Below are 72,089 nucleotides of genomic sequence, written 5' to 3'. Positions count from 1 at the left end.
TTGACAATTCCTTCCTTCCCCACAGATGCTGTTTGACCTGGTGAGTTCCCCTAGCAGATTGCTTGTTGCTCCAAGTTCCAGCATCTGCAGTCTCTTGTGTCTCCAGTGCCATATGATGTTTTACGAGTCTGCAAGTGGGAGGGAGCTCAGTTTAGTGTCTCATCAGTGACATATAAGTGCAGGGAGTACCCAGGGAAAAGAACTGCAGCTGTTCAAGACGGTGCTTCACAACCACCAAGGCATTTAGGGACGGACAACAAACGCTAACGTCCCCAGCATAACTGACGTTGAGTAAAATTCAAACATGTGAGGCACTTTGAGATGGCCTAGTGCCTTAAAATGACAGTAGCAAGTTCCTTCTGTCTTTCTCTGCCCACTCCCTAGGCAGCTTACATTAATGCTTTCAACCATCATCCTTGCCTCTCCTCGAAATCCCATCTGTTCGAGCCCAACTCAAAAGCCATAGCATATTCCATATCTGGCTTGGACTCGACACTCACAATGGGACATGAACAAATACTCCTTTCCACCATCTTCACATTGAACACAAAATCTCACCTCTGATTCACCTTCTCAGTAAGAATGTAAATAACAGAATTCAAATGACAGTGGTAATGAACCAGTTGTCATAGGATAATTGCTCATTTAAAATGTTTACACTCTCTAGCTAAGGATATTCCCAAGGAAAACCATTGTGTAGTTGGCTGCCACACAGCGCAGCTTATAAATAGATATTGAATAGAAAACAGATCAAATTGGACCAGGCGGATAGGTGAATGGAATAAACAGATGGGCCATTAATTATTTATGCACTACTTAAATTTGAGAACGTTGCCAATGCTATTATTATTTCGATTGCTACCAATATAATAAATCTGATGTACATACTGGGTGATTTTTGTTTCACTACTGCACTGAGCACCAGTTATTGTTCTGAGGAAATAGCAAGCAATCACCCTCCAGGAAAAGTGATACCATTCTGATCGTATTTTCTTGTTTTCTTTACTGCTGTTGCCCTTGTGCCTTGACAAGCAAAGAATCGTCTCCACTGCGTTCAGAACCATCTGTCAGGACTTCTAGTGCAAGGATCCCTTGAACAGCTGCCAGAAGGCCACTTATCCTTTGCTGGTTTGCAGCAATTGCTGAGCTGGCTTTGCATCATTTGTAACTGTTGATATTACAAATCAGAATTTCTGCCATGATAGACTTACTAGTCCAGGCAGACAGTCTGGTAATGGCCATCATTAACAGTATTAAGCAACAGCAAGGTGCCAGCTCCAACCTTTCTACCACCACCACTCGCCATCTCCAGCAACCCTCCCCATGCCACATCCACACACACAGGAAGATTTACACACACAAACACACTCAAAACGATACAACATACATGAATGCACACACACACACACACACACACACACACACACACACACACACACACAAATGCACAAACACATATGTGGACACAAATACACAGACAGACACACACACACGCACTCACACACGCACTCACACGCACACACGCACACACACGCGAACACACACACACACACACACACACACACACACACACACACATATTACTATCTTTAACATTACTGGAACCCAGGGACCATATAAATTAATTGGTTGCCTTCCAAAACTGGAAGAGGAGCATTTCTCTTGAAAAGTTGCAGTGCACTTTGGGTCTGTGACATCAGCCCTGATTCCAAGGAAGACACCCTCAGATCTGCACAGTAGTTCACCCTTGCGCACTGACACATACTTCTGTATTTATGTAGAGTGGAGTTTTCTGACTTTTAACATTTGCAATTGCTCAGCCAGGAGAGCAATGGCTCCAACTCATCTGCTCCAACTCATCACTGTTCAAATGTTGAGGTCCCAGTTATTAGCATCTGCTGCCGTTTGCAATTAAGGAAGCTTAACAACCTTTCTGTTTTCCACTCATTTATGTGCTTCTTCCCTGCAGTTTTTCTGCTCTCCTCTTGGTCTGGGATAGGTGATCACTGGCAGGTTCCAGTATCTGTCTCGAGTGGTGTGTGAAGACAGATGGGATCTTTGTCCATTATGGGGCTTGCTACTTCTCTGAAATATACACAGAGGGGTCATCAGATAGTGATCTTGAATGGGAAGCCCAGTTGATTTCAACCCCCACTGCCCCACCCCCCAAACCCTTTCCCTCAAGTCTGTATCTTTAATGCAGATCATCATACATGCCAACTATCCACACTGGCTGGAATCAGCAGTCTGAGCTAATGAGTGAGAATCTAATCTGGGCCCTTCATATCATCCATTAAATTTTCATTTTACAGATGTCTGGGAACTCTGGAACAAAACAAATGAAATTCAGTTAAAAAATGCAGGGTTTTTCTTTAATGATCAGAATTGAAATTAGCAAACAGGAGCAACATTCAGTGATTGTTTGGAACAAGCAGAGCCTCAGGCACACTGAGAGCAGAACACATTGAAAGCTGAATCTCATTAGGCAGCGCCTGCTGTTCCGATAAGTCCTTATCACGAGGCTGCTGATATTATGAATGATTTATTTTGTTGTGTTGTGCTGAGACAGAAAGCCCTCTTGAGAGAATAGCAGTATTCTTTATTTTTGTTGTCTCATTTTGTAACTTTTTATCATTATGTATTGTTGCCGTGTTTGCTAATGAAACCGTTTCAGATAATATGATGTGTTATTACATCATTTTAAAGAGTGGTCACTTTTTTGATGCTGCCTTTTTAAGCACACTGACCAGTCTCTGAAGCAACAAGATCTGCTTTCAGTATTAACCAACCCCTCCCCCACCCCCAGTTTATTCCACAAGAAGAAAGTGATTCATTCTGAGACTAGGAGGTCAAACCGCCCAGAACCATACCAAAGAAACTGTGGAATCAGTGCAATTATTGACAGTGACATCTGTTTAGTTTTGTTGTCACTGGCAACCAGCTGTTGGAGGCCAGAAACACGACCCTCCCGTTCTTCCCCCATCCAAATGCATGAGTAGCGTGAATTTGTTCCCCGTATGACACTGCACCATATAGACAGGGAAGCATCAGGCTAGAACTGAAGTTATACCATTGGTTACCAACCCTTGCACCAGCCAGGAAATTATAAGTTGGTTCTCTTGTCCCACGAGCTTGCAGAGGGAGCCAGGGTTTCTGCTCCTGATGGCTAACTCCAGCTAGGAATTTTTTGTGTTCAGACTTTTGGAGGGTCAAAATATCCCCTCACGATTCCATGAACAACCAACTCTGACCACCAGGATTACATGGGAGAAATGGACAGTTGGATGAAAAACTAAAAGCCAGCCTGGTCCAATTGAGGTATAGCCAGACATTAGTTGATACCTCCACATGAGTGGAGAGAAAGATAAATGCCCAAATAACCATCTTTGAAGAACTCAGTCAGAGGATTTCTCTTCTGAGTACATGAAGGAGAATCTAATTGTTACAATACACCTATACTTACAATAACTCTTTATCAGTATAATTTTAATCTCTGCATGAGGAAACCTAAAGATGTACTTCACTGGAATGAAGAAAATTCTAGCTTCTACATGTGAATTCAATACAAAAGTATCATTATATTATTGCATTAACATACTGCTTCAGAGTTTGTTAAATATAGGTTTAGTAATCTATAATGATCGCCAAAGTATGGTAGATTTTGCTGATAACAAGGATTTCCTTCTTTGATGGACCATTGAACCATTGGATCAATCCACAGTCACTTGGGACTCTCTCACCTGATTACACTATTACATATTCACTTTCTGCCATTACATAGCATAATAATGGAATCTGGAAACAACGTTTATCATTTGCATCAATAAATAGCCCCAACATTATGGGGAGAAACACATTTAAATTAGAAAAGAATTAGATCATTACTTGAATGTCAATAACTTGCAGTGAACGACCTGTATAATGGAACTCTTACAAAATCCAGTACTATTTCAATGGGCTGAATAGTCACCTTATTTCTTGTGATAATTCTACGATTATTTAAAAAAAATTTTTTTTGTTTGCAGCGTGGTAATAGGCCCTTCCAGCCCAACGAGTCCGCGCCGCCCATTTTAAACCCCCATATTAAGCTACCTGTACATCTTTGAAATGTGGGAGGAAACCGGAGCACCCGGAGGAAATCCACACAGACCCGGGAGAACATACAAACTCCTTACAGACAGTAACGGGAATCGAACCCCGATCGCTGGCGCTGTAATAGCATCGTGCTAACCGCTACACTACCGTGCCCTGGTACATTATTGATGGCATTGCTTGCACAACCCAATAAAACAATTCGATTTCTACCTGCCCCTAAATGTCCCCCTGATCACCTTCACTCCTTTTTCTTTCTGATTCTCCAGTTGGGATAGCCTTTGGATCATTCCAGTGGATGATAATAAATTGATAGCTTGATTTACATCTATTGCAACAATTACTTCCAGTAATTCACAGTGTGATACAAAGTGAAAATATCCTCTTCTGATTCCTCCTCTTTCAGTTTTTCTTTCTCTTTCAATGCACTGTGTGCTTCTGTTGTCCTTTCTGTGCCTTTGAATTTATCTTGGATTTTATTATTTTGCATGCTTTCAATTGGTGCAAGACATAAAGACATAAAAATTACCATAAGTTACAAATATAAATAAATAGTAGTGCAAAAAAGAATAACGAGGTAGTGTTCATGGGTTCGTTGACCATTCAGAAATCTGATGGCGGAGGGGAAGAAGCTGTTTCTGAAACGTCGAGTGTGGGTCTTCAGGCTCCTGTTCCTCCTCCCCGATGGTAGTAAAGTGAAGAGGTCATGTCCCAGATGGTGAGGGCCCTTAATGCTGGGTTCCACCTTCTTGAGGCACTGCCCCTTGAAGATATCCTCGATGGTGGGGAGGGTTGTGTCTGTGATGGAGCTGGCTGAGTCGACAACCCTCTGCAGCCTTTTTTGATCCTGTGCATTGGAGCCTCCATACCAGGCAATAATGCAACCAGTCAGAATGCTCTCCACTGTACGTCTGTAGAAATTTGCAAGAGTCTTTGGTGACATACCAAATCTTCTCAAACTCCTAATGAAGTAGAGCTGCTGGTGTGCCTTTTTCGTGACTGCATCAATGTGTTGGGCCCAAGATGGATCCTCTGATATGTTGACGCCCAGGAACTTGAAGCTGCTCACCTTTTCCACCACTGACCCCTCAATGAAGACTGGTTTGTGTTCTCCCAACTTCCCCTTCCTGAAGTCCATAATCAGTTCCTTGGTCTTGCTGACATTGAGTGCGAGGTTGTTGTTGCAACACCACTCAACCAGCTGATCTACCTCACTGCTGTACACCTCCTCATTGCCATCGAAGATCACTTGGATGTGGAAGGAGAAACCCTCAGAGTAATTGCTCAATTCAACATCCCACTGATATTGCAAATGTTGTTGGGTCCAGATTCATGGCAACTTGAACACTACAAGAAGCAGCTTTCACAAATGTTTCAAAATTTGAGATTTTGGGTGGCATGGCGGGTAAAATATTATGCACCATCTGGACTGGAATGATATAAAGACTGTAAAATCACAAGTTAATCAATTTGAACAGTCTGATTTAGTAAGATTCATGCATTAGACATCTTCATATTTAGCCCCAGTTATTTGGTCACTGATGTACAGTAGGCAAAGCCTCCTGTGGTTAAAGATAACTTAACCACACAGCTCTGATACAATTGATTCGTTACTTAGAGAATGACAGTTTGCCTGAACTGGTGCCCCTATCTCCATTACCCTTGTCTTCTCTAATTTAACCATAAAAATCTTGCCACCACCTTCAAATCCCTCCATTGTTTTGGCTCTCATTTTCCCTACGACACCTCAATCTGCTTCTCCAAAATACCTCCTGCTCCTGGTCCCTCCGTAACACTACAGTGGCTGCATTTTTAGGTGTGAGACCCTTATTCCATTAAACTCCCACCCCCACTGCTTCTTCTCATCTCTCTGTCTGACTTCAAAACCTTCTATATTTTCCTTCCTTTCCCCCGTGCTTCCTGACCTGACACATTTTCCCTTTCCTCATAAGTAAATAAATTGAAAAGAACAAGATTTGCAAGTAGGACGTGGAAATAATCCAGAATAATGCAAAGTAGAATAAAGGTTGTATAACAGAACACAAGAACATTAGAACCTGAGTCTGCTAATCTTTTATCGCACATTCCCACCCTATTCCCTTTCCTTTGATTCCCCTGGAGCCCAAAACACTTATAGACCTCATTCTTGATATTCTCAATGAGTGAGAATCCACAGCCCTCTGGGGTTGTGAGAATTCCAAAGATTTACAACTCTGTAAGTGAAGAAACCTTACCTGATCTCTCCTCATGCATAATAACCCCCTCATCCCTGGAATCATCACTTACCAGTCTGTAATGTACTCCGAGACATCTCTAGGTACGTCTTGGGGCACTACAGAAAAATGAAAGATGTTCCTGCAGATTTAAGAAATCTTTACAAGGTAATGTAAACTTTACATTGTTTTTGAATGCACATTATTCAGCTGGGGAGTGCTTGATGAGTCTCTTAAGCCTACCAGCCTGCAATTGTAAAATCAATTGTAGCTCATCCCATTTGATGCTAATGGAAATATGAAAACAAATGGAAGTGTTACTGACGGTGAAAAATAACTAATTTTCTGCAATGTACTGTGCTTAAACTGTTTGTAATTGCAGCTTCAGGTTTTGTTGCCAGTAACTGTATTTGATTGATGCGGAAAGCATTCCACAATGGTTTCACGCACACACCACACGATCTTTCAATCATATCATCATAGGTCCCCTCTGTGTTCTCTTTTCCAACTCTCCCCTTCAATTTTACCCAGGAGCTAGTGATTGTTGGGCACAATTCCACTGACCCTGGCATCGACAGCTTGCCAGCTCCTCAGCCAAGCCGTCAATCTTTGTACGTGGGTGTTACCAGACCATTGCAAACTGGATAATGATCAGGAATGAAAGGCCCAGTTTATAATTCTTTCCCCGTTCCACGGGCAAAAAGATAGTTGAAGCATTAAAATGTTGCCCATCGCCGCCTGGTGTGGAGGCTCCAATGTGCAGGATCAAAAGAGGCTGCAGAGGGTTGTAGACTCAGCCAGCTCCATCACGGGCACACCCCTCCCCACTATTGAGAACATCTTCAAGAGGCAGTGGCTCAAGAAGGCGGCATCCATCATTAAGGTCCCTCACCATCCGGGACATGCCCTCTTCTCATTACTACCATCAAGGAGGAGGTACAGGAGCCTGAAGACCCACACTCAACATTTCAGGAACAGCTTTTTCCCCTCCGCCATCAGATTAACAATCCATGAAACCATAAACTCTACCTTGTTATTCCTCTTTTGCACTATCTTATTTATTTTTTGGTAACACAGTGATTTTTTATGTCTTGCACTGAGCTGCTGCTGCAAAACAACAAACTTCAAGACTTATGTCAGTGATAATAAACCTGATTCTGATTCTGATTCTAAACCTTGGACCTTCTTGTCGAAGTGGCATAATGCTACACTGCCCAATAATTCTGTTCACTAGGCCTTAAACATTTTAATCTTAGCATGGTTCAACGTGTTGTTTGGAACAGAGAGCACAGCAACTTATCAAAAGCAGCATTAATGGATGACGCGACTATTCTGAAGTTTATTATTCTTGGCTTTAACGAATGAAATAAAACAGTCTTTGAAGCTTGTTGCCAACCAATTAGATAAAGAGATTACTTTTCAAAAAAAACACTGAATTATAGCTCAGAACATTCCAAAGTGCTTCATAAACAATGAGTAACTTTTGAAGTCTTGTCATTGTTGTCACATAGATAAATATGTCAGCAGATGTGCGCTCAGTAAAATCCCACAAGTAGTAACAAGACAAAATAAGTGGTTAATCTAGTTTTTGGTAGCTTTCTGTTGTCTTGAGGAAGGAATGTTAGCCAATACCCTGTTCCTCTCCAAATAGTGCCATGGGAGTTTTTAAATCCACCTGAACAGGCAGATGAAGACATGATTTAACTGCTCAACCAAGACACCGGTTACCTGAATGGAATATTGTTCTGATGTATCATCTAGGGATAATGTACTGAAGGAAGCGACAGAGCTTCAGCATAGAACCTTTTGACGTAGAGGGAAGAGAGCAAGGCCAATTAAAAATGAAGAATCAAGCAAGTGGGAAAAGAATAGTGCTAACAAATCTATTTGCAGCAGGTTTAAGGTGAGAGGGGAAAGATTTAAAGGGGCAACTTTTTCACATTGTAGGTGGTATGTGGAACAGAGGAAGTGGTAGAGGCAGGTACAATTACAACATTTAGTAGCTAATTAGACATTTAGATATACTCCATAGGGATAGGAATGTTTTTGAGGGATTATGTGCCAAACACAGGCAAATGGGATTAGCTCAGGTAAGCAACTTGGTCAGCATGGGTGAGTTGGATCTAAGGGCCTGTTTCAGTGCTGTATAACTCGATGAATCTATTAATAGTTGTAGAATGGAATGCATTATGGAGGAATTGAGAACACAATAAAGCAAAAGAAAGCCGATTGTACCTATAGTTGTGCCAGGACCTTCAAGGACAACTGCCAACTCTATCTCTGTTCCTTATCTATAAATGGATAGACAATAGTGAGGAATTAAAATTTTGGCTTTGAATTTAAATATTTATTCTAGTTGCATGAGTTAATACTAAGGAGATAAAATCCAGATATCTGATTGATGTTACTTCCACATTAAGGTTTATTTCAACAATATTTGGACTCAAATCCTACATTAAGAATGACCTTACAATGATAGGAAGGTTTCCAAGCCTTACTTCAGTAGTTCATTAGTTTGGAAGTCTAGGAATTTCTGTTAGGTGGGGAAAATCTGCAGCCAATTTATCCATAGGAACATCTCACTCTCTGGAAATGAATGACTTGCATTTTGCCAGTCCTACTGCCTGAGGGGGCAATTTTGGCCAAAATACCAAGAGAACTAACTACCTGCTCATCTCTGGGTGCCTTTAGGTAGTTCAGGTCTGCAGGTGCAAGCTTCATCAGAAAGCTAACATTCCTGCTGGCATGGTACTCTATTCAGTATAAGGGCCACATTACACCTGCACAGATATACTCCACACTCTGAAGTACAGATGGAAAATCACATGCTCATTAAGGTGAATTGCACAGGGAACTTTCACTTTGCTGAGGAAATCATCAAGCAGTTGTGGCTTTGCTGCATCCATAATCAATCATGGATGCTGCAGTTACACATGGAAACAGTGAGGTCCTCACTTGCAGCTGGGATCCGTTAACTGCACAGACTCAGACTTAATTAAATGTTTGGATTCATGTGCAGGGCTTAAACACATGTGGTTCTGTCTCAGGGACAAGAATACTACAAGATAAGCTGAAATGACAGTATAACATAAATTATATTTCATTATTCACTGTTTCTGATGCAAAATACCAGATCAACTCAATGAGATTGATATTTCCATAGACTTGGCATTAAAATATAACAGACCTGTCAAATAAAACTTTAGCCCTCCTTAGAGAGAATATTCAAATATCCAACATTCACATATACATTGTTCACTCCAACAGTAACATTATCCCTTTTTCTGTCCTGATGGAAGGCGATTGACGTGAACCATTAAATCTGTTTCTCCTTCCCCAGATGCCATCTGATCTGCTATGTTGAGTGCTTTCTGTTATTATTTCAAATTTCCACCATCCTTCTTTGATGATGACAGATAATTTCATAATTAATAAATACATTCTCAAAATAAATTCTAAATAAAAGGTCCTGACCAATTTCTTTGTATAAAACAAAATGAAAGATCTGAGTCAAGAAATCCCTGCTTGCAATTCTTCATCCACTTTGTTAGAGCAGGTGTTAATTCATTTAGTAATATCCAAATTAACTTCCCTGTTAGATTGACAAGTAAAGTCTGTAAGTACTTGCTCAATTAAGGTGCAAACAGCAATTTCTAAGCTGTAAATGCTACCACGATCAAACTGTACACAAGCAATTATCAAGTTTAAACCAGAAACTTCATTCTGCCACCCTGTGGTGAGTTAGAGTATGATTGTCATAAATATTAATTGAAGTGTTACTGCGTTAAAAGGAACATTTGAAATGGGCTCCGGAAAGCTAACCAAATTTAATACGAGGCTTTCTGCTAAGGTCTCATCAGACCACAAGTATGTGAAACCAACCATACTGCTTTAGGAGAGCTTAAGCTATTTACACATCTCACTTGAGGGAGGCATGCTGGGCTGGTTGGGAACAGATCTTCTGGGTTCTTTACTGCAGAGTGCCAGTACACAAGTTCACACCTGTTTGACCAAGTGTGCCAAGTTTTTGATGTCAGAGTCATTCCCAGAGAGTTGCCAGGGAACTTACATGGGAGAAAGTTAATCTTAGTAATCTCAGGCACCCATGGTCAGTGTCAATGCTGGGGCTGCCAGTTATCTGGGTAAAAGCCAACTGCTTGGTGTGCTTGTGATGTAAGTTAGGAAGGACATGCACATTAATTCCAAGTCCTAAATAAATAGAAGCAACATAGATCTCTCAATTACACAATAAACAAATGCGTCATCCACAGTGATAAGAAACCACCCAAGATATGAGCTCTCAGGATTAATCATTAGCCTCCACTGAGCTGGCTGACTTGAGATGGAGTAGAAGCCCTTTACAGTCTATGGACATTAACAGTGATGTTCGGGGCTTTCCCATGGTCCCTATGGCATTGCAGAGACGTTAGTCTTGCAAAAATATTCTCTGGAAACACGATGCACATTCAAAGGATCACTGAAGCTTATGACATAAAATGAAGCCACTTCCCACCTTTTGATCTGGTGATCTGAGGGGCAAGTTTTTCACATTGAGGGTGGTTGCTGTGTGGAAAGTGCTGCCAGAGGATGCAGGTACAATTACAATGTAAAAAAAACATTTGGACAGGTACATGTATTGGAAGTGTTTAGGGGGATATGGGCCAAAAGTGGGCAAATGGGATTAACTTAGAGAGGCATTTTTGTCAGCATGGATGAGTTGGGCCAAAGGGCCTGCTTCTATGCTGTATAACTGTATCTTAGTCTTGTGTTGATGCCTGTTGTTTACAACCACCCAGGCCCAGGTCTAAGCAGTGGTTATTGTTATTAATCCTGTAATCCACTCACAGTGACTTATTAAATTTAAATTTTTAAATTTTATTTACAGCGTGGTAAACAGGCCCTTCTGGTCCAACGAGTCCGCGCCGCCTATTTAAACCCAAATTAACCTACCTGTATGTCTTTGCAATGTGGGAGGAAACCGGAGCACTCAGAGGAAACCCATGCAGACACGGGAGAACGTACAAACTCCTTACAGACAGCGACGGGAATCGAACCCCGATCGCTGGCGCTGTAATAGCGTCGCGCTAACCGCTATGCTACGTGGAAATGGACTACGGATGTAGCGTAAGACAACAGCTGAGTCAGGATTTACTTAGTAAAGTGAAACTTCCCTAAACAAGTGCAACCTTTGTAGTGGAGACCTGCTGGTGGATGGCTCATGCCTCTGATACAGGCTGCCCAGTTTGTTATTTCTCCACCTCTCCTTCTCTCCCAAAGCACAGGAATAACAGGGCAATTCCTGGACCAAAAGTCCATCTCATAAATCTGGTGCAAAACTTGGGGGAATTGTTTTGCAGCAAGTGAAAGGGAGATGGAAAATGGTAGATCTGTAGTTAACAGTATCAAGGCAGTAAAAAAAAGTAAGTGGTTATAAGTGGATAAAAATCCTGAAAGAACAAGTCAGAAATAAGCTTTTGACCAGTTTTTGAAGCTTAATTATCGAATCAAACAACGTAATGTGGAAGGATTCCTTGCAGCCCATTGAACCTCCACTGGATCTTTTGAAGAGTAAGCTAGTTTGTTCTGCTCTCCAGATGTTTCCCCATATTCTTCACATTTTTTTCTTTTTCAAATGTAAGCCAACTACAGGCAGCCTGTTCTTAATCTTAAACACTTGTTGCTGAAATAATTTTTCCTAAGCTTGTCTCTAGTTTTTTTTGTTAATTGACTTAATTCTGGGCTCTCAACCCTTCAGTCATTGGACCCTGCAGTACTAGGCTATTAAAGTCTGCTTCTACCTTGGTCTGTACTACTCAGTAATTTTGGATGCCTGTATTATGTGGTTCGGAAGTGAAAACAACAAAACAGACTGCAAATGATTGGGAAATAACTTTAGACTTTTTATTGCCTTAGGTACAATGGACCCCTGTTCCTTCTCCCCACCAACCCTTCCACCAAAAAAATGGGCATTGGCTTCCTCCCTCTGCCAGCACCAATAATTTTCCCTTCTTCCATTCAAGCCTGAATATTGGGTCAGCTCAACTGGAAATCTGGGCTTTGTTGTCCCCGCTCAGTCATGAAGAATGGCCACTTGAATGAGGCGCTAGAGGCTTGTCTATACTGATAGGCTGTCCCTTAGCAACACTTGATTCCTTCAGGAAAGGATGGAAGAAAAAGAAATTGCCATGGAAACAAGAGTTACAGCTAGTGCTGCGTAGTGTGAGCTTTCCCTCTTAATCCATTCAAGGGGTGTTGCAAGGCCAGCATTTATTGCCTACCATTAATTGCCCTTGAACCGAATAGGTGAACCACTTCAGAGGGGAGTTGATAGTCAACAACATTGTTGTGGCTCTGGAGTTACATACAGGCCAGTGCAGGCAGGGACAGAAGGCTTCCTTTCCTAAGGACATGTGAACCAGCTGAATTTTTACCAACGATCCACTGATTCCACAGTCAGCAATACTGATCCCAGTATATTATTCCAATTTATTTAATTACTTGAATTTAAATTCCATCACTGCCATTGTGAGGTTTTAATACAATGTCTAGATCAATAGTACTACTTCGGTAATTTAACTACAGTTTGTTGTACCCTTGCACAATTGCTGACTCCAATATGAAGCTCGGTCTATGCGGTTCAGTCCTGCACCACTCATGCAATGTTATTAATAACTAAGCCAGTGCTTGGTCATTTTCCTACATTCTCATTATTCAATTATTAAAATTTGAAATATATGTTAGTTTCACATTGGGTGCTACAGCTATGGGTTCATTGTTCAATGAAGGAAGTCGGGACATTTTTATTGCCTACTGTGTGAATTAACCATGGACTTAGAAAGAAAATACTCAAAGTCCAAACTGCCTTTTCTTGCTCATGTTCCGCCTTGTTTTTGAGCGAAAAGATCAACTCAGATCATTTTCGTTTCCTGAAGATTTTGATGCCACTTCTCTTTTCAGTTTGGTTAACCAGCTGCATGACACTTTTGACCACTATGGTTATGAGTTGCCAAGTAAAACTGCTGAGCAATCCACATGCAACATTGACAAGCAATGTCTTGTCTCCCTCCCTCAAATAAAACCTCCTACTTAGCTAAATCCAGAGAGATCAGGAGTAAATTGTCAGGATCTCAGGCTAAGTGGGGCTCCAAGAAAGTACTGCTGCAATTTAATTGGCTAAGGTTGCCCAGTTCACAGTCAAGCATTTTACTACTGATAATATTAGTTAGGGAATTGTTTGGACGATTAATCAAATCCTTGTTCCCCCATGAGAACCCTACTACCCCATGTCTCACAATAAGTTCCAATGGCTAGGTAGCTGATCATCAGCAGTGTGTTTGAGTACAGAAATCCTGTCTGCCTCAAGTGTCTGATTAATAAATTTACTACGAAAGGTCAGGCAGATTTCAATTTCCCATTACCCTTTGATTTATCATGAAATCAGTTGAACAATAACAACTTTCATCTTGTAGAATTTATAGCAAAATCATCCCAATGTGCTTTACGGACTTTTATTGAATGTGAATTAACCATTTGAGGATGCACTGGGCAGATGACCAAAACTGAGGAAGAGAAGTAAGTTTTAAGTCATCTTAAAGGAGAAAAGAGTTAGAGTGGCAGAGAGGTTCGAGGAGGGAAGTCCAGAGCTGAGGAACTTGGTAATTTGCTCACAGCTGGCGGTGATGGAACTAATAAGTTTGACAATGAGCAAGAGGCCAATATTGGAGGAAGGCAGAGATCTTGGAAAGCTCCAGGGCTGGAGGAGATGGCAGAAGTACAGAGGCCACGGAGGGTTTTGAACATGATGATAAGAACTTTTAAATCAAGCAGCTGCTTAAATAGAAGCTGGAATGATGGGAGAAGGTTAAGGACACATTTCATCTGCCCCCCATCACCCCACTTCCACCCATCTCTTTTTTGAATCTGAATACTTCACCTTTTCAACTGTTTGCTTCCCCTGCTTAAGATGATAGCCTACACTATAAATTAATACCTGTATGTCAACTCATCAATCCTTAGCTTATTGCTTAGGTCAAAGTTTCCTTAGAGTGTAATCATATCCTCTTGTTCTCCCTTCCTGGATTAACACAAAGAAGCTCTCTACAACCTTGCCACTGATCCCTTTTGCAATCTTAGCAATTCAGATCATGTCTCCCTTCTGCTCTTTCCAACAGACCCTGATTCAGCTGCTCGTCATGAGTTTGTAAATTAAGACACTGAGTGACAGTTTAAAGTGGACTGCCTTCCACCACCTTTATCCCGAACCATGATCTAACATAAGTTAGAATTCTGGGCATCACTCAAGAGAAGTTCCTACACAAAATGTCTTCAGGAGGCTTAAATCACAAACATACACAAAATAGTAGCTTTGAAAGACTTGAAAGAATGACTTGCATTTATATAGCAAATGATCCCTCCCTTTCAGAATGTCCCAATGAAGTATATTTGAAGTGCAGCCAATATTGTAATATGACCTATCCCTACCCTGACAGGCACTGACAGGCCCTACAACACCAGTAACCAGCAGCTGATCTTCACCCTGATCCCCTTTCACTACCCTGGACATCCATCCCCTGTGACCTCTCACTCACCCCACAGAACCACCCCAAGCCCTGGATGTGGTCCATGATGTACCTGTTTTCACCTGTAAGTTTTGCAGGAAAGATTTCCCCTCACATAAGGCTGATTCAGTAACACCCAGCACCTTGGGGCTGTGGAACTACTAAACATATTCATAGGCTCATCTACAAGGACATCCTTCGGACAGAGTGTAATGTTTCTTACCTGGTGAGTTGTTTTTGTAAGTAGTTTCTCTGGTCACATATGTCAGATATTACAGTAGATTTTGAAGAAAATCAACAGGATTATTTCCTTCATAACACGAAGGAAGATTTAATTGATCTGTATACGGCAGTGTAGCGGTTAGCGTAACGCTTTACAGCGCCAGCGACCCGGGTTCAATTCCGGCCACTGTCTGTAAGGAGTTTGTATGTTCTCCCCGTGTCTGCGTGGGTTTCCTCCGGGTGTCCTGGTTTCCTCCCACATTCCAAAGATGTACGGGTTAGGAAGTTGTGGGCATGCTATGTTGATGCTGGAAGCATGGCGACACTTGTGGGCTGCCCCCAGAACACTACACAAAAGATGCATATCACTGTGTGTTTCGATGTACATGTGACTAATAAAGATATCTTATCTCATCTAAAATTATGGAAGACTTAGACAAGGCAAATAGGGGCCTATTTGCTTTAGCAGACACATAGATCTGAAGTAATGGATGAAAGATTAGATGACGAGGGTGGGGTAAGTTTGCTTATACCAAGAGTGGTGGAGTCTACTCACCAAACGAAAGAGTGGATGAGACAGAAATCTTCCTCGGGCAATTGACATACCATAACCTACAAGATTGCAGACTGAGAACTGGGAAGTGGGAATGGTTGGAACTTTCCTTTTTTGTCAGACGTGGACCCGTTGAACTGAATGTCCTTTTGCTGCAGCATAAATTTCAATGATTCCGTGCTGAGACTACAGCTATGTATGAAAATGTTGGTGCAGTTTAAGGGTAACGTCACATCAGAAACTATAAGACACAAATTTTACCAGTGTCTCCCTCTCTTAATCTTTAGTCAGAGCTGTTCCAACCTCCCCAATACCATCATGTCTCTGACAGTTACTCAGCATCCTAAGTGAAATGGGTTTTGACAGACTCAGTACAAATCCTAATGGCCCCAAATCCTCAAGATAATACTGGTTGATGCCCACACTGATTATGAACCAATTCAGCAATCTCATTTGACAGGACACAAGACTACAGCTGGGAATACCTCTCCCATCATTAGTGTTGGAGGTGGGGCAGGAGACAGGATCTTGTGGATGTGTCTTCCTTTTTGTGTATGCTTTTGTTTTTGTGCCTGTATATGTGTGTTTTAACTTTAAATGTATGGTTTTGTGTATGTGAGCTTGCTGTCACATCTGTACAGTACACCCCACGTTATAGAGGGGTTGTGTTCCTAAAAAACGGTCCATATCACAATTTTCTGTAAAGTGAATCCTTGACAAAAATTGACAGCATTTGACAGGATTTGTTTCTTTCACGTTTTGTGTTTATTTAGTTATTTTTTTCTCACATAAATTCCATAAGAGTGAATCTTTACTCCGAACCTCAAATTTTTTGGTAGTGATTTGTGAACTCCATAAAGGGTGAATTTCCGTTACCTGAATTGCTGTAATGTGGTGATACACTGTACTTGTGTCTGTGTATGTTTTTGCACATATGTGCATTTTGGAGTGAGTTTGCACAATTGGGTGTTTGTTTGTGTGTGTGTGTGTGTGTGTGTGTGCGCGCGCACGTGCACACATGTCTTGTGCATGTCATCAATGTGCGTGTATTTTTGTGCGTATGACCATCGGAGCAGTCAACTACACGGTAAGTGATGAGGTGGAGGGGCAGTGAGTGAAGTGGTTTGAGTCCTGTAACAAGTGAGACCCAAGGATTTCTTGTGGATTTTGGAGGATCACTCCTCTCCCTTTTGATGCACAAATAAATCAAAGAGAGAAGTATTTGGGAGGTTTAACCTGCAGTGTTAGCCGTCATGGAGCACCGCTGAGACCTCAGGCTAAACTTGCAAGCAGCATATATTTAAAGCTGGAACTGCTGCCTACTGGCACTTGTCACCCTCGCCTGCTCCAAACAGCAAGCAGCTACTGAGAAACAGTGAGAGGGTGTGGGGATCAGGAAGGGTAAGTAATTTAAAATACCACCTTTCCTCTCAGTACCCACAGGCCTGCTTTTACTGGGCAGAGAATGTACCAATGATTGCTCTTATATTTTATGTATTCCACAGGCTTGAGAAAGCAATGGTTCAATCTTCTGCATTCTTCCAAGTCACGATCAGACTGAGCTGAGATCATTGCAGTATTTTTGCTTTTATTGTTTTGTCCTGATTACTAATGGAGAATGGGGAACTGTTTTATATCCTAAGAACATCTGTGTGTCTGCTCTTTCTTGAGCCATATTTGCAGAACACAAGATCCATTTCTAAGCCCAATGGAGCAACTAATCTTTATGTTTGGGATCATGCTTGCAGGCTCCAGGTACGTGCCAGAATTTTCAAGGAGCTTTATATTTGGATCACAAACAATATCACATTTTACTCATTCACAGGAAGTGGATACCCCTGGCAAGACCACCATTTAATGCTACCAGATGTTTGCTTGAGAAGGTGGTAGTGCGTTGAAGCAATGCAGTCCTTGTAGTGAAGCTTTCCCACTGTTGTGTAGGATGCCCAGGACTTTGAGCCAATGAGTCAGGTCAGGGTAGCCCGTGAGTTAGAGTGGAACACAGAGGTGACAGCATTCCCATGCACTTGGCCTTGTCTTGATAGTTGGCAGAGGTTGGGGGTTTGGCAGGTGCTGCTGAAGAGCTCTTGGTAGGTTGCTGCAGTGTGGCTTGCAGATACTTCACACTGCAGCCTAGGTAAAGCTGTAGCTGAATGCAGTCCCAATCAAGAGGGCTACTTTGTCCTGGATGGCATTGACTTCTTGAGTGTGAGAGCTACACTCATTCAGATAACCAGAGAGTGCCTTGTTGGTGTTGGAAAGGCTTTAAGGTATCAAGAGGTGAGTCATTTGCTGCAGGATATCTCACCTCTGACTTGCTCAGATGCCCATGGGATAAATGCAACTTCTCTAGTTGAGTTTCTGGTTAATGGTGACCTCTAGCATGATGATGGTGAAAGTCCTGGAAATAGTAATACTATTTAAAGTCTGTTGGACGTGGTCGCAACTGTCTTGTTGTTATTGGTAATTGCCTGGCACTTGCCGAGTGTGAATGATACTTCTCACTTATCAACCTGAGCTTGAGTAATTGTCCTAGTTTTGCTGCATGCGGGCTTGGATTGCTTTACTGCACTGAACGCTCTGTTGTTTCACCACTTGTAGGTAAGTAGAGGAAGGAGTTGCATAACCCAGGAACAGCTGAGTGACAGATGTACTGGATATGCTGGGCGTCCTCAGCACTGGAATCTGTCTCTGCCATCCTACACCATCCGTCCCGATATAGCATCAGAATCCCCATCTTTTCAATGGAGATTCCAAACCTGGAGATTTGAAGGAGAAAGGCAAAGTATTCCTTTTATTAATTTTTTTAAATGTTGAATTACATTTTGTATTTTCATGTGTCTTTAATCTATTTTTAATTTTTTAAAAATAAAAATTATTAAAATAGCTTAAGTATTTTCAGCAACTTTACTGTTGGCAGCACATCTTTTCCCACTTGACACTGAAGGCTTGTTAAGCCTGACGAAATGTCTCTTGGATGCAAGGGGTTATTGGAAAAGAGGGAGTGAGGGCTCAGCTTAATATGCCATCTACGTCTTGCCGAGATAAGTGTGGGGAGAGGCCGAAGACTCAGGTGGCGAGTTTTGGTGGTAGGCCAAGTTTACCTAAATTTCATTCGTCATCTGAGAAGTGGCAAATGTGTTGCTCCAGGGTTTGTTATTTAGAATAGCTAAGGTTCCACTTACAGTTCACAGCGTGCACTGAGTGGATTTCAACCAAAGCTGTGGTTTGGGAGGCCTCTTTTGAGAAGGGAAGGTTGAGGGGTGAACTAATGGAACTCTTTAAACTGATGGAAATTTTCACTTGTGGGAAAGAGTGTAACCAGAGGCCATCAATATAGTCACTGAGATACCCCATAGGCAGTTCGGAAGAAACTTCTTTACTCAGAGAATGGTGAGAATGTGGAACTGGTGGAGAGAGATTAGATGCGCTTAAGATCAGGCTGGACAAGTGTATGAGGGAGATGGACGTAGGGAATTACACTGATAGAATACATTGAGGAAAGATGGGAAGAGGCTCAAGTGGAGCATAAATGCCAGTGCAGATTGATTGGCCTGAACAACCTATTTCTGTGTTGGACATCCAGTTTAATCCAATGAATGGAAGTTGTGATGCATATCCTGGTAAAATAGCCTTGAATTCATTTTGCCATGAATGGTGGAGCAGTGTGGAGGAGGGGCGAGGTGAGTGTGAGAGGAATGGAGACTGAGTTGAGGGCAGTGACCCTTCACCTTCAGGAAATACGAAGGAGACAGAAGAATTAGAGCAAAATTTGGCATAAAGCAGAATAGAATGAAAACCAGTCTTCAAAGGGTTAAGCACAAGCAGCTTGCAATCGCAACCTGTATGACTCAAGGCGAAAATGGAAATTTTTCTCGCCTGCGGTTTTGCATCAGATAGCAACATTGCACCCAAGCTAGCTCTAAAATTAAAAACCAGAGGCTTATAATATTCTCCCCCTCTCACCCCAGCTTCCTGACATCTGCTGCGGTTATCAATTCTGTGGGTTACTGCTTTTCTGACCTACATACAGACTCACCCAGCTGCACAGAGGCTGTTATTGATCTGAAGAGCTCATGTAACTGTACTGAGCTCAGATGTAAACAAATCCATCTTGCTGTGCACAGATTTTGCATAAAGAAATAATGGAACTTAGTTTTGCTTTTGCCTCAACTATAATGAACTTACAAGAAACATTCACCAACTTTAAAGTTGCTTTTTGTAGGGGGGAGTGCACTCTACTTCAACAGAATGCTGTTGGGATGATGTTTGATCTTTCTTTAAATACAGTGAAAGATCCTTCACTGCACAATAAGCCTCATTGAAAGGCTGAACTGCACTGCCTCTACATGTTATTTACAGCCATCCTGATGATGTTATGCTGGCCTTCGCTCAGGTGGCAGTAAGAGGCACTATGCTGGGCTTCTGTGGCCTACCACACAACCCAGTCCCCCTCAAGCCCACCCACTGCCTTCCCCCCCACCCAAGAGGGAAAGAGAGAGACAACCACTTCCTGCTTCCACCCACTGACCACTCAATGTTGCTGCAAAGTCTTGGATATCCGACAAGGATGGAATCGGCCTTGGAGAGGACGCTGTACATCACGTTTGTCTGTGTGTGTGGTCTGACTCCTTGATGGAACACTCCTGAGAAGGTGTACTTTCTGCATGAGAAGCTCACGAATCTACAGCTGAGGGACTAAGTTAAAAACCGGTAATCAGAAACAAGAATTCAAACCACATTGCAGGAGCTAGTGAATTTGCATTCATTTAATCAAATAAAATCATTAATGGTGACCGTGAAACCTTTGGATTGTTGTATAAACCATCTTGGTACCCTGAAGGAGACTCCAGACCCATAACAATATGTTTACCCTTTAACTGCCCTCTGATATTGCCTAACAAGCCATTCAGTTGTACTAAACCACAATGTAAAGGACTCCAATTGGACACCTACATTCTGTAAATGAATAAAAAAGGCCCTGGTTTTCATCTGGTTTCCAATGGAACAACAGGAGCTGTGTGCCTGTGAATATTCTCCTTCGCTTTTATTTTCTTCTTAGGCTGTTCCTCGGTGTTGAGGACAAATTGCTTGCCTTCCAGTGCAATGGAGTGGCTCATGAGGCCAAAATGGAACCTGCAGACTTTGCCATAGGTGGTACTCGAAAGGGTGAGAGTTATGGTGGATAGTACAAGAAGTGGTACAATCTGTGCTGGTTTCACAGGGCTTCCAAATGCTTCTGCTGTAGAGTCTCGAGATGATCACTGCCTTTCTGAATGCTCCTTGCCTACTTTGAATGGGCCAGAGTACCCTGAGATCTGGTGAGGATGTTACATTTCAATGAAGCTTTGACAACATCATTGAAGATTTCTCTATCCTCCTGCTAACTTCTGGCTGTGATGGAGATCAGAGTAGACTGCCAGCTTCAGGAATCCAGTGTGGGGCATGTGAACTATGTATCTTGCCCATCAGAGTTGGTTGAGCATAACTAGATCCTCAATGCTGAGGGCTGTGTCCTGGGAGATGAAGCTGACATTGGTTCATTTATCCTGCCAGTGGGTCTGGAGAATTTTGTGGAACAGCATTTACAGTGCCTCTCCAATCCTTTGAGATGTCTGCCACAGAAAGAGCACAGGTTGGGGATTGAAATGGAATCATTTTTGCCCAGGAGACAATGAGCTTATGCGAAGTTTGAGCTCTTGATTTCAAGCACTCTTTTCCTCAGAGAGCCAAAGGCTATGATGGGGACACCGCTCACTTTCTTTATTGATGTCTGCTACCAGTGGTAGCATTTATTCCTTTTCATTAAACATCATAAAACAGTTTTGATTCTTTTTCCCTCCAAACCTGCTCCAAATTATTACCTCTCTGCTCTTCCAGGTGCCAGCTTACAGGTATTACTGTTGCCTAGGAGCTAACCCTCCTCAGATACCTTGATCAATTTGCCAGTGATTGCAGGATGATTAATTCCCAGACTGCAACCCTGCAATGTGTAATGGTCAATAAGATAATCAGGAACTAAGATCCATGGGATTTTCCAGTTGGAGAACTGGGAAAATTGGCTATGCCTGTTTTTTTGTTTTACTTGGCCTCATACTTCATTAGGCTGCACTGAGTATAATGAACAGGTTGCTCCTGACACCTTGACACCTAGTAATATAGTTTGTGTTATCAGTTCCAAAATGTAATTGTCAGGTTACATAACCAAAAGGTGATTTGTAGTTTATTTTTAACTTGTTTTTCGGGATCTAGGTACCTCAAGCAAGCACGTATTACATTCTCCTTGTTGCCTTGGTGAGCCACCATTTGTACCGCCATGCTGAAGTTGCTTCCTCTGTGCTGCTGTGTAGGGAGTTCCAGGAACCAGACACAATAATGATGAAGGACCGGTGATACATTTTCTTCTCAGGATAGTGTGTGACTTGAAGGGAAATCTGTAGGTGGTGGTGTTCCCATGCACCTGCTGTCTTTGTCCTTGATAGTGGAGACCATGGGTCCTGCGGCTGGAGTATCCAGGGTGAGTAACTCCAGTGCATTTTGTAGATTGTACACACTGCAGCCGCTATATGCTGCTGATGGAGGGAATGGCTGTTTAGAGTTTACCAGTGAAGTTGGCTGCTCTGTCCTGTGTGGTGCTGAATTCTAGAGTTGTTAGAATGGTACTCATTCAGGCAAGTGGAGAGCACTCCATCACATTTCTGACTTGTGCCTTGTAGATGATGAAAAGGATTGGGTTGTCAGGAGCGGAGCCACTTGCTGTACAATACTCAGCCTCTGACCTGCTCGTGTAGTCACAGTGTTTATATGACCGATCCAGTCCACTGGTGACCCAAGGATTTCGATGGTGAGTGAGTTGGCAATGGTGATGTGATTGAATGTCAAAAATAAATGCTCAGACTCTCTCTTGTCTGTGATGGTCATTGCCTGGCATTTTTGTGCCACAAGTTTTACTTGCCACTTATCAGCCTATGCCTGCCCGTTGTCTAGGTCTTGCTGCATGCAGACACGGACTGCTTCATTTGCTGGTACTTGGCATCCTCCTGACTTGTCATCTATGCAGTAGAGACCTCAGTTGTGTAGCATTACTATGCTGAGGTCAGAAAGATTCAGTTACAATGCCACTTCACCATCAGACCCTCTGAAGGTCTTTCCAGCCATTGGTTTACTTTTGATGTGTAGTCACCATTTCAATGTAGAAAATTGTACAGCTGGTTTGGACACATCAAGCTGTCATAAGCAGCAGATAAGGGCTAGACTTATTATGTTTAAGATTCTGACTTGGTTCTCAAACTCATTGCTGAGTATTGTTTCTTTGGTTTGTGTGAGTCATCTACTATTTGGCTGTGACTTCATCAACTCAGCTATCAGTGCATTCTGATCAGACTGACTTTCATCCAAAACTTGCTTCCAGTGTGAGCTCAGCAGAAGTGATGAATCCTCCTTGATTGTACCCAGCGCTACTTTCTGTTGCTGCCAAACATTCTGTTATCTGGTAAAACATAGCAACCACACAGGAACTTCCTGGAACAAATTCAGTGGAAAATCACTGTTTGGTTCCAGCATTCCTTCCTCCAGAAAGTAGTTGTTTTAACTTTTATGCATTTTTTTCCGTGACCCAAAAGATCTTTATCCCAGAGCAAGACAAAGATATAATGGATGCTTTCTTGAGACTAATAAGTCCTTGAGTTAGGGCAAAGAATAGAACTTCCCGCAGATCATTCACTCAATAGCATTTCCAAAGACGGTGTCTTCATGCTACATGGATAAAGCAATAAATGTTGCTTACCTTTGAGTCACAAGTTTGTGGATACAAGCCCTGTGCCGGAGAAATGGGAATGGACTTTAGGTTAGCACTTCCGTACAATACTAAGAAAGTGCTATATTGCCAGAGGTATTCGCTTTTGGAAATATCATTATGCTAAGGCAAAATTTGCTCTCAGTGGATTGAGTAACAATCATGAGTATTTGAAAGGGAGCTGTCCTTCACAATGTTTACTCCTGACTAGAATCACCTCGACGTTTGTGGAGACACAGGAGACTGCAGATGTTAGAGCAAAATACAAACTCAGATAAACAAACTCACCAGGTCAGGCAGCATGTGTGGAGGCAGGAGGAGTGAGGCAGGAGCTGGCAAGCGATAGGTGGGTCCACCTGCCCATCAACTCCTCCTTACCTAGATCTACCTATTGCTTGCTTGCTCCTGCCTCACAGCTCCCCCTCACCTCTTTATATTGGCTATCTCCTCTTTACACTCTCAGTCTTGATGTAGGGACTTTGCCCAAAACGTCGAACATCCTTTTGCCTCCACAGATGCTGTCTGACCCGCTGAGTTCATCCAGCAGTTTGTTTATTAATGTTTGTGGAACCTTACTGTCCATAAATTAACTTCTGCCTTTCCCACATCATAGCAGTATTCTTCAAGAGTCTTTCACTGAGTGTGACACCTCTTGGAGTGCCACGAGGTGATGAAAACTATTGTTTGAATGATTCCTAGGCAGCCAGGAAAAGGACCATATTTTTTGATGCCCACTCCCCAGTGTGAAGAACCTTGATGCATGCAAGACTTTGGAAAAATAGCCTGTTTTATTTTGTGTCGCCCTTTAGAATTAGTCATCTGTGAACTTTATTTGAAATTCACACTTATTTAAAACTGTTTGCTCTCAGTGACTTTTCCAAAAGTATCCATTAGTCTCTTCATCTTAACTGAGTCTTTCAGAGGAGATAATTGAACCAGGCAATTACCACAGACAGTGAGAAGAAGGAAAGAACTGTTATGGAAGACATTGCTGCAGCACAGCATTTGCAATATATTTATTATTTTCTACTATTCTGGGAGCCCAGTAAATATAATAACTACTGTAAAAATATACACATTGGTGCTAGTATTTGCTAGTTTTCTTACAGTTTATTCAGTTTGGAAGCTAAAACCCATGTTGAAGTTAAAGAGTGATGTTATTCAATTGCCATTTGAAGGCAGGAAACTTATATGAGATCACTTCTTAAAGCCAGGAGCTGAAATAAACTGAACAGAGTTCTCCATTCATTCCCTGAACACACTTTAAATTTATCTTGATGTATTGGCAAGCAGAAACACACTCTCTAGGATATGGGGAGCTAAAGTTCATCCATAAGAGTAGTCCAATATACACATCCTGGAGATATGTTTGTTGGCAGATTTGAGCTGGTTGCCTCTTCAGGAGACCTAAGCATTAGGGATGAAAGTGGTGTGGGAATCAAGGATCCACATGTGAATTCAAAGCACAAACATCAATTGGAAGCGGTACCACTCAATGATTATACAGGTGGTTGTGTATTACAGAAGTAGGACCTGTTATCCAGGTACGCATCATGATGCTGTCTCTATTTCACCGTGCTTTTTTTCAATAAGCGGTCTTGAGATAATAAATGGATGGGAGTTGGGAAAGTGAGCCATTCCTTGCAAGCATGGTTGGTGACCCCTATGTGACAGCCAAATGCACACACAATGAGAGGCTACATCAGCATCTTCTACAAGCTGCACAGTTTTCCCATCAACAGCATAATGGGCATCACAAGAAAAAAATGAGAATGTCCATTGTATGATTGGTCCATCGGAGAAGGAGAAGGGAATCATCAATCGAGAAGACGTCTGAAAGGTGACATTATCTTGGAAAATTATGATCTACTTCCGGTAGTGGTCAAAGTAAATTTTATTGTCGTATGCACAAGTACATGAATGCACAGGTGCAATGAAAGACTCTTGCCACTGCTAAATTTTATTCTTCCGTCCCAAGACATGCCAAACACTCCCTCTATTTAGGTTTCAACCCTTTTCCATCATTTGTTATACTTTCACACTCCATCTCAACGACAATGGCAGGAGCTGCGGCTCAGTTTTTACACTTTTGCCTGAGTCAGAAGAATGTTGTTTCAAATACCACTCCATAGACTTGAAGATAAAACCTAAGCTGACACCACAGTGCAATATCAAGAGAGTGCTGCATTGTTAAAGGTAATATTTAAACCAATACCCCTCTGTTATTCTCAAGTGGATGCAAAAGATCCAATGGCACTCTAAGGAAGAAGGGCAGAGAAGGTATCAGTGATGCCCCATTCAACCTACGTCACTAAAAAAAGCAGATTATCTGGTCATTAGTGGTATCTTGCTGAACATAAATTGGCTGCCATGTTTCCACATTGGAAATTGATTTCATATGCTGCAACCTCCTTTGGGATGTCCTGAATGGGATGTGGAAGACATTATAGACATGGAAGCTTTATTTATAAATTAATTTATTTTGGACTTGCTTTTGTAAAGCTAAACCTATGCAACAAAATCAAATATTCACTGAATTTTCCACAGACCCCCAACTTGTTAACTGTATCATGAAACACTGAAAAGTTTTAATGTGGGACTGAAATTATAGACTTCTATAACAGGGAGAAAGAAAAGTTTTTTTTAAGGGTTTTCTTCTCATTTAGACAATATTTTCCAATTAAGCAACTATTCAGAGCATTGCAGGGACATAAGGTAGGGGGGATTCGGGGAGGCCATTTAATCCCACCATCAATAGTTCTATCAGTATAGCATTTTGTTACACATTGTTTTGACTTGTGCTATGAACAACCCAGTATAGAAAGTAATTACCAGCCTGGTCTGTGTGGGTTGGTTGGTGCAGATAATGGTGATCACCCCTGATATTCTTTAAATAGTCCACCCATTCAGTTTAGATAATACTCTCTGAAATGATGATTGTGCATTGCTTGAGACTTGCTTGCATTGCGACAGAAAATAAAGGAGGCATTTCAGGCTTCAATGCTGCTATAAAAAGGTAGATTATCTTATCCATATCACATTGTGGACTTTGCTATGTACAGATTGGCTGCTTTGCTTTTTCACTGTAACAATATTTACACTTCGAAGGTACTTCATTGGCTCTGGGCCTTTGAAAAGTGCTATATAAATGCAATTGCCTTCCTATTTTAAATCTCACTTCCAGTACATGTGGACCTGCGCCAAAGATCCATTGAAGCAAGTGGGAAGTCTCTTCCTCAGTTTTACCTAGGTAAAGCAATTCATGCTGCAAAATATTATTTCTAAATATAAGCATAAAGAAGTTACCAGGTTAGAGTGATTTAGAGTTTTGCTGATGTCTGCAGATGTCCAATTGAACAAGTTGACCTTTGGCAAACCATCAACATGAAATTTTTGAAATGACTTTACCTTTCATTATGGCAAGGATAGCGTCCACTAAAAATAATTCAGAAATAAATGTCTCTGAAAGTTCAATAGGTTAATACATCAACATTTCCCGTGGATCAGGAAGGCTCTCTGTTTGACCCTTGAATTCATATGTGCATGAAGTCAGAACCAGCTTCTTTCAGGACTTGAGCAGTAACACAAGCTTGTAGTTATGTAGTGCCATTAATGTAATAAAATATCTCAAGGCATTTCACAGTAGTGTTGTGTAACACTGAGACACATAGGGAGATATGAGGGCAGATGACCAAACACTGAACCAAAGAAGTAAGTTTGAAGGAGCAGGAGGCAGGGAGGATTACAGAAGAAATACAAAGCCTAGGGATTAGGTAGCTGAATAAATGAACAGCAGTTAAGGAGTGAAAGAATTTAGGGATGCAGGAGAGACCAGATTTGAGGAACTCTGAGACCTTGGAGGATTTTTAGGCTTGAAGAGATTATAAGAGAGAGAGAGGGAAAGGGAGAGTCATTGAGGAACTTAAACTTAAAGATGAGAATTTTAAACTTGAGGCAATAGGGATTTGAGAACCAACCATAGGAGGGATGGAAATGGGTATGAATTATGCCGCAACAAATACTTCTCATGTCAAGAACAATGTCTGGAAGTGCGTTATGCAGCAGAAGACAACAAAAAGTATCGGGCAGGGAGAACAGAAACTTAAATTAGCAAATCATACCAAGTAATTTTATCTTTAGAGGATGAATGTACTTTACACACTCAGCAATGATGTCAATTATAGACGCAAGAGACTGCAGATGCTGGAATCTGGAGCAACACACAAAACGCTGGAGGAGCTCAATGGGTTGGGCAGCACCTGTGGAGGGAAATGGACAGTTGATGTTTCGGGTCGATATGAAGGGTCTCAACCCAAAACATCGACTGTCCATTTCCTTCCACAGGTGCTGCCTGACCCACTGAGTTCTTCTTGGGTTTTGTGTGATGATATCAACTGGCTTCATGTCAGAGCACAAATCGCGTGTCCCTTTAATATGAAGTGAAATAAGATTCAAAGGAATTTAATTCCACAGTGACACAGTTAGTCTGGGTTTCTTTTACAGATTCAAGTCTCAGTTGTATACAATGACCATGCCCTCGTCCTTGAATGTCAGTATGAATGAATGCATTAGCCTCAAGCTTATCCTGTTGGTCTCTTCCTTTGTTAGAAACACAGTTTTATGTTGTTTAAAATAGGGCCTTTTCAACAGTTGGAATGCAAAAACCAAAGGCTCACACAATTATACCCTGATATCCAAGTTTTGCCTTTTGGAGTTTGGGGGATAATTACAAACAACAAATTTCTGCAAACTAAAGGAAGCTTTACTAATAGCACACTTAATGACGCTTTCAATAGAGCTCAATACTAGGTAACCACACTCCTCCCACCTCCATTCCTCAAGCTAATCACCCCAGCCTTGCCCTAGGGCCAGTCTGACCAATTTGAAAGGTCAGAATGTCTCTGAAAATGGATTGACTTCTTGCTTGGCAATGGGGGAAGACCGCCACTTGCTTTGTGAATCAGCTTGGTGCAGACTGCTATATCTAGAAATATGCAAAGTAGCTGGTGTTGATGCTCAGGGGAAAAGGCAATTTGAAGGTTTGAGAACTGGAAAGGGTTAATGCCTGGATCTGGCTGATAAAGCCACTGAATGGATTTTAAACAGAAGTTCCTTTGAAGGAAACAATGTACTGACAAAATACATTATGTGCTTTGCACTGACGACCTGCTCTAAAATTAATTTTACACTCTGATAGCAAGTGTAAATTTAGGCTGCACGAAGAGATTTTAAATCCCAAAGGTGTAATAAGCAAACAATAACTGGTATAAATTTGGTTAAGGATTTGACACTGTTGCATTAAAGAAATGTTTTGCAATGTACAGGATGTTCCAAGGCTAACGTTGTGCTGTCTGAGTTTACATGATACTGCAGCAAACAAACTGATAAAATTACACTCTCCTCTAATTTGTTGCTACATCAATTTCTCTCATCAACCTCATTTTAATTCCATTGGTTCTATATTTTCACTCCTTAAAGGCAACAGTGATGAGGATGAGCCACTCATTGTGGCTCAGTGCTAAAAGTCTGGTAAATTGTTGCTCTACACATTGGACTCGGTGACCAGGCTTCTGATCCTATGGAAGGCCAAAAGAGCTGCTCCATGCAAGTTCAACAGGGGTTGTAATTTGTCTCCAGCAAAACACAGCGGCAGCATAGTAAACGCCTCACCTGATTTTCTTTATCATTATCATCAATTTCAAATTGTCCCATCCTCTTCTCTCACCAATCTCTTGCTTAATTCATCCTCTGTTTACACGTTGCTAGCATACTAAGAATCACCATTCTTGTATGCATTTCCTTCCTGAATGCCCATTCACCCATGAGTCATTGACAACCTTCCTGTGGACCTCTGATTTGACACTCTGGCTTTAATGGAGTAACATCTTAAATTGAGAAGAGGTCAAGTTGGAAGAGAGTTACTGGGTATATGGAGATTAAAGGTTCAGGAGCAGTTATGGTCTAGTTGATCACCTGCTTCAGAGGTATTGTGACCAATGAAGAGCCAAGGGTTAGGACTGGTAGGAAAGGGAAGAAGCTACTTGGCTCCTCAAACCTGCTGCATCATTCCTGCCTACCCCTCCCATAATCATTTACCCTCTTGCTTATCAAGAATCTATCGACTTCTGCTTTTAAAATATTCAAACACTTGCTTCTGCAGTTCTTTGAGGAAGACAGATCCAAAGACTCACAACACTCTGAGAGAAAAGCTTGCTTCATCTTTGTCTTAAACGAGTGACCGCCTTATTGATGAATAGTGATCCCCCAATCTAACTTCTACTACCAGAGGAATCATCTTCTCCATATCGACCCTGCCAAGCCACCTTCGGATCCCATATGTTTCAATAAAGTCTCCTCTCCCTCTTCTAAACTACAGTGGATACAACTCTGACCTGTCTATTTTTTCCTTATAAGACAGTCCTGTTTTATATAAGCAGAACTTTCTGCAGTTAAGATGGTGACAACAAATAAATACTGAGATGATCAAGGGCATTGTCCACTCATTAGCCACCTCGCTAGGACCCCTCTCAGGCCGAAGCAGGCTGTTTACAACGATGAAAGCCTACTTTACTTGGAAATGGACTTCCAACTTCACCTCTCGCTCTCTGAGACTGCTGACTTTCACCACTGTAACAATTGCAGAGGAGGTGACAGAGATCGAAAGATGATTCTGTTGCTCAAGACCCAGAGAGCTGAAGGCAGAAATGCCATTAAAATCAAATACACTTAGAAGGCCAGAACTGGAGGAGCATGGAGGTCTCGGAGGGTTGTGGGAATGAAGGAAGTTACACAAACAGGGCAGCACAAGGCTATGGAAGGATAATAAAACAGTGAAGAGAATTTTAAAATTGAGTTGCTGCTCTGCAGGAGCCAATGGAGCAATGAGTGAGGGAGATCCACTGCATGTTAAGACACAGACAGCAGAGATTTGGATGAACTCAGATCTACAGGCAATGGAAAGTATGAGGCAATCAACAAGAGCTGGGGAATAGCTAAGTGGGGGAAAAACCATCAGATGTGCTGATTCAGGGTCTCATGATATTGCTTAAAGCCTACCTTTTCAGCCAAATATTTGGCTAAAATCTCCTTGGTGTCTAATTTAGTGTGGTAAAATTGGTTTGACAGTGTGCCCAAGAAAGGTCATTGAAAGTGCCAAAAAGAAATTGCTGTTGCCTCAATTTTAATATCAGGGAAGCCCAGGAACACCTTGCTTGACAGAGTAGAAGGGCTTTAAAGAATCGCCTGGCAGTGGAGAACAGAACTGAAGCTTATCTCACCATCCCGATGACAAGAAGATTAACGGCAGAGGCAGAGAGAGGATGGAAAAATGGAACATAGGAACCACAATTCAGATTTTTCTTTTCATTGTAACATATCTCCATTCACAAGAAGTGGATGATAAACTTTTACACCTCTGTCAAATGTGAGGTTGTTATTGCTTTTGTGATGGTTCCACATGGTTAAGTAATTTCCATTGGACTCCATTGAAGCAGTAATGCAGATAACAGCTCTCTCAGAAGCCTAGCTGTCAAGTTGTGCCTTAGACTCTTCCACTGCCAACAATTTATGTTCTTAATGCAGTAAGAGACTATCTCTTTAAATGGATTTTCTGGCTTGTTCCTTGTTACTTTGCAATCACTGAATATGTTCATCTCCTAGCCAACTGCTTTTTAAATTCATTCACAGGATGTAAGCAAGGCTGTTCAACCCAATGTTTATTCCTGTCCCTGATTAACTTTGAGTGGCATGCTGGACCATTTCAGAGGTAATTAAGAGTTAACCATATTGGTGTGGGTCTGGACTGAGATGGGGTGAAGGATAGTAGATTTCCATCCTTGTTAATGATCTGATGGGTTTTTATGACAGTCCCATAGCTTCAAGGACACCATTATTGAGACAACTTAATATTCCAGACTTATTTAATTAACTGAATTGAAAAACGCTGTTTGGTATGATGGGATTTGCTCACATGTCTGGATCATTAGCCTGGATGCTGTTATGTTATTAGCCCAGTAACATATACTTCGTGCTTTTAACTCATATGGCTGTCATCTGCAGTACGTATAACGTATAACAAGCCTACATTTATTTAGTTTTTATACAGCTATATAAATGTAGGCTTTTTTACCTACAGATTACAGCCATGTGGGTTGAAAAACCATATTTCCCTCAGAAATACTTCATTGCAGCTGAGATTGAAATGTTATGCAAAATTGGCTAACAGGTTAACCATTTTATTCCATAGCTTTAAGTTCTCCGGCACGCACAACCTCATCTTCACCTTGGACATCCAGTCCCCATATACCTCCGTTCCCCATCATGACGGCCTCACTGCCCTCCGCTTCTTTCTTGACCAGAGACAGAACCAGTCCCCCTCCACTAACACTCTCCTCCGCCTGGCTGAACTTGTCCTCACCCTTAACCTTTTCACTTTCGAATCCTTTCACTTTCTACAGACAAAGGGCATAGCTATGGGCCCTCGCCTGGGCCCCTGCTATGCCTGCCTCTTTGTTGGCTATGTTGAACAGTCTCTGTTCCAAGCCTACTCCAGACCCATTCCTCAACTCTTTCTCCGCTATATCGATGACTGCATTGGTGCCACCTCTTGTACCGGTGTGGAACCCGACAGTTTCATAAATTTCACTACCACTTTTCACCCTGCTCTCCAATTCACTTGGACTACCTCTGACACCTCTCTCTCCTTCCTCGATCTTTCCGTCTCCATCTCAGGACATTCCTTATCCACCGACATCTTCTACAAGCCCACTGGTGCCCACAGCTACCTTGATTACGGCTCCTTCCACCCTGTCTCTTGCAAGGATGCTATCCCATTTTCTCAATTTCTCCGCCTCCGCCGCACCTGCTCCCATGATGAGGCTTTCCATTCTGGACACCTGAGATGTCCAATTTCTTTTCTAACCGGGGCTTCCCCCCGACTGTGGTTGAGAGAGCTCACGCCCATATCTCTGCCATTTCCCACACCTTCGCTCTCACCCCCACCCCTCCCAGATCCAACAGGGATAGGTCCCCCTTATCCTCACATTTCATCCCACCAACCTACGTATCCAAAACATCATTCTCCGCCACTTCTGCCATCTGCAACAGGACTCCATGACCAAGCATATCTTCCCCTCCATACTCCTTTCTGCTTTTCACAGGGACGACTCTCTCCATGGCTCCCCAGTTCATTCCTCTCCCCCCATCACCCATCCCACTGCCACCCCTCTCTCACCATAGGTGCAATACCTGCCCCTACACCACCTCCATCACCTCCATCCAGGGACCCAAACAGTCCTTTCAGGTGAGAAAGAGATTCACCTGCACCTCCCTTAATATCAGCTACTGCATTTGGTGCTCTAAGTGTGGCCTCCTCTACACTGGTGAGACCAAATGCAGACTAGGTGACTGTTTTGCAGAACACCCGCGCTCTGTCCGTAACTATGATCTGCATCTCCCTGTTGCTAGTCACTTCAACTCCCCCTCCCACACTATCACTGATATGTCAGTCCTCGGCCTCCTCCACTGCCAGGAGAAGTCCAAGTGCAAACTGGAGGAACAGCACCTCAATTTCCGTCTGGGAACCTTGCAGCCTAACAGCATGAATATTGAATTCTCCCACTTTAAGTAACACCCACCCCTTCCCCACAACCTTCCCCCCACCATGCTTCTTCTCTTCTTCCCTTTCCTAGCCCATCTCTTTTCTCTACTCTTTTTTTCCTCTCTCTCCTTACCTTTGACCCATCCCCCGGTGGATCTGCTCTCCTCTCCTCCCTTGCACCTGCCTATCACTATCTCTTACCTGCATCTACCTATCACCACCTTGTGCCCACCCCACCTCCCCTCTTTTGTCCACCTTTCACTGCTCTGCTTTTCCCTGCTATATATTGGGCTTCCCCTTTTCCTATCTTCAGTCCTGAAGAAGGGTCCTGACCCGAAACGTTGACCGCCTGTTTTTCTCCACGGATGCTGCCTGGCCTGCTGAGTTCCTCCAGCACCATAGTGTTTTTCATCTAGGTTCCAGCATCTGCAGTCCTTTATTTCTCAACCATTTTGTTCTTAATCCTATAAATAGCTACCAATGGTTTTTTTATCTGGAAACAAAGAATATTGTCTGGGAAACTTGGAAAATTTTGCTACTGTTAAAACAGTGCCTTGACATTTTTACATGAATTCTTTAATACTGATCAGGAGATTAAACCCAGTTGAACAGATTATGTGTATCTTAACTCACCATATTGTGAAGGTGCACTTCACCCTAGAAGAGTGATGAAGCCTCAGCCAATACATCCCTGCACAAAAACTCCATAAAACTGCTCATCTCCTTCTCCATCTTCAATAGCCTATCTCTTAAGCATCATGCCAAAGTGAGCTATTAGTGCCCCTTCACAACATTAAGTGGAACATTTCAATGGGCTATACTTTGGACAGTGCATCTGTGAAGTCAAAGATTCTGTTGATTAAATCAGAGGCCAACTTCCTTGACAAATCAACAACTTTCCAATGTAAGTATTGAAACCATCTTGAGTGATAGGACCTAAACCACCATTTTACCTTTGAGTTTTTAAAAAAAATTTTGTCACTTCTGGAGCTTCTACTTATAAAAACTGCAACTTCTGCATTTTTTCTAATGATCTCCATCGACTTTCTTCTGCTTTTCAAAGGTGCTAATAATGGTGCAGTTTCATGGCCCTTGGCCACTGCCCAGTACCACACACAAACAGGTCATTCTCTATCCGTGAGCCTAGCTTTTGAAGGATATTTAACATGTAATGTATCAGGATTTGATCCTGGCCCCCAACTCTAAACACAGTTCACCCCTTATTCAAAAGCACAAGATTTTCACAGGACTTATTGTGTGGACTTTTCCAACTTCTGAACCAAATGACCAGTCTGTGACCAAAGTTGCAACCAAAATCATCAGCTTCTTCCCTTGCACACCATTATTCCAGCTTTCCCTCAAAATATCCATTACTGAACAACTCCCAGTTAACCACTCCCTGACCATCAGTTACTGCCTCTATTGAAACTCTTTTCTGAAGGTCTCAAAAGTCTGAGTGGCTCTTCATCTTATCCAAGTTCCATCTCTGCCACTCTGTCACTTCAATTAGCTCCTGGTACTATCATACAGAGATTACTCTTGTCAATGATCTGAGTGGGATGGCATAGTGATGCAGCTGATAGAGCTGCTGCCTCACAGCTCCAGTGACCCGGATTCATTCCTGACCATGGGTGCTGTCTGTGTGTAGTTTGCACATATTCCTAGGTGTTCCAGTTTCTTCCTACATCCCAAAGATGTGCTGGTTGGTAAGGTTAATTGGCACTGTAAATTGCCCCTCAGTGTAGTTAAGTGGAAGGAGAATTGGTATGTGTGGTGGTGGTGGTGGAGGGGTTGTTGAGTTGATGGGGATGTGAGGGGAAAAATGGGATTACTGTAGATGGGTGCTTGATGATCAGTGGGCTGAATGGGTCTGTGTCCATGTTGTATGTCTCTATGATTATCTGGATGTCCGATCAGTCCATGGTAGACTTTGTGATCTTGCACATGGTGGATCACTCTATTCTTTTCTATTGTCTCTCCTTTGTGGTATATCCATTCTGATTATGTCAAAGCAGAGCCTTATAGGATCTCACCGTGGCTTCTTATGTTTTATGCCAAGATCACCTCCGATATAGCCATGGTTCAATCCACTGAGAAAAAAATCCTCATCTATTTGCCACAATTGTAAGCCTAGTCTGACTTTCCATGATAACACCGAACCTTTTTCGTCACTACTATTCTCAACTCCAGGTATGTTGTAGTGTTGTTGAATATGAGTTAGTATCAAATCATTAAAGAGCTGGTACATTATCCAGCTGATCAAGGCAGTACTGAATCCACACAGATCAGAACGTAGCAACAAAGCCTGCAAAATTCTTTGTAACTGCTCATCATACCTTGACTTTTAAGGTGTGCAGCTTTACTGTCCTGTTTACCCTGATCCAGGTCTCATATCCTTACTTCCCCAGTGCAATATCACCCAGTTCCTTCTCATCCTCCAAGGTTTTCTTTGTCCGCTCCTTAGCATTACTCCACACAAACTACAACCGATCCACAACTTCTTGGAGTTTCTCCTTGCCTATTTACTATGATGACCAGTGGGTCACTGTTCCATAGAACACTGGTTTCAAAATCCTGATCATTTATGGATCACAGCATGCCCTCACTACACCACAAACTCTGCCCACCCTCTCCCGCACTACACAGCATCTGCTCTTTAGACTCTTATTATACTGTAGTCCTCACCTTCAGCTACCTCTCTTCCCTGAATTCTGAATTTCTCTAACCTGATTTTGTTACATTGTCCTCATTTTCAGAAGCCTCCTCAAGACCCATAATTTCAACCATGGCTTCAATTACCTCCCCATCTGCCTGGTATGTGTTCCCTATCCTTGTTAAAAGGGAAGAGTATTTCATTGATTCTAATGCGCTTTGTGAGATTCTGAAAGGAACGTGAAAAGTGTTATATAAATGTGAGCCTGGATTTATGTTGAAGTAAGCAATTATTAGTGAGTTTCGCAGTACAAGGCTGGTGATGCATTCAGCCACTAAGCCGTTGGAGAATCTTCAATTCCCAGATATGTAAAGCTCTTAGTTTGCAGCCTTCATGTTGCTATGATACAAAGACAATCGTTTAAAGGTCAAGATGTGCTAAGTGAGATTCTGAAATACTTGAAGAGTTTTCTGCTTCTATTAGAGAAATATAGGTTCTTCAGTGATAACTAATTAGGTTCAGGCCTAAGTTAATTGCTTCTTTAATCTGGGGCTATGTGTTTTGCTATTTTCTTTTTCTCCATTTAAAAGATTGCTTGGTTAAATTCAATACTGTGCTCAATTTGAAAACACTCCAATGCAAAATAGGTGTGAGAAAGTTCCAGCAGTCCACAGCATTTCAAGTTAAAATCCTTAAAATAAAAATTAATGAAGCAAATGTTGTAGCTACGCAAATAATAACCTGAATGCTGAGACTCTCATTAGACAATGTAGGACCTGGCCCCCATTAAATAGTTGCTGGAAGCCCTTAGCAACACATGTAGCTGGCATCCAGTGAGCAGGAAGAAATACAGAAGTGGAACTGAACAAACAGAGGGAAAGGGGAAGAGAAAATAGCAAGATTTGGAGTAATCAATATCCCCGCTGTAAAATGAAGCAGTTAACTTTGCAGGTTAGCCATTGGAATCAAATAATTACACCATTAAAAGGATTAGTAGGCTAAGGATTCCATGGAGAATATCTTACACTTAATGTTAGACTTCCCTAACTTTTACTGAAATTTGGAACAGGTGAAAGAACTCGGAAAGGAGTTCACCTTGGGACATGGGTGCATTGCTTCAACCACACAGCTGGGTACAAACCAAGAGCTTCAAGTTTCTCTAACAGTTTAGTGGCTGAAAGCATCACCAGTATTGTACTGAGAAATTCAGTAATAAGTGCTTACCCAACATAAATCCACCCAATGCCCACTTTCATTGGAGATCATTGAAATTAATGTCAGGCTGGGTGAATAGCAGAAGGTAGATATAATACTGCCCACTCCGTGCTACAGCGCATCCAAGTTCTATCTCCAGATATAAAAGTAACCCTCGATTTTTATTCAGGGAGATGACACACACTGCGCAATGAAAACAGTTGGCATTAAGATGCAGTTGCTGAATGGTTTGCCAAGAAATTCCAGAGCACAGCTGTGGGGTGTTGATACTATTTCAGTCATAGGTCCACTGCAGTGAATTTCAGTTGAGCCTCTAGTGGAATAGACCAGGCATTACACATTTTCTGCATCCGGTGCTGTGCTATGTCTGGGTGGGATGAGAAATCGGAAGGCTTCGGGTTTTGAGGAAGGGAAGGCGAGTGCGAGTGAGGGAAGTGACAGAAATCGGTTAGGTATGAACAGTGGAACACTGAAGGGAAGATCATGTCTCACAAGCCTGATAGGGTTCTTTGAGGAGGTGACCAGGAAGATTGATGAGGGTAGTATAGTAGATGTGGTCTACATGGATTTTAGTAAGGCATTTGACAAGGTTCCACATGGTAGGCTTCTTCAGAAGGTCAGAGGGCATGGGATCCAGGGAGGCTTGGCCATGCAGATTCAGAATTGGCTTGCTTGTAGAAAGCAGAGGGTTGTGGTGGAGGGAGTGCATTCAGATTGGAGGGCTGTGACTAGTGGTGTCCCACAAGGATCAGTTCTGGGACCTCTACTTTTCGTGATATTTATTAATGACTTGGATGAGGGGGTAGAAGGGTGGGTCAGCAAGTTTGCAGACAACACAAAGGTCGGTGGTGTTGTGGATAGTGTGGAGGACTGTCAAAGCTTGCAGAGGGATATTGATAGGATGCAGAGCTGGGCTGAGAAGTGGCAGATGGAGTTCAATCTGGAGAAGTGTGAGGTGGTACACTTTGGAAGGACAAACTTCAAGGCTGAGTGCAAGGTTAATGGCAGGATTCTGGGTAGTGTGGAGGAGCAGAGGGATCTGGGGGTTCATATCTACATATCCCTGAAAGTTGCCTCACAGGTGGATAGGGTAGTTAAGAAAGCTTATGAGATGTTAGCATTCATAAATTGTGGGATTGAGTTTAAGAGCTGCAAGGTAATGATGCAGCTCTACAAAAATCTGGTTAGACCACACTTGGAGTACTCTGTCCAGTTCTGGTCGTCTCATTATAGGAAGGATGTGGAAGCGTAGGAAAGGGTGCAGAAGAGATTTACCAGGGTGCTGCCTGGATTGGAGAGTATGGATTATGAGGAGGGACTAAGGGAGCTAGGGCTTTACTCATTGGAGAGAAGGAGAATGAGGAGAGACATGATAGAGGTATACAAAATATTAAGAGGAATAGATAGAGTGGACAGCCAATGCTTCTTTCCCAGGGCACCAATGCTCAATACAAGAGGGCATGACTTTAATGGGTGGGAAGTTCAAGGGAGATATCCGAGGGAGGTTTTTCACCCAGAGAGCGGCTGGTGCATGGAATGCGCTGCCTGGGGTGGTGGTGGAGGCTGATATGTTGGTCAAGTTCAAGAGATTGTTAGATAAGCATATGGAGGAATTTAAAATAGGGGATATGTGGGAGGAAGGGGTTAGATAGTCTTAGGCATGGTCTAAAGGTTGGCACAACACGGTGGGCCGAAGGGCCTGTATTGTGCTGTATTGTTCTATGGTTCTATGGTTCTATAGTGGGACTTAGCAGTTTGAGGGAGGTCCATCACAGGACTCACTTGGGGGTGAGTGTAGAGGGTGGAGACAGGGTGTGCAGTTGTGCACTGGGGCAAGGGTGCACAGTAAGTTGTTGACTGACCTGACAGGCATCCAAGTCCTACATTGCATTGAGAAGATTGTGTTTTCCCAGATGGGCCCAATAATGATCCCTCCTGGGTGAGGGTGGTCCAGGTTATCTTGCTTTGCTCCAGCAGGAACATTGCATGGGAATTGTCATCATTCTGTGCACCCTTGATGTGGAAGTCATGTTCATATTTTGTCCTGATTCAGGGTTCCAACCCGAAACGAAATGCTGACAATTCCTCTTCCCCCGTAGAAACTCCTCGACCCTCTGAGTTCCTCCAGCACATTGTTTGTTGCTCCAGATTCCAGCATCTGCAGTCTATTGTGTCTCCATATTTTCATTTTTTCTCATGAAATAAGAAGCCATTCAGCCCATAAAGTCTAAGCCAGCTCACAGACCAATCCCATCAATCCCATTCTCTCATTTATTCCCTGAGGAGTATTCGCTATCCCATCAGCTTAATTCCACTCTCAGCTTGCTGGAGCTGTGAGTCAGCATTACTACCCACTGCACCAATGCACCATCATGTCAAAAGTGCAAAGGCGGCCATGGCTGGAAGAGTTTAGTTGAATTTCTGTAGTGGTGCACAATGGTCCTGAGAAGGTCATTATAGTATTTCACACTCAAAAATACTGATTTTCTGAGTAAGACATCATGTGAAGCAGGTTCTCTGTGCCACTGAATCCGTGCTGATCATCAAGTACCCATCTTTATCAGTCACATGTACACCGAAACACATAGTGAAATACATCTTTTTGCAGAGAGTGTTCTGGGGGCAGCCCGCAAGTGCCGCCATGCTTCTGGCACCAACATAGCATGCCTGCAGCATCCTAACCCATCCGTCTCTGGAATGTGGGAGGAAACCGGAGCACCCGGAGGAAACCCATGCAGTCACAGGGAGAATGTACAAACTCCTTATGGGCAGAGGCCGGAATTGAACCTGGATCGCTGGCGCTGTAATAGCGTTATGCTAACCGCTACACTACCGTGCCTGCCCACATCTGCACTAATCTCACTGTCTTCTCTCCACATTTGCCTCAGCTCTGCCCAAATTCTACCGTCCACCTACCCACTCGAGCAATTTACAGTGGACAGTCAACCTACCAACACGCATGTCTTTGGGATGGGGCAGGAAACTGGAGCACTGAGAGGATATCCATTGCAGTCACAGGGAGAACATGCAAACCCCACACAGTTAGCACTGGAGATTAATATTAAACCCGAGTCAATGGAGCTGTGGAGCAGCAACTTTATTAGCTGCACCACTCTGCCTATCAACGAGAAACAGTACAACGCAATGGAATTTCTAGGCAGTTTTGTTACTCAACTAGAAACCAGAACCTGGACTAATGAACCAAAGACAGAAGTTCAAATTTAATTAACTCAATAATCCGGAATTAAAAAACTAGTAGCAGTAACAGCCAGCATGAAGTGACTGGATTGCTGTAAATAGAAATGAAAAATGTTAGAAATACTCTTCAGATCAGGCAGCATTATTTTAAGCATTTTGTATATTTATTTCAGATTTCCATGAATTGTAGTTTTTTGTTTGTGGATCTTTGTAAAAACCCATCTGTTTCACTTCAGGGAAGAAATTTCGGTCACGCTTATCTGATTTGACCTGTAGATGACTCCAAGCTCAAAGCAATGTGGTTGGCTGTTAATGGTCATCTGAAATGGCCCAGCAAGCCACTGAATCCAAGGGTGAATGGTTTTGGCAGAGGCACCCAAATTGCATAAGTGAATGAATAAAATAAATAACAGTTCAACTAAGCAGCACTGACCGTAAGCCAATCCTTACTTGACAGTGACCTTTCCAGGAGGTATCACTGGAGGATATAAGGCTGCTTAGAGCCAGGTCTACTGACTGGACTAACTGAGGGGACTTCTTTCATGATGGTACCTGAGACCAGAGATGGGACTGAACTTGTGATCACGGCTATGTTACCTCAGTTCTTCTCTTGGTGGTAAGTTTACCTGCTGAGTCATTGGGAGGAGACAGCTTTCACTTCTCATGAAAAGTTCAAAAAATCTCTACTTAATCTTGGCTCTAACTAATGTGGTTCAAATGTAAATCCAGACATTAGTGAGTCCTGGGAAAATGGCAGAGGTAATACCAGCTAATTACTAGCTAATTACCAGAGGTAATACCAGCTAATACTAGAGGGCATACACTTAAAGTGAGAGAAGGTAAGTGCAAAGGAGATGTGCAGGGCAAGTTTTTAACACAGAGAATGGTGGGTGCTTGGAATGCGCTGCTAGGGGTGGTAGTGAAGGCAGATACGATAGAGGCGTTTAAGAAGGTTTTAGAGAGGCACATGAATGTGCAGAGAAAGGAAGAATATGGACATTGTGTTTCGCAGAAGGGATTAGTTTGGTTAGGCATTTAATTACTAGTTTAATTAGTTCAGCACAACATCGTGGGCCGAAGGGCCTGTTTCTGTGCTGTACTGTTCTATGTTCTATGTGCCAGGTCTGTGACCTAGACCTGAGGCTAGTATTTATATTTATCCTACAGGGGGTTAGAGGAGGGTGCTGCGGCCCAGAACAGCCGCAGCTGCTTTGATGGAGCAGCTGGTGATGTCATCACACAGTTAGAAGTGCTTGAGGAGTACTGGGCTTGGATGCACTGCAAGGATGCTGCAAGGTAGAACTGACTCCTCCGACTGTCTGCTTGATACAAGACAAGACAAGATTTCTTTATTAGTCACATGTACATCAAAACACACAGTGAAATGCACCTTTTGCATAGAGTGTTCTGGGGGCAGCCCACAAGTGTCGCCACACTTCCGGTGCCAACATAGCATGCCCATAACTTCCTAACCCGTCCGTCTTTAGAATGTGGGAGGAAACCGGATCACATGGAGGGAACCCACGCAGTCATGGGAAGAACGTACAAACTCCTTACAGACAGTGGCCGGAATTGAACCCGGGTCTCTGGCGCTGTAATAGCGTTACGATAACCGCTACACTGCCGTGCCTGCCCTTTGGAATAGTAAAGGGAAAAAGATAACTGGTGGGAGTTGTCTATAGGCCACCAAATAATAACATTACAGTGACACAGGCAATAAACCAAGAAATAGATGTAGCAGAGGATGTGGAGAGTCTACAGAGAGATATACTGTAGATAAGTTAAGTGAGTGGGCAAGGATCTGCCAGATGGAGTACAATGTTGGTAAATGTGAGGTCATCTGCTTTGGAAGGAAAAATAGAAGATCAGATTATTATTTAAATGGTGAAAGATTGCAGCATGCTGTTGTGCAGAGGGACTTGGGAGTGCTTATGCATGAATCGCAAAAGGGTGGTTTGCTGCAACTGTACAGGGTACCGGTGAGGCCGCAGCTACTGCGTGCAGTTCTGGTCTCCTTATTTGAGGAAAGATATACTGGCTTTGGAGGTGGTGCGGAGGAGGTTCACCAGGTTGATTCCGGAGATGAGGGGGTTGGCCTATGAGGAGAGATTGAGTCGCCTGGGACTATACTCGCTGGAATTCAGAAGAATGAGAGGGGATCCTATAGAACATTTAAAATTATGAAAGGGATAGACAAGATAGAGGCCGGATGGTTGTTTCCACTGGTAGGTGAGACAAGAACTAGGGGACATAGCCTCAAGATTCGGGGAATAGATTTAGGACGGAGATGAGGGGAAACTGTTTTTCCCAGAGAGTTGTGAATCTGTGGAATTCTCTGCCCAGGGAAGCAGCAGAGGCTACCTCATTAAATATATGTAAGTTGCAGATGATGATCCCAGGAACAAGCCTCGGTCCGTCACCAGGGTCCAACCACTCCCAGCCCTGGAAAAAAGCTTGGGCCTTCCACCTGAGAGCAGCTTGGGCCTGGGACCAGAGATCAGTCTCAACTTGGCACCACAGACCAGTCTGAACCTGGCACCCTGATCTGGCTTGGGTGTGGGGTCAGAGATAGGGGAACATGTGGGCCCCTTAAGATTTGTTGGGCACAAGTGCACGTCCAGCTCTTGCCTAGGGTTACTGCACTGATGGAGCAGGACTGCCACTATAACATAGGAACCATACTAGTGGGTACAGTTCTGTCAATGTATAACATTGGGTACAGTACTGGTAGGCACAGCACTCTTGCTAGTAAATGCAATGTCAAAGTTCTCTGTTAAATAACTCGTACAGGCTCAATGCTCTGTGAAATTTTTTTTGAATTACCAAGAATTCCAGCCTCTTTCCCAGATTTTACTCTTGAAAGACTCAAGCACATGGGTGTGAGCTGGAGGGATTCTCGGGTGAAGCTGACACAGTCGAGGTCAGTTGTCATTGAGTGTTCATGGGGAGAATGTATGACCAGCTTCTCAATGAGGGGAGTGGGAAATGCTTGCTTTCTGAGAGGGAGGAGGACACATTGAGTGACTAGTTTTTGAAAATAACATTTAGCTTTTATCTTTTTTTTCTGAAATGCCTGATGTTCCAGAGCAATCTCCACCCATCCTCACCCTGATATTTGCCATTTCCTCTGCTGGCTCATTTGCCCTCGGCAACGCAGAATCCGAAACATACTGGTGGGCTCCAGGTACACTGGCCTACCCGTCCTGCTGCTGAACTCATTGGTATTGGTATTGGTTTATTATTGTCACTTGTACCGAGGTACAGTGAAAAGCTTGTCTTACAAACCGATTGTACAGCCATCTGAGCTGAATTGAATGGGGATGTTCACTTCATATCTGGCCCCTCAGCCAGAGCTGTTGACGTAGAGTTGTACAGCATTGAAACAGGCCCTTCAGCCCACCACATCCATTCTGGCCTTTTTGCCCACCTACACTAATCCCATTTGCCCGCATTGGGTGGCCAACAATCTCTTCACTTGAGTCTGTGGTACCCCCACTCCCCCCCACACACAATCTTCTGCTTTACAGCAAACCTTGTGATCCCATACACAAAAGCCCTCCTACAATGGGTGAAAACAGCCTCCAATCTTCTGCTTGTCAAGGGCCCCAATACACATTAATCTCTCAATGGTTAAGAAGCAGGAAGGGGAAAACAGACAAAAAAAAATAAAGCCACAAACAAGATGCTAGAGGAACTCAGTGGGTCAGGCAGCATCTGTGGAAGGAAATGGACAGTTGATATTTCAAGTCAAGACCCGATATGCCCACTGTCCGTTTCCCTCCACAGACGCTGCCTGACCTGCTGAGTTCCTCCAGCATCTTGTGTGTTGCTCAAGATTCCAGCATCTGCAGTCTCTTGTACGGCTAAAACAAAAATAAAGAGCTGGGCCCAAGGTTTTACTGAGCTGCAGGTTTTGGCTTTGCAAGGTCTGTAGTTCATCCTTGGCACTGCTGTCGGTGAGTTTGGTTGGGAACGGGATAAGGCCATTCTGCCCTTCAGGACTGGTCCTTCAGTGAAGCTAACCGATAAATTCTGAATTCTGGCAGCTTACTCTATTCACGATAATGTACATTAGCAAAGAAGCCATTTTATTTTTTTTCAGGAATTGCCTCTTCAAACAGAACAGAATGAGTATTGACGTATATTGTTTTTTAAATCCTGTAAGGTAACTTAACAGGGCTGTAGAGTCTGAAGAGACAAAAAAAATGATCTCCAGTAATCGATGTGAGACAATTTATAATTCCCTTTCCAATTTTCTCCACTCATCTCCTGAAGGCATTGATTCTCACTGTGGAGTTCAGTTCTACGGGTGCCAGTCATTCCGAGTAACGGCCAATTTCTTATTGTTCATAATGAACCTGGATAACAACTGCTGCCAGACTCTTGCACCATGGGAGCGGAGGCAGGACCGAGACTTGAACCTAATCCTGTTTGCATCTGATGTTCCCATGTGTGCACTGAATGCCTTAAATGCCACGAATTGATAATTAGGATCAGGAACGCTGGTTTAGGCTTCAACATTCTAATCCCAGAAGTCAGTAAACAGAGGGCACAGCTAAGCAAAAGAATAAGAGCGAAACAGGCATTTTATTGAGCAGGGGAACAGGTTCAAAGAGCCAAGTGGCTTATTCCTGCTTGTAATGTTCTTATTTTTCTCCTTCCCTGTTTGAGCTCTGTTTTCCGAACACCTCCCTCCTGAATGAAAATGGTCTTCAGTTTAAAGAATGGCTCTAACAATGTGGCAAAGAAACCTAACATTTCTTTCCATGTACCTCACAGGTTTGCACGGAGACCTATAAAGGATCAAAAGATAGAGATAACAAGTTTGCAGTTTTAAAGGTCATTGCGATGGTTGTGTGCTTTAAACATACATTCATTAAAATAACCAACAAGTGTTAATGCGTTTACTACCAATACTGTACGATATGAATTTAACCCCTTACTCTTTTGAGGAGTTCCTTTGTTGAGTTATAAAAAAAAACTTCCTCTGAATGCATTATGTTTTATTAGAATATTGCTCATCAGGGGATGTTAAGCTCCAAGCTGTGTTCTAGAAAATTATCCATTCAAGAGAGGTACTTTGGGGAGAAGATTAACAGCAGCCACCTAATTAGGCTGATGGTTAAATTGCTTACACTTGTATTTTGCTACTGTTGGGAAAAAGGGAAATCTCTCTCGTGTTGTTAATAACCTCACCTCAAAACAGCGGCAGTGGAAACTGAGCTACAGTGAAACATAAGACCATCAAAGGATTAATGTATTGTTAGCAAAAAATCCAAACTGCTGGAGGAACTCAGTGGGTCAGACAGCACATACAGAGAGAAACGGGCAGTCGATGTTTCGCGTCGAGACCCTTCATCTGACCCTTCACCAGTCCGGATGAACGGTCTCTACCCAAAATGTCGATTGCCCATTTCCTTCCACAGATACTACCTGACCTGCTGAGTTCCTCCAGCAGTTTGTTCCTTGCTCCAGATTCCAGCATCTTGTTTCTCTTTCTTCATATATTGTTAGCCATGGTTCACTGAGCAACATGTTTTTCTTAGAATCAGGTGAATTCAAATTCCACTCCAAATGATTAACCTTGGCTACTTCTTCAGTGATGGAGTGTTGCAGTGTTAGAGGTGCTGGCTCTCTATTGATGCATTAAACCCTCTGCCCTCTTGAGAGGATCCAAAATACCTTGCTTACTATTTGAAAAAGGTCAGGAGAGTCCACTGGTGGCTTGACCAATGATTATTCCTTATTAAATTAACTGAAAGTTAGCTCACCATTTTTATGGGACTGTTACTGTGAAAACCTTGGTTACCTTTATGTAATAACTGAGACTGTACATGAAAAATTCTTAATTGGCTGTAAGCACTATCAGATATGCCAAGGTTATAAGAGGTTATGAAGGATACAAACACGAGACTGCAGATGCTGGAATCTGGAGCAAAAAAACAAACTGTTGGAGGAACTCAGCAGCTCAGGCAGCATCTTTGGAGGGAAATGGACAGCTCATTTCACTCCACAGATGCTGCCTGACCCACTGAGTTCTTCCAGCAGTTTGTTTTTTTTTTGCTTATGAAAATGAAAGTTACTTTTTCTTTTGAAATAGTAACAATATGTTGTTCTGAAAATAAATCTTTAACCATCACAAAATCAGGCAACAAAGGAATTTTCAGATGGTAGAGAGGCTGGGCAAAATTAAATTCTGCCTTTGTAAAACAAAATAATTTAAAAATAACAATGTTAAGTGGAAGCAGGTTGTAGGCATCACAAGCTGTTGCTAATAGGTGGCAATATAAGTTAAGAAATACATGGTAATGTAGCGGTTAGTGTAACGCTATTACATGCCAGCGACCTGGGTCCAATTCCTGTCGCTGTCTGTAAGGAGTTTGTACGTTCTCCCCGTGTCTGCGTGGGTTTGCTCCGGGTGCTCCGGTTTCCTCCCACATTCCAAAGATGTACAGGTTAGGAGCTGTGGGCATGCTATGTTGGCACCGGAAGAGTGGCGACACTTGCGGACTGCCCCCCAGCACATTCTCAGTAACACAAAAAGACGCATTTCACTGTGTTTCGATGTACATGTGACTAATAAATAAATATCTTATCTTATATTTAGTAAAAATGTGAGGACAGTTTTGAATAGGCCAGTGTCTCAAGAGTGCCAGTGGGGAGAGTTTAACTGGAGTTTATGCTTCATGGAAATTCCTGCCCAGTCCCGTAACCCTTGCTCGAAGATACCTTGGGGAACTTCAAGTGAGGGTAGGATGAGCCTGTGAAGGTGTCTACAGTCAAATCGCCTGTTGGCACTTGCTACCAAAGTCGCAAGGCTGTGGTATCAAAGGGCAATCCACTCCAATAGAACTTATTTCCAGTGAGGTGGCAACACCTTCATTAGAACAGGGGAGAGAAAGGAACACAGAAAAAAAAAGTTTTTGATAATAGTCAGATACATCAATAATGGGTGTCCGTTGTTAGCGCTTGCCCCTGAGTCAGAAAATAGGGGCTGAAATCTCACTCCTCAGATGTGAGAGAAAACCTGAACCCTAACTAGTGTAGTGCTCAGGGAGCGCTGCATCATCTGAGGTACTGTCCTTCAAGTGAGACGTTAACCTGAAACCTTGGATTGCTCTGTCAGGTGTTCTTGAAAGTTAAGATTAGCACTAATTTAAAAAAAAGAGCAGGGAAGCAATCCTTGCTTTTCTGGGCAGGATGTGTCCCTCAGTCAGCATCATTAAAACAGATTATCTGCCTGTTGTCACTTTATTCTTTGTGAGAGCTTGCTGGGCTCCACGTAGCTGCCCTGTTTTCTAAATTACAACACATCAAATGTGCAAACAGGCCCTGTTCCAAAATCTCATCACAATATTAAACCTACAACACTTCAGCAATCATTCAGAACATTGCAAATGTGGCAGCTTCGTTTCTGCACTTCAATCCTGCAGAGGGTCCTACTCACATTAAAGTAACCCATTTAACCAAAAAAAGTACACAAATCCCAGGCACTAGCAGTTAAAGTAATATCACCAAAGGCCCTAACCACATACATTTTCTCTCTTCACCTGACCCACAGTAAAGAGGACTCAATCACAGTACCATAGCTTTCTATATATATAATTAATGCAGTTATAGAGGTAGCCAGGATTCAGTGGTATACAACAATTAAAATTTGTATTATAAGCCTGCTGTCTTTTGCAGCAAAATATATAATTCATTCATTTTAATTAACTAAAACTCTCTTATTCTCTGAAGTTAATTAATAATCATAATAAAGAGTGAATTATTTAGCTTGAACCACTCCAGCATTGATTGCTGTTAGCAAAAAATTAAGATCACAGTGTATTAACCCTTTATGTAAGGTAGTTTAGCAAGAATTAGGAATTTAGGCTGTTTTCTACTTCTTTGTCTCTCTGCATCTCCCTAGCTCACTGACTATCATTTTTGTGTGGTTTCTGTGTGCCACTGGTACCTTATCTTCCTTTAGATGAGAATGGACTGGATATAGCGATACCACTATTACTGGCCAGGATGGATATCAATGGATAATTTCCCCTGTCAATCATGCTTGGACTTTGCACCGATGCAAATAAATGTGATTGATTTTATTCACATAATTTGTACATACTCTGCATGCACTTTGCTGTAATAGTCACTTTTCTTTCATGGAAAACTTTATCACTCTGCCTTATCTTGAGTTTTGTTTGATGTAGTTCAAGGAAACTCTTAAAATAGATTCTGTAGACTGTTTGCTGTAAACATTATTTAAATAGACTTTGTTAATAAATAGTTTGTTGTGAACTCTGTTGTAATTCTTAAATTTCTAAAAGCATTTTATTTACAGCGTAGTAACAGGGCCTTCCGGCCCAACAAGTCCGCGCCACCCATTTTAAACCCATATTAACCTACCCGTATGTCTTTGGAATGTGGGAGAAAACCAGAGCACCTGGAGGAAACCCAAGCAGACATGGGAGAACGTACAAACTCCTTACAGACAGCGATGGGAATCGAACCCCGATCACTCGCGCTGTAATAGCGTTGCGCTAACCGCTACGCTACCATGCAGCCAATTCTATCCCATCTCCAAGCTATTGGTTCACACAACAGGTCAGTAGACATTCTGATGGGAATCTGGACAATGATGTCTGGGTTTTGTTCTTGTCCTCCATACCTGCAGTATTTTGATCAATGCACCAGTTTGTTGATGACCCTGATGGATTTCCAATTCTAATAAAGGCTTACAGAACCCCTGCAAGATTCAACAATTCTGACTGGAAGATATATACCTTCTGAAGGCCAAGGCCTTCAGAAAATAAGTTAGTGCTGTTTAGAACATTTGCAAGAAGCTTGCCATTATTATGTACTAATAAAGTGTGGTTTTAGTTCGTTAAACTCCAGCGGTTCCCCTATGAATCCTTAAGGTTTGGTCCTGTCAACCCATGTCCAAAATCTATCAATTGTGACAGAATGTGTGTATATAGATTGAGCATGTTATACTGAAAAGGCAACTTAATCCCTCTAACTTGGTAAAGATGGGCAATTACCACGGGCAATTAAAATTACCTGTGTGTCTCATCAATTTTGTCTTTTCCATGTCATTTTACTGCATATGTAATTGCAAGTGATTGGTGTTATTATTCCTTGGCGAGCAATGAGGCAGAGAGATGGATATCGGTAGGGCCAAGGGTACAATTTCTTTTATATTTATTTTTGGGATCTGAGTATTGCCAGCAAAGCCAGCATTTATTTCCCATCCCTAAATATCTTTGAGAAGGTGGTATTGAGTTGCCTTCTTAAATTGCTGCAGTCCTTCTGAAGAAGATACTTCTGCAGTGCCATTGGGCAAGAAGTTCCGGGGTTTAGACTGGTAATAGTTTTCCAAGTCAAGATGGTGTGCAGTTTGGAGGGGAACCTGCAACCGGTGGTGTTCCCATGTGCCCGCTGCCCTTGTCCTTCTTGGTGGTAGAGGCCATGGGTTTGGGAAGTGCTGTCAGAATAGAACGTAGAGTATCTGCAGTGCAATTTACAAATGGTGCACACTGCAGCCACTGTGCACTGGTGGTCAAGGAGATGAATGTGGTTGATAAGGAACCTGTCAAACAGAATGCTTTGAGTTACTTGAGAGTTGCTGGACCTAGACTCATCCAGGCAAGTGGAGAATATGCTCCTGATTTGTGCCTTGTAGATGGTGGAACGGCCTTGGGGTGTCAGGTGGTGAATCACTAATATCACTGAATCAGACTTTTCCGAGACCCTGATGCTTGCTTACTGGGGGACTCAGTTGACAGAAGGTGCTCTTGCTGTGAGTTGAATCCAATATCGTCGCTTGTCTCTTCTGCTCCTTGGGTGGCATACCATTCTTACTGTGAGACTTTCCGTACAGCAAATTTCCTGTAAACTAACTAAACACATCCTAAGTGTTTGCCCACAGAGATCACCACTGATGTTGCAGGGAAACCATTCAGATGCTGATACCTTGAAAACTCCCACCGACACACAAAACAATATTTTTACAAATACAAATGGAGGTTGCTATTTCTAGCTCACGGCTAGAGTGTGCTTTTTCATTTCATCTGATTCATTCCTCCTCAGAATCCAGTAGGTACTAGACTCCAGCTCCCAATCTTAGTTTTGTCAGCCCCATGATGATGATCAATTAAAGTTTTTCTGACTGATTCACCTTATCGATGCACCATAGGAAGCATCCTATCTGGATGAATCATAGCTTGGTATGGCAATTGCTCTGCCCAAGACTGCAAGAAACTGCAGTCAAACCAGCCTCCCCTCCATGGACTCTGTTTATACTTCTTGCTGTCTCGGTAAAGCAGTCAGCATAATCAAAGTCCCCACCCACCCTGGACATTTTCTCTTCTCCCCTCTCCAATTGGGCAGAAGATACAAAACACTGAAAGCACGTACCACCAGGCTCAAGGACAGCTTCTATCCTGCTGTTCTGACTATTGAACGGTTCCCCTGTACAATAAGGTGGACTCTTGACCTCACAATCTACCTTGTTATGACCTTGCACATTATTGTCTACCTGCACTGCACTTTCCCTGTAGCTGTGACACTTTATTCTGCATTCTATATTGTTTTATCTTGTACTACCTCAATGCACTGTGTAATGAATTGATCTGTATGAATGGTATGCAAGACAAGTTTTTCACTGTTCCTTGGTATAAATGACAATAATAAACCAATTCCATTTCTAATGGCTGAGCAAGATAATGGATAAGGGAATTAGAAAATGCAGGAAACACTCAACAAGTCAGGCAGCATCCATGGAAGGAGAAACAGAGTTAACACTTCAGGTCTTCAAGGGAAAATGTGCGTGCAAACATCGCACATGCATACATGTACATGCACTCACGTGCAGAGATACCTGCACACATATATACATTGTCAAACCAAACAAGTGAAGCAGCAGATTGGAAGGTGGGCATGGATTGCATCCACTTTCCATAATTCCATGGGGAGAGATCACACTGGTTGCTTTGCCAAATGGAGACACAAGAGACTGCAGATGCTGGGTCAAGACCGAAACATCGACTGTCCATGTTCCTCCATAGATGCTGCCTGACTCACTGGGTTCCTCCAGCACCTTGTGTGTTGCTTTGCCAAAGAGCTGGCACATGTGTAGTGGGCTGAGCATCTATCAGTCTCAGAATTAAAGTTGACGCAGTATCAAATGCAACTTGTGGAAGAGAATTCTGTGCTGTAAAAATCTATGGTTCTGAGTGTGAATGAGCTTCTGAGTGATCATTTACTTTGACGCTTCAGAATGGGGGCAGATTTCAACTGCATTCTTTTTTAAGGATTTACAGGAGAGTAACTGCAATGACTGAAAGACATTTAGAACTGCGCTAAGGAGAAACATTAGAATTCTGTGGACCCTCAGCAATTGAGTACATTCAAGAGAGTGTGAAGTATATTGATACTAAGCAAATCAAAGGATAATGAGATAACGCATTGAACTGGAAGGACAGCCATAGTTTTTATTGAATATACCAGTGGGATCAAATGGCTGAATGGCCTACTCTTGTTTGTATGTACTCACGTGCATGCACAAGGACATTCGTGTGCACAAATGCACAGTCGGAATTGCTTTCATCTGCGTCAGAAGGCTGCACTCTTTTTCTGAGCTTCATGCGATATTATTGATGCAACATTATCTACTGAACTAATGGGCAGAGTCTAAAGCCAGGCTTCGAGGAGTTACAGTTAAGAAGAACATTTTACATGAAGAGGATGGTAGAAATTTGGAACTTGTTTCCACACAGAGCAATTGATACTGTCTCATATGTTAATTTTAAACCTGAGATTGATAGATTTTGGATGGCTCCAGGGATACAGAAAAAGTAGTTGTGTGGAGTTAGGTCACAGGTTAAACTTGATCTTATTGAATGGTGGAATGGTTTCAAAGGACAGAATAACCTTTCCCCATTCCTATATTTCTAATATTTCCTGTGTTATTTTTAAATCCTTTTACTTTCCCAGTGGGTCTAACTCTAAGTGGCTGTTCTAAGGTTTCAGGTATGTCTGATTTATCGTATGGCCACACAATCTTATTGTTTTAACCACCTTAGGTTCAACTCCTACAAAGTTGCTGATTCTCAGTGACCAACTTTGACCAAATCCCAGTTCTTTCCAAGGTCTTGAGCTCTTCCTTCACTTGGCTCTCCAAGGGATAAGACCATGGTTTATGTTAGACTATTTTGACTTCACATCTAATTTTTATACATGCCTTGCATCTGATGTATATGAAGATGTCATCACACCTGGACAGAGAGCCTCTAATCTTGATTTTGGCATATCTGTGTGAACTCTGAATACATACTTGCAACTGGGTTTCAATTTTTCAAGATAATCTTTACCCAACAGAGTCAGATATTCAGTATTGTCTGCCACAACTACTCCTGGTCAAGAAAACTTCTCCTGACTATACTTTGAGATCGATTATGGTCCTCATTAGGGGTAAGTGACTGCTTGCTATTCTTCTTCAATCTGCAACTGTGTTTGACAACACAGCACATAATAGTAAGAAACTATTACTGCTGGTCATGGAATCTGGGACTAAAGGATGTACTCTACAAATTAGAGCCAGGCTTCAAGGAGTGAAGATTGGAAGCAATTCTATATGCAGAGGATGGCAGAAATCATAATTGATATTGCCTTAATTGTTAATTTTAAATCCGAGATTGACACCCACTCTATCCACAACACATTATTCAGTACAATCTGAGTGCTATCCAAGCCCAACAAAAAATTTGGTAAGGCCATATGTCAGCTGAAAAACATACAGGCGTCAGGAACAGATGGTATCCCGTGTGAAGATCTAAAACTTGGTGGAGTGGGACTTCTGGCATAAATTTACAGCCTCATCTCCCACAGCTAGGAAGAAAAGTGTATGACATTGGGCCTCAGAGATGCTGTAATCATGACCATTTTCAAAAGAGGAGACAAAATCAGCTGTGGTAATTACCAAGGCGTCTCCCTGCTATCTGTCTACTTGAAATTATTGCAAGGTTTCTCCTCAACAATCTCCTCCCAGTGCTCAAAAGCCTGCAATGTGCATTCCATCCATCTAGAGGCAGAATGGACATGATCTTCATCACTTATCAATTCCGAGAAACATGCAGGGAACAAGATCAAACACGACATATGACCATTTTTAACCTTACAAAAACCTTTGACTCTGTCAACCAATTGTAGAGAACCTCCTTCAAATTTGGTTGCTGTCAGAAATTGGTCTGATATTTCACTGATGATTCTAACCAAAAGGTCCATCATAGACCCATTCCCTGTGTGTTCTTGTGAGAGGCAAGGTTGTGTCATAGCTTAAGCTGTCATAAGTTTCCTCACTGCAGAAACATATCTCATTTCTAACAAGCTCCCCACTAAAGAGGAGATAAGAGGATGAATGGGACACTTTTCAACCTTTGCCTTCTCAATTCCAGAGCCAAGGTCTCTCCAATGTCAGCCATTAAGCTGCATTTCATTGATGATACGTGAATATGCAAACACTTGGAGGCCAAGCAACAAATTATCATTGACTTGTTCACTAAAGTGTCTGATAGATTGGGCCTTACACTAAACATCTGTATAACAAAGGTGCTCTGCCAACGTACCATCCCTGTGCAAGAAAACCTCTCCAACAATAAATGTCCAAGATTAATCTCTGAAAAACATGGATCACTTTCCATATCTTGGAAGCCATCTCAATAAAAGTAAACATTGATGACAAAATTCACTACCACCTTCAGTGGCCCAGCACGCCGTTACATTTGTGGCTGGTGAATGATAGAATACTAGGGCATTTTTGGCTGCCATCTCCATGGAAGTTACAATCAGCTATGGTTTTAAATAGTTTTCTAACTTCTGCACTAGCTCTGAAAATGGGATATCTTTAACTTTCTGTGGAGCGAGTCTTCTATATGCTTTGGAGCCAAACTCGTGGAGTAAAATGATTTTTGTCTGTTCCATCTCTGCAGCATTCAGAGTCTGCTTGTTTACAGCACTGATTTCCATCTCATGTTGTTAACAGACATGAAAAATATCCCAATCCTTTCCATGTAGGAGTGAATATTTCTTTCATTTTCACTTTTCACCCAAGCAGGTCCTTACATTGCAGGCTAACATTGTCTACCTTGCTCTGATTTTACTTTAATATCGTTAGGCACAGTTTTAGGTGTGATTGGTGCTACCTGTGGTTGTCCCTTTCTCTCTCTCTCCAAACTGAACCACTGGTCCCTATATGAATGCACTCACTGAACTTTGACTCTTTGTCTCCTGTCATTTCTGATGCTGTAGTTTCACACCCACAAAACTTTTCTCCAGCGTCCTACAATGAGCACGAAGTAGGAGCAATCCTTCAATCCTTCGAAGGTCCAATATTGTTACTCTGATTGACTTTTCCTGCCAGTACCATTCCAGATTGAAACTGAAGACAATCCTCCAATCCTCATAACCAGTTGTAATGAAGTTTGAATGGAGTTTGGACCATGTTGGGAGTGCTGAAAACCACAATAATATCTACAGGGCACCAAGGTCTTCAAAACAAGAGTGTGTACTTTATTTAGTCTAAGAGCATGGCACTCCAACATCTGGTGCTTAAGGCAGACACAGTTCAGTCCATTACGAAAACCAGCCTCCCCTCCATGGGCTCTGTCTACGCTTTTTGCTGCCTTGGAAAAGCAGCCAGTATAATCAAAGACCTCTCCAACCCGGACATTCTCCACCCTTCCATCACGCAGAAGGTACAAAAGCTTGAAAACACGTACCATCAGGCTGAAGGATAACTTCCATCCTGCTGTTATAAGACCCTTGAATGGACCTCTTGTACAGTAAAGGTAAACTCTTGACCTTGCAATCTACCTCGTCGTGGCCCTTGCACCTTATTGTCTACCTGTACTGCACTTTCTCTGTAACTATAACACTAAATTCAACATTCGGTTATTGCTTTTCCATTGTACTATCTCAAAGTACTTATGTTTTGAAACGATTGGTCTGGATAGCTTGCAAAATTAAGGTTTTCACTGTATCTCGGTACATGTGACAAGAATAAGCCAATACCAATACAAATACACCAAATGACGTCATTGCATTCTATAACACATGACTCATGTAAGAACATAAAAATATAGAAACAGAAGCAGGATTTGGTCATTTGGCTCCTCATGTCTGCTCCGCCATTCAATAAGATCATGGCTTATCATCTACCTCAGCGCAACTTTCCCGTACTAACCTCATCTCTTGATTCCCTTAAAATCCAAAAAAAATACATCATTCTCTGCTTTAAATATTCTTAGTGATTGAACCTCCACAGCCCCGCTCAGTAGAGAATTCCAAAGATTTATCTTGGATGAAGAAATTTTTTCTCAGTCCAGTCCTGAAAAGCCTACATCTTATTTTGGTTCTGTGTCCCTAGTTCTAGACATCCGAGCCAGAGAAACACATTCCTGCATCTGCACTGTCCAGCCCTGTTAAAATTTTACATGCTTCAATGAGATCACATCTCATTCTTTTAAATTCAAGTGTGCAGTTCCGTATTACCTTATGACAGAGAAGGTCCATAAGGTTGATATAATCTAGCAAAATGGTAGGACAGACACAAGACATTGAATGGCTTACCTTGGTTCCTACGGGTAGAACATTTGGTGTCCCATTAACTTCACAAAAACTTCAACGATTTTTGTCAGTCCACTGTCAAAGCAATGAGATGAATCATCAGTTTCCCTTTAAGCATTTACATTAGTATTTTCCAGGCTTTTCTTAAAAAAAAATCTGCTAGCCAGCTCATTCGAGCTTTGCACTTTCATGTTTCTATAATATCGTTCGGTTCCCAGACAGTGGAGCAGAACATTACCCTGGGTTCAAATCAGCAGCAAGTCAAAGTGACAGTAGCACTACTCGCTTGACTTCTGCATTTGATAGCACTGAGCAAAGCAGGCTAATACACCAACTGCAGTTTAATGATGTGGATCTGTGTTATTTTTAAATGTCTCAAAAATGACAATAGTGCTCAAGAGAGCATCTGGAATCAGCATAACCTTTCTCTGTGCAGTCTGCAAACTGTTCCATTTGCAGAAAATCCTTTCCTGATAGTGTAAATTGTAAACGCACATCTATCTGGGTAGCTGTCTTAAATTACACTGGCTGTGAAGAACCCTGTGGCAATCTAAGGTTCTGAAATGTGTTTTATAAATATGTTATTTTTCCAAGTGTGATAGTCAGAGTCATTCAGCATGGAAACAGGCCCTTTGGTCTACCACATCCGCACTGGTATCAAGCACCCACCTGCACTAATCCTAGTTTTTCCTCTTTTAGTCCCATCAGCTTCACTTCCCCGATTTCCGTGCCACCCATCTATACCAGGGTCAATTTGCAGCAGCCAATTAACCTACCAACCAGCACATTTTTGGTATGTGGGAGGAAAATGGAATGCCTGGGGGAGATGTATGCAGTCACAAGGAGAACATGCAAGTGTGAGTCTCTGTAGCTGTGAAGCAGCAAGACTAACTAATGTGCTTCTGCACTGCCCTGTAGATTTATATCGGAAGACTTTGTGTTGGATTCAAACTTTGTGAATTGGGATAAAGTAGTCAGGTTAGAGGTTAAACTATGCAAAATCTCAATTCTGACTACAACCTGCCTCTAAGACTCAGTTTTGCGTTTAAAAAGAGATGGTGGATAAGCAGCATTCTCGAGAGGGGTAGGCAATTTGGATATTTTAACCAAACTGACAAACTCTGATTTGGGTTATTTGCAGGAGTTGTTGCAGGTGTTTATGGACTTAATGTTGGACCTCAGGAAACCCAGCCACTGAAGGGAGGCAAGGGCAACCTTAGGAAGGTCCAGAGCATTTTAAAAACTTACTATGTACCAGGACAAACACAAGCATCCTGATCCCAATTCCCTTCTGTCCCCCAATTAGTAATTGTTTTATTATTGTCACATGTTCAAAATACAGTGAAAAGCTTTGTTTTGCATGCCATCCTGACAGATCATTCCAAACAGTAGTACATTGAGGTGGTACAAAAGGAAAAGCAAAAACAGAATTCAGAATATACTGTAACAGTTACAGAAAAAATGCAGTGCAGGTAGACATATAAGGTATAAGGTCCATGAGAAGGTAGACTGAGAAATCAAGAGTTCATCTTTGTTGTATAAGGGGTCTGTTCAAGAGTCTTATAACAGCGAGATAGAAGCTGTCCTTGAGCCTGCTGGTACGTGTATCCAAGCTTTTGTATCTTCTGCCCGAAGGAAGAAGGGAGAAGAGAGAATGATCAGGGTGGGAGTGTCTTAGATTATGTTGACTGTTTTCCCGAGGCAGTGCGAAGCGTAGACAGAGTCAATGGAGGGAAAATTGGTGTTCATGATAGATTGAGCTGTGTTCACAACTTAGTAACTCTCATGATCCAGGATTGGAAAACTGCTGGTATCAGAAAACCTACTTGGCCAATACCATTCACAGGGTGATGTACAGTACCTCACTGGGGAGATCTTGAGAGGCTTATATTTAACACATTTATATTAGTTTTCTAATTAAACGCAAGGCTTTTAACCCTGGGTCTGGATTTGAAACAAGCCCTTATTGATCAGAAGAAAGCCTTATAAGTACAATAAGCACAGTAGTGGAGCAACTCATGGGAAGATGCTGTTGGCATTGTAGGATATTGTGACTGTTCATCTGAAGGATGAAGATGAGAGCTGGGTTTATGAGAAAAAAATCACCTTGCAGATATGAACGGTGACCTGGATGGTGGAATTCTCTGTAAAAATGCAGAAACAGGTTGTAACAAAGGATATACCAATCTGATGCATTCTGGGGAACTGGGGAACATTTGGTTGACTTGCAAAGCTTTGCAGACATATTTAACCTCTTCCTGCTTCAATCTCAGGTTCCCATCTGTTTTAAGAAGACCATATCATCCCGGTACCAAAGAAAAGCAAGGTAACATGTCTTAATGACTACCAACTAGTGGCTCTGACATCCACCGTCATGAAGTGCTTTGAGAGGCTGGTCATGGCACGCATCAACTACAGCCTCTCAGACAACCTCGCCTACTGCCGTAACAGGTCTACAATGGGCATCATCTCCCTGGCCCTATACTCAGCTCTGGAGCATCTGGACAGTAAAGGCACCTACGTTAGACTATTGTTTATTGACTACAGCTCCACCTTCAATACTATAATTCCAAGCAAACTCATCACCAAACTCCGAGACCTGGGACTCAACACCTCCCTCTGTAACTGGATTCTTGACTTTCTGACCAACAGACCGCAATCAGTGAGGATAGGCAGCAATACCTCCAGCACGATTATTCTCAACACTGGTGCCCCACAAGTTTGTCCTTAGCCCTCTACTCTACTCCCTATATACTCATGACTGTGTGGCCAGATTCTGCTCTAAACTCCATCTACAAGTTTGCAGATGATACCACCGTAGTAGGCTGTATCTCAAATAACAATGAGTTGGAGTACAGGAAGGAGATCGAAAGCTTAGTGACATGGTGTTATGACAACAACCTTTCCCTCAATATCAGCAAAACAAAAGAGCTGGTCATTGACTTCAAAAAAGGGGGAAGTGTACATGCACCTGTCTACATTAATGGTGGTGAAGTCGAGAGGGTTGAGAGCTTCAAGTTCCTGGGAGTGAACATCACCAATAGCCTGTCCTGGTCCAACCACGTAGATGCCATGGCCAAGAAAGCTCACCAGTTCCTATATTTCCTCAGAAGGCTAAAGAAATTTGGCATGTCCCCTTTGACATTCTTCAACTTTTATCGACGCACCATAGAAAGCATCCTATCTGGATGCATCACGGCTTGGTATGGCATCTGCTCTGCCCAGGACTGCAAGAAACTGCAGAGTGTTGTGGACACATCACAGAAACCAGCGCATCACAGAAACCAGACTGCCCTCCATCCTATACCTCTCACTGCCTTGGTGAAGCAGCCAGCATAATCAAAGACCCCACCCACCTGTGTCATTCTCTCTTCTCTCCTCTCCCATCAGGCAGAATATACAGGAGCCTGAGGGCACGTACCACCAGGCTCAAGGACAGCTTCTATCCCATTGTGATAAGACTATTGAACAGTTCCCTAATATGATGAGATGGACTCTTGACCTCATAATCTACCTTGTTGTGACCTTGCACCTTATTGTCTACCTGCTTTAGCTGTGACACTTTACTCTGTATTCTGTTATTGTTTTTATCTGTACTACCCCAATGCACTCTGTACTAACTCAATGTATCTGCACTGTGTAATGAATTGATCTGAATGAACAGTATGCAAGACAAGTTTTTCACTGTATCTTGGTATAAGTGACAATAATAAACCAATACCAAGCTGCCCAGAAGAGGTGGAAGGAAGTAATTTATTACCACTTCCATTTCATTTCATCAGTCTACATCCAGTCCTCTAAGTCATCCACCGTACATCCTCAACTCCTGCTCAAGGACCAGCAACGCACTGCAATGAGATTTAGTGGGCAAGGACCCCTTGCTGTTAATCTCCATTCCTCTGCTTGGTTGGCACTGCCTGGCCTTTTAGCGCTCCGAGAACTTTAGCATGGATTTTCTGCTGGTGTCTTATGCAAAACCCCATTCCTTTGCACGTGTCCACCATCAATATTTAAATGATGTGAGCCAGGAACTACACTAGTGAAATGTTTGGTGGAATATCTAGGCCTGAGAGTTTGGAGGCTCTGGGAAAGAATGAATTGAGTAGCAGATGATTTGATAAGCCTTGATTTCAACTCAGCATTCTGGAGATCAGGATCTTTCCCCTCTCAATCATCACCACAAAATAAATCCCAGCCTGGGTAATGTATAACATTTGTATTTTCAAAGTCAAAGTCGAGTTTATTGTCAAATGCACAAGTACATGTACGCACATGTATTTTCTTTCCTATTTTTGTATAATTACTGAGAAACAGAAAATACCTAAATGTTGTGGGATTTATTTTATTGTGATAATATTCTGCCTTTATAACTGCTACCTCTTTATCATATTTCCTCATCTGTTGGGTCTCACTTCAACCAGATTCACTCCTGCAATAACGTCAATACTAGTTTCAGGCCAATGGCTCTGATATTGATTATCCACTGCAAAAGTGAAATGCTAATTGCAACCAAGTTACAATAAAAAAAGATCAGTAGGAATCCAACCATTTTACATTGAATTCAATGACATACAACTCCATATTCTCTAACTGTCTAGTAAGGTCACAGCCATATGTTCAGGATCACTATAAATTAGGACAATAATTTCTGCCCTTCCTTGAAAGAGTTACTTTGTCATAATGTGCCATTCATTACCTTTTATCATTCATAACATACTAAAGTACATAAATGAATAAAACATTTTTAAATCGATTGCTGAGGTTTTCTCCCAATTTTACTGTTGCTTTCAAATAGTCTGCTCATTCTCTGATACAAATAGCCACTCTCAAGCCAAGCTGTTTAGTGGCAGGAGCCTGATTCAACACTGGGGACACCACAACCAAGACACCTTTTATCCTTGCTAAATGACCACATGCAAGCACTTCAAAGCAAGAGGGTTATAAAATGGAAACAGTTGTTGACCAGAATCCATTCTTGCCCAGGGATATTGAGAACAGATGAAAGCACCTTTGCCACAGCTGTAGCAGAAACCCAGCCAATAACAACAACTGTATTTAGATATGATTTTAATGTAGCAAAATATCACAAGGTATTCATGAAAATATTAACAAACAAAATCTGGTGCCAAGCCAGAAGTATGTGCAAGAACAGATGAGCAAATGTTTGGGAAAAGAGGAAAGACTTAAGGCGTACCAAGAGAAGAAAAAGTTTAGAGGGGAAATCATAGAATTTAGGAAGTGGCAGCTGAAGGGACAGTTTCCAGTGATGGGGCAATTAAGTTCGGGGCTGATCATGAGTCCCAATTTGAAGAGTGCTGAAACCTTTGAGAGAGGGATTGAGAGAGATATCTTTATTAGTCACATGTACATTGAAACACACAGTGAAATGCATCTTTAGTGCAGAGTATTCTGGGGACAGCCCGCAAGTGTCACCACACTTCCGGCACCAACATAGCATGCCCACAACTTCCTAACCCGTACGTCTTTGGAATGTGGGAGGAAACCGGAGCACCTGGAGGAAACCCACGCAGACACAGGGAGAACATACAAACTCCTTACAGACAGCGGTGGGAATTGAACCCAGGTCGCTGGCACTGTAATAGTGTTACGCTAACCGCTACACTACCGTGCTTTGGAGGGTATTGGGGAGATGATGGAGATGGATATGAGGGAGATGGATATGAGACCACAGTGGGATTCAAAACAAAGGGTGAGAATTTTGAAATAGTAAATCATGGTTTTGATGAACCTGAGCCAACAGAGGTCTAGAAGCATCCGGATAATGGAATCAGTTAGGACATGGACAGCAGAGTTTTGAACCATCTGATGTTTACAGAGAATAAAATGAGGGAGGCCAGCCAGAAGTGTGTTGGAATAATAGGATTCAACCTGAGTCCACCTTAATCTGTCAGGCTAAGTAATCAATATATTTAACAACCAAACCACCCTCTCTTGATTTCAAGTTATAGATAGCATCTCATGACATTGACCAGACTATATTTTCTGAAGCTTTATCTTCTTTACTTCTGGGAAGCAAGAAGAAATTTTACTCTGCAGTATGACTGAACACATAGTTCTCTGGTATCACGTTCCCTCCTATCATAACTTAATGAGCTAATTACAATACAGTGGCAGTGAATAAATTCCATTTTACTGGTTGAATGTTCAAGCAACCATTGTCAGTTAAATAGTATCCTCATTATTCTATTTTTTCTTTCACTCACTCTATCTCTCTCCAATTACACACAGTCACCTAAATATTTTGCCTTTCACTGAGTAGATTTATTTGAATGGAGAGATAAAAATGGACTTTAGAGGTTCTTGAGGTTCCTTTTCCCAATACTGACCACAGCCATAAAACTCCAGGAATGGCCAATCACCTAGATACATGCAGTTACAAGAGTTATCAATAAAGCTAAGACACCTTCCATCCCATCCATCACCATTCTCCCTACCAGACCAGACCATCTACAACAAAACACAAACTGCTGGAGGAGCTCAGTGGGTCAGGCAGCGTCTATGGAGGGAAATGGACAGTCAACCAACGTTTCGCTTCATCTGGACTGAAAGGTAGAAAGGAGATAGCCAGAATAAAAAGGTGGAGGGAAGGGGTGAAGCAAGAGCTGGCAGGTGATAGGTGGATCCAGTTGAGAGGAGGGTGATAGGCAGATGAGGGAGGGGAGAGTGGGAGTGGCACTAGAAGCTGGAAGGTGATCAGTGAAAGGGCTGAAGATGATGGAATCTGATAGGAGACGAAGGTGGAGCATGGAATAAAGTGAGAAAGGTGGGAGCAGTGGGGGATGGGAACCAGTGGGAGGAGTGTGTTGGTGATGGGCAGATGGATCAGGTAGAGGAGGGGGGAAGCGACAGTGAGAGGGGCTGGGTAGATAAGGAGGAGAGAGTAAAAGGACAGAGGGGGAGCAGTTTACTGGAAGTTGGAGAATTCAATGTTCATGTCTGTAGACTATCCAGGCGGAATATAAGGCGCTGTTCCTTTGGACAATCTACAAGATGCACATTGACAACTCATCAAGTCTTCTTAAACTGGAGCTCCAAATCCCACAACCTTAACGCTCCAGAGAAACAAGGGCAGCAGACAAAAGGGAACACCACCAATGGCAACCTCTCCTTCAAGTCACACACCATCCTGACCTGGAGATTTACCAGTGTTACTTCATTGTTGTTGGGTCTAAATGCTGGAACTCCCTACCCAGCTGTGCTGTGAGAGTTCCTTCACCAGAAGGTCTGCCATGGTTCAAGGCGGCAGCTTACCATCACCTTCTCAAGTGGAATTGGAGATAGCAATTAAATGCTGGCTTGCTGTGATGCCCACATCTTGTGAATAAATAAAATAAATGCTCCAAGAGTCAGACTGCTTTGTTTCCCTATTCCCATTGATACCCGTTATCATTCTGCTAACTGAACTACTTCATAACCAGGAGGGAAAAAAGAGTATATGAAGTTGCTCTGGCAGACAGGGTGAAACAGAATCCCAAGAGTTTCTATATCTGTATTAAGAGCAAAAGGATAGCAAGGGACAAAATAGGTCCTCTTGAAGATCAGCATGGTCATCTATGCATGAGGCTGAAAGACATGGGGAGAGATCTTACATTAATTTTTTGCATCCATATTTATTCTGGAGATACAGAGACTAGAACTGAGGCAAAAGAGTAGTGAGGTCATGGACCTTATCCGGATTATGGAAGAGGAGGTGCTGGCTGTCTTAAGGCAAATGAAGGTGGATAAATCCCCAGGGCAAGACAAGGTGTCCCTTCGGACCCTGTGGGAGGCTAGTGCAGAAATTGCAGGGGCTTTGGCAGAGATATTTAAAACGTCCTTAGCCACGGTTGAGGTGCCGGAGGACTAGAGGATAGCTAATGTTGTTCCGTTGTTCAAGAAAGGCTCTAAGAATAAGCTGGGAAATTATAGGCCGGCGAGCCTGATGTCAGTCGTGGGTAAATTATTGGAAGGTATTCTAAGGGACAAGATATATAAGTATTCGGATAGACAGGGATAGTCAACATGGCTTTGTGCGTGGTAGGTCATGTCTAACTGATCTTATAGAGTCTTTAAGGAGGTTACCAGGAAGGTTGATGAGGGAAAAGCGGTGGACGTTGTCTACATGGACTTTGACAAAGTCCCGCATGGGACACTCCTCCAGAAGGTTAAGTTGCTTGGCATTCAGGATGAGGTAGCCAATTGGATTCAACGTTGGCTTAGCGGGAGAAGCCAGAGAGTGGTAGTAGATGGTTGTCTCTCTAACTGGAGGCCTGTGACTAGTGGTGTGCCGCAGGGATCGGTGCTGGGTCAGTTGTTGTTTATCATCTATATAATTGATCTAGATATGAACTGGATCAGCAAATTTGCAGATGACACCAAGACTGGGCAGCATAGTGGACAGTGAAGAAGGCTAACAAAGCTTGCAGCGTGACCTTGCCGAGCTAGGAAAATGAGCTGTAAAATGGCAGATGGAATTTAATGCAGACAAGTGTGAGGTGTTGGTCTTTGGGAGGACAAACCAGGGTAAGACTTGCACAGTGAATGGTAGGGCTCTGAGGTGTGTGGTAGAACAAAGAGACCTGGGAATACAGATCCATAATTCCTTGAAAGTGGCATTGTGGGTAGATAGGGTTGTAAAGAGGGCTTTTGGCACATTGGCCTTTGTAAATCAGGGCACTGAGTACAGGAGTTAGGATGTTATGTTAAAGTTGTACAAGATGTTGGTGAGGTCGAATTTGGAGTATTGTGTACATTTCTGGTCACCTACCTTCAGTAAAGATATCAATCAGCTTGAAAGAATGCAGAGAAAATTCACACAGATGTTGCCAAGATTTGAGGACCTGAGTTATGGGGAAATGTTGAATGGGTTATGACTTTATTCCCTGGAGTGCAGGAGAATGAGGGGAGATCTTATAGAGGTTGAAGGGCCTGTTTCTGTGCTGTAGCACTCTATGACTCTATAAACAACCATGTTACTCGTGCTTCAGGCACATTGCAGATCACTGCCCTTTGAAATCTTACTAATGGTAGGATCAGGACAGTCTCTAATGTTAGTCATCTGGCACTCCACTCAGGAGGTGACCTGCAGATGACCTTTCTAGTAAACTCAACTTATCCATTCAATTGATTTTTAAATTGTAACAACATTGAATAACAATCAACAAATGGGACACCCAGTTTTACGTACATACAGGGCACAGCACGGAATCAAACCATTTGGCTCGGTTGATCTAAGCAAGTTTTTAAGTGCTGTTTGTGTTTCCCTCAAGCAGGAACCAAGCTCCAGAATAACTTTTATTCCTATTCCAATAAATGTATAATGTGGATAAAGGGGAAGCAGTGAATGTACCTTACTTATACTTCCAGAAGGCATTTGATAAAGATGCCACATCAATAGTTATTGTAGAAATGAAAGCTCATGGTGCAAGTGGTAACATACTGGCATGGATTGGAGAGAGGATGGCTAACAGGAAACAGATTGTAGACATAAATGGGTCTATTCTGGTTGGCAAAATTTAACAAGTGGTGTGCACAGGAATCGATGCTGTGGCCTCAGATTTTTAACATTTATAGTCCTTAAACTGGCTGATGACACAAACATAGGTCAGGAAATTATTTGTGAAGAGAGCATAAGGAAGTTGCAAAGGGCTATAGATAGGGTAAAGATCTGGGAAATGGAATACAATATTGAAAAAAGTGTAATTTTGTTCATTTTGGAAGGAAAAAATGAGAAAGAAGGATATAATCAAAATGGTGAGAGGCTGCAGAAGTCTGAGGTGGAGAAGGATCTGGGTATCCTGGTACATGGTTCACAGAAGCCTAGCATGCAGCTACAGCAAATAATGGAAAAGATATCAGCGTTTAATCATTTATTGTAGTGGGAATTGAATACGAAAATATATTATAGGTTATACTTCTGTTAAATTAGGACATTGGCAAGATCACATCAGGAGAACTGTGAATAGTATTTGGTCTCCTCTTTTAAGGAAGAATGTAAATACATTGGGAGCCGTTCAGAGAAAGTTTACTAGACTGATACCGAGAATGAGCAGGTTGTTTTTTCAGGAGAGGTTGGATTACGTAGGATTGTATCCACTGGAGTTTAAGATTGAAAGGGGACATGATTGAAACATATAAGATTTCTTTATTAGTCACATGTACATTGAAACACACAGTGAAATGCATCTTTTGTGTAGAATGTGCTGGGGCAGTCCGCAAGTGTCGCCACACTTCCAGCGCCAACATAGCATGCTCACAACTTCCTAACCTGTACGTCTTTGGAATGTGGGAGGAAACTGGAGCACCCAGAGGAAACCCATGCAGACACAGGAAGAATGTACAAACTCTGTACAGACAGCAGCCGGAATTGAACCCGGGTCGCTGGTGCTGTAATAGCACAAAATCCTGAATGGTTTTGAAAGGGTGAATGTGAAGATGTGGTCTTCTTTTGTGGGAGAATCTAGAGCAAGGGATTATTGTTTAGAAACAAGTTGTCATCAATTTAAGACAGAAATGAAGTGATTTTTTTCTAAGAGAGTTATGAGATTTTGGAACTCTTCCTCAAAGGACTGGAAGCAGTTATTGAATAGTAGTGAGGCTAAAGTAGATAGATATTTGATAATTGAGGGGGTGCAGAGGAGCAAATGGGAATATGGATTTAAGGTAACAATCAATCAGACAATGATCTTATTGAATGGCTGAACAGGCTTTTGGGGTCAAAGTGGCCCGCATCTGTTCCCAATTCATGTGTTTGTATTTCCATCACATTTTTATCTTGCTTCCTTTTAAAAGCATCTGTGCTATTCACCTTAGTTACTCCGTGTCCTGGAAAGTTCTACCTTCTGACCATTATTCTTCCTCCTGAGTTGCCTACTGAAATTATTGTGCTGGACTTGGCTTGCTATCTGCATTCGCTGCTTGGACTTGCTGCCAGGACTCATCACCCAAGCCCTCAATAACACCTAGGCCAGAGACAGGACTGATCAAAGTGACTGTCTGCATGCAAGAGGCATCCTGTGATGGAGAACGAAGCCTCAGCAACAAGTAGGCTTCAGGCGGCATACCACTAAGAGTCAACCCCCAGAGCTTCCTAAGTTATTGACTTGCTGGGAATGAAGCTTTGCCTCCTGTCAAGGCATGTGGGACATTTTTGTTGACATGGTTTTCTAATATTCAGACAAGTTTAAAAAAGTTTTAAAATCGCTTCAAATAAAAAAAATAAAAATTAGCAACTTCTTTTCCAGGGAAAGTTAAAAATACATTAGAACACTAAGAAATAATAATAATAAAATAAAATAAAGTAAGTCAGAATAAATAACTTAAACTATCCTTTTCCTCCTAGTTGCTAGGTCAGGAATCCCCATTCAAATCTTACTAGTGCAGTATTAGAGAGGATTCCCTGGCATAACGCCAGGACACGCAACAGGACAGGGTCTGCCACCAGTGTCCCTGCAGATCCCAGTAGCAGATGCACCAGCATCTGAAACTTAGCATGTCCTGGACTTACAGTGGGTCCATGTAAGTCTAGGACTTAGTTGAATTGGAAGAGCTGAACCACAGACCACAGCTACCAATGATTCAAGCCATATTAACTCCTCACAAATCGAGGCATCTTCTACATTCACCCTATAAAACCCTTTAGTACTTTAAGTCGAATCATCCTAACACCGTTTTCTCTTTAGACAAAAAAGCTCTACCCTGTCAATCTTTCCTAGTGGACAAAAGTTCTCATTAATGGTTTTTTGTTGGCTCCTTAAGATATTGCACAGATTTCCATGGGCCTAGTCTCCTTCTGCTCACTTACCAAATTTCCATATATTTCAGTCAGACGGTGGTAGAACTCTGGAATTCTCCAGTTCAGATCCTCAGTTAGTGAGCATTTTTAAGGCATTAATTAAGGGATATTGGAATCAAGTGGGAAAGTGAACTTGAGGAACAGGATCAGCCTTAATTTTGTTGAACGGCAGAGCGAGCTCAGGAGGCCACATGGCCTGATCTCACTTCTATGTCTCATGTTCTTAACAATGCTGTTCAACCATCTGATTAGCTGAATTGCCCACAAAGGAGGATGAATGTATCTCAGTACAACCTGATCTTAGAATTTGAACATAGGATTCCTGAGGGTAAGTCCACGTTCTACTGCACAAGCTGTTAAACCACTCAGCTGGACATGTTGGCTGAGAGTTTCAACTACTCACTCCACTACCCTGTGGTTTTGTTCTGGTTGTAGTACCTGGATCTTTTATTTTTTACTCTATGAAGGAAACAATCTTACTTTATCCAACTCTACACTGATGTACCTTTCTATTTTGAAGTTGTGTGAATACTGAAAGTCATCATGGTTGACTGTAGTTTAGTTTCATTAAAAGCTGAGGTTTGGCAATCTTGCTCTTTCTCTCACTTCACAAGTGGTTCTTATAAATAAGTCTTATTGCCTTTGAAGATCTATACATTCAGAACTAAGACTGAGATTATCCACCAACGGTAACCTATTGTTGCATTCAACATTGAAAATCTACTCTAAGTAAACTGGAATCTTTATAGCCAACAAGTAGTGATAGGAAGCCTAAATGTCAGTGAATGGCAAACATATTTGAACATTTATTCAATTAAGAAATCTTTAACTTATCATTTTCCAATTGTGAGAAGGTAGCTAGAATGATGCAAGCGTTCTTGTATGTTTGATAAGTTCTGGTTTAAGACTCTGTGAAATATCAGTTCTATATCAGTTTTCATGGTCCTCACTAAAGGAATCAGGAAAACTTTTATTCTTAGTAAACTGCAGATTTTGAGAGAAGGTTCAGATGCAGCTTTCTAACTTACTGGGAGTCGGAAATAATGATCTTCTCATACTCTATCGATGCGAGCACATTTCCTGTATGAATATAATTAACACTAGTGAAAGTTTGTCCCAGATACAAGACTGAATGTTCCAAAAAATGCAAACAATTCCTCAAATAAAACAGAGACATATACATAGATAAAAACTGATCTTTCACATCAAAGGAACACTGTTTCCAATTAATTCAAGGAAATAAACACTTTGATCTGTTATGTAAATGAAACTAGCAATTCAAAACTTTGATATATTAAAGGTTTCTAATTTAATTACAGATAATAAAAATTGAAAGAGATTCAGGATTCTCGAGTCTCCTTTTCTCCACCAGAATTCAAAAATAGAATGTGGCAACATTATCCGATCTATTTTTGAGGTTAGTCACAAATTATGAATGATACATATAGAATGAGGCCAATCTGCCCCTCTTTGTAAGAATTGGAATTGGTTTATTATTGTCACTTGTACCAAGGTACAGTGAAAAACTTGTCTTGCATACTGTTTGTACAGATCAATTCATTAAACAGTGCATTAAGGTTTTACAAGCTAAAACAATACAGAATGCAAAGTAAAGTGTCACAGCTACAGAGAAAGTGCAGTGCAGGTAGACAATAAGGTGCAAGGTCATAACAAGGTAGATTGTGAGGTCAAGAGTCCATCTTATCGTACTAGGGAACTGTCCAATAGTCTTATAACAGCGGGATAGAAGCTGTCTTTGAGACTGGTAGTATGTGCTTTCAGGGTGTGTGGGTGGGTGGGGTCTTTGATTATGTTGGCTGCTTTACCGAGGCAGTAAGAAGTGTAGACAGAGTCCATGGAGAGGAGGCTGGTTTCCGTGATGTGCTGAGCTGTGTCCATAACTCTCTGCAGTTTCTTGCGGTCCTGGGCAGAGCAGTTGCCATACCAAGCAGTGATGTATCCAGATAGGATGCTTTCTATGGTGCATTATAAAAGTTGGTGAGTGTCAAAGGGGACATGCCAAACTTCTTTAGCCTCCTGAGAAAGTAGAGGTGCTGGTGAGCTTTCTTGGCTGTTGCTTCTACATGGTTGGACCAGGACAGGCTATTGGTGATGTTCTCTCCGAGGAACTTGAAGCTCTCAACCCTCTCAACCTCAGCACCATTGATGTAGCCAGTTGTATGTGCACAACCCCCTTCCTGAAGTCAATGACCAGCTCTTTCGGTTTGCTGACATTGTGGGAAAGGTTGTTGTCATGACACCATGTCACTAAGCTCTCTATCTCTACCATTTAGTCCCACTGCCATTCTCTCTTACCTAGAACCCAGCAACTTTTGCTTGTTAAGTGGGGATCCACAGGGTGAATTCGCTTTCACCAGCCTTTCAGGGAGGTGTTGGAACTTGCTGACAAAAGAAATGAAATTTCATTTCAGTCTACCTGGTTACCTTTGTTTTGCATATTATTTCAAATCTGTGTCCTCTGATCACCAAGGGTTTGGGCAGATGAATCTATTTCTTCCCAGCTCTTCTGTCAAACCCCTTAACTTTCTCTAAGTAGAACAATTGCAGTTCAAATTTCTCCAAGAGACAAACAATTTTTACTTTTCTTTGAATCGCCCGATGGAATCTTTTATGCAAAAGGTCACATTTTCAGAGATATGACCCAATCAGAAAAATAAAATGCTTTCAAAGCACAATTCCACTTTACTTGATGACATGGATAAGGTTGTAGGTTAACTGGCAATGAAGGTTTCTAGCAACCTCAATATTTATGTCACATGGATTGTTAGACATCCTTGGGGAAATTCTGAAATCACCTGCTCTCATGTTGCTTGTGCCCTGAAAGCATTTGATGAAGCCTTGCTTTACCTTGTATGTACCAACTCATGACACTAACCAGTAGGAACTACAGATTCAGCACATTTACAACTTCTCCCAAGGGCATCAATGAACCAGGAATAAGCACCAACCAAGCCAAATATGATTGTCCTGAGGAGGATGCAGAGGAGATTTACAAGGATGTTGCCAGGACAGGGATATTTTGTTTATGAGGAAAGATTGGAATAGTCTGGGGTTCTTTGCTGTTTGAGCAGAGGAGGCTGAGTATAGGCTTATTAGGAGCATAATTGAAATAAATAGGAAGAACATTGTCCATTAGCAGGGGGGTCAAAAATCTGAAATCATAGATTTAACGTAGGTTGGAAAAGGATTGGAAGGGAGATGAGGAAAAATATTTTTACCCAGAGAATGGCAGGAGTCTGGAACTCACTGCCTGAAATGATGATGAAGGCAGAAACCCGCCCTGCACTCAAACAGTACTTAGATGTATGCTTGAGGACCAGTAACATGCTGTGCTACACACTGGCACTGGATGGTGGGACTCGGCTGAGTAGTTCCTTTTCAATACAATGGGTGATTTAGATAAGTTGATTGAATGGGCAAATACATGGCAGGTTCAGTATAACGTTGATGTACGTAAGGTTATCCACATTGGTGGGGAAAACAGAAAGGCAGTGTATTATTTAAATGCTGATAGATTGGGAAATTGATTGGGATTAATTTACAATGGCACCTGAGAATCCTTGTACGTTAGTCGGTTATAGTAAAAATGCAGCAGCAGCAAGCAATTGAGAAGGCAAACAGTATGTTGGCCTTCATTGTAAGACGTTTTGGGTACAGGGGCAAGGATTTCTTTCTACAAATATGCAGGGCTATGGTGTGACCACTTCTGGGATGTGCAGCTCTGTTTTCCTTACCAAGGAAAGGATATATTTTCCATAGAAAGAGCAAAACAAAAGGTCACCAGATTGATTCCTGGGATTCCAGGAATTTATCATAAGGAGACAATGGTTGACTAGAGTTTAGAAAATTGAGAGGGAATCTCATTGAAACATGAGATTTTGACATGTTTTGTCAAAATATGTTCATTTTGACAGAGCTAAAAAAGTCTGGCTGCAGGGAGCTGATTCCCCTGGCTGGGGATCTCATGATATGGGGTAAGATATTTTGGACTGAGATGAAAAGAAATGTTTTCACTCATTAGCTGGTGAACCTGTGGAGTTTCCTATTGCAGAAGGCAGTGGAGGTCAAACTGCTGAATATATTTAAGAAGGAGACACAAAAGGTATCGGGGAGTGTGGGGAGAGAGTGGGAATATGGCATTTTGACAGAGGATCAATCATAATTGTAGGAAATGGCAGAGCAGGATCGAAGGGCTGGATGGCCTACTCCTGCTCCTACTTTCAATGCCTTCTGTGTTTTCTATGAATGAGATCATGTATTGCAAATTTTCTATGATTCTATGAGACTTTCACCAGAAACATTTTGCATTGGCTTACTAATTTTTGAAGATGTGATGATGTGTATACAACTCTAGTATCCATCATAAAATCTTAACAGAAAAAGTTAGGTTTTGTACCTCCTCCAAAATGTTTTCTTGGCACTATGCCACACCAGACCTTTAAAGAACTAAAGGGGTTAAAAAGGAGATGAGCACAAAAGAGATGTGAGGGTTGCAATATGTGAATAACTGGCTCCTATTTGACCCAATGCAGGATGTATATATAATTTGTGGGTTGGAATCTCAT

This window comes from Pristis pectinata, chromosome 24 (genome assembly GCF_009764475.1).
Source record: "Pristis pectinata isolate sPriPec2 chromosome 24, sPriPec2.1.pri, whole genome shotgun sequence".
NCBI classification, from domain to species: Eukaryota; Metazoa; Chordata; class Chondrichthyes; order Rhinopristiformes; family Pristidae; genus Pristis; species Pristis pectinata.
This window is presented reverse-complemented; position numbering follows the sequence as displayed.